General features: G+C 36.8%; 3 protein-coding genes and 1 pseudogene across 3 annotated transcripts; 2 read left to right on the top strand and 2 right to left on the bottom strand.

Annotated features, from left to right (window-relative positions):
- Positions 1-16,394: 16,394 nt before the first annotated feature.
- On the bottom strand, positions 16,395-21,617 carry LOC114401341 (TMV resistance protein N-like). The gene is made up of 5 exons (XM_028363844.1): positions 20,951-21,617; positions 19,213-20,311; positions 18,833-19,102; positions 17,757-18,551; positions 16,395-17,536 (listed from the first exon to the last, which is right to left on the bottom strand). Exons 1-5 carry the CDS (start codon positions 21,430-21,432, stop codon positions 17,081-17,083), a joined length of 3,102 nt encoding a protein of 1,033 aa, XP_028219645.1. The 5' UTR covers positions 21,433-21,617; the 3' UTR covers positions 16,395-17,080.
- A 3,199-nt stretch (positions 21,618-24,816) lies between these two features.
- Positions 24,817-33,670, top strand: LOC114401910 (annotated as a pseudogene).
- A 3,956-nt stretch (positions 33,671-37,626) lies between these two features.
- On the top strand, positions 37,627-39,305 carry LOC114401764. Its single transcript, XM_028364348.1, has one exon. The coding sequence runs from the start codon at positions 38,145-38,147 to the stop codon at positions 39,090-39,092; it is 948 nt and encodes a 315-aa protein (XP_028220149.1). The 5' UTR covers positions 37,627-38,144; the 3' UTR covers positions 39,093-39,305.
- A 113-nt stretch (positions 39,306-39,418) lies between these two features.
- LOC114401763 (endoglucanase 12-like) lies at positions 39,419-46,068 on the bottom strand. The gene is made up of 5 exons (XM_028364347.1): positions 45,238-46,068; positions 41,674-41,981; positions 40,571-41,168; positions 40,316-40,488; positions 39,419-39,991 (listed from the first exon to the last, which is right to left on the bottom strand). The coding sequence occupies exons 1-5, from the start codon at positions 45,638-45,640 to the stop codon at positions 39,581-39,583; spliced, it is 1,893 nt and encodes a 630-aa protein (XP_028220148.1). The 5' UTR covers positions 45,641-46,068; the 3' UTR covers positions 39,419-39,580.
- Positions 46,069-72,089: the final 26,021 nt, after the last annotated feature.

The raw sequence follows: 72,089 nt of genomic DNA, 5'->3' as shown, positions 1-72,089 counted from the left end.
ACTAATACATTATTTTTTACCTCAAAGTTCTAAACAATATAAGTTTTCCTCTCTTTGAGTTGATTTTTCCATCTGTCAAATTTAAAACGTTAACTGTGTCCTTGATCTTATGTCCCTAAGAAGATGAGCCAAAAAAATAAAAGCCATAAGGGCTCCAATTGTATAGATAATATTTAATCAACTTGAGTTGATAATTTAATGAATGTAGGATTACCTTCTCATCCATTAAAATCATCTCCAAAAAACCTTCTCCTGCAGTCTTTTGAATGAAGCATATTTTTGTAATTCTGATTGCAAGTCTCCATGTATCCTTTGTATCATTAATCTCACCAATTAAGCTAATTCTACGTGCCATACCTGTTTTTCAATTTAAATACGTAGTCCTTTAGGATGTCATGCTAGCTAATTAAATAGATTTGTGTTAATAACGGGTAATATAATACATTTAGATATGTTATGTGGTAGATGCAGATATAATACATCCAAAAAATAAACAAATCAATGTTTTTGAGTATAAGCATGCCTATCGGATAAAGAATGTATCTTTATGTGATAAAGATATATTTTTTGTTAAAGAATGTATATTTATACGATAAAGAATGATTACCAAGTTGATGACATGATAATATAGTTGGCTATGCACTCATTATCAGAAAGCCAAAAATTGGCCAGTAGGTAGATTCCATACGAATACAGCATATAAAATGTTTTCTACCTACGAAAGCAAAAAAAAAAAGTTTCAAACCCAGGAATCACTCTACTAATCTAAACCCAAGTTACATCACATTCAAACCGAATTATCATGAATTTTTTTTTTAAAAAATCAATCAATATCAATGAGATTATAATTTTAAAAAATCCATGATGTAATCTTTATTATTAAAAATATCCAATAGAAGAAGAAGAAAAAGCAAGACGCTGAAAAGAACAAAACCAAGAAAATAATTAAGGGAAAAAGTACTGGGTAGCTGAAGAATACCCAATGGACTCCCTAGGGTTGATGTCATAGGAAAAACCTTTGTATCTCTCGATGGAGAAGCGATTTCACTGAAAAAGAAAAAAAATCAAGAAAATGATTAAGGGAAAAAGAAATGAGTAACAGAACACTACCGTTTCCATTCGACCCTAAACTCAAAGAGAAATCGTGAACGTTGCAGAGTCCCTAAACTCAAAAAGCAAAAGCTAAAAAAACCTAGAAAAAACCTTTGTATCTCTCGATGGAGAATTATATAACTTAGAAGACAAAATAAGTTATTTAAAATCACTTTATCTAGTTATAATCACCAATCGGTAAGATAATTATTTATATTCACTATATTATTAATCACTAAAAAAATATTCCGTATACTTATCACTAAAAAATTAGAATCCTTTGGCTAGTATGTTTTTATTCTATTACTATTAAACTTTTAAATTAAAAAAATGATTTTTTTTCAGATACAAAAAGAATGTATTTTTCTTACATTCAGTAGAGTCTATACTCTTTACTCATTTCTTCCTTTTACATTTTTGTGAGGCAAACAATTAACTTCTCATACCTCAATAACTAAATGTAATTATAATATTAATCGTAAAAACGCACACCACACGTACCATACTCATACTCACACTCACATGCAAACGCCAAAGTCGTCACACTCACATGATGATGATGATGATAATAATAATAATAATAATAATAATAATAATAATAATAATAATAATAATAATAATAATAATAATAATAATGAAAACCTGAAACAGGAACACAAACTGGAACCCACGAAACACCACCATAGCAAACCTTACAACACTTCCTATGTGATCCTTTGCACGTACTAAAATAAAGTAGTTACATAATAAGAAAAATTATTCCCAAATTATGTTGCATCAATAAAACTACAGACTTTCTCTTTTTTTGAAAAAAAGACAGATTCTATAGAAAAGTATTTAAAATAATATATTATTTTCTTAAAAAATAAAATAGAATAGAATACTACCTCTTTGTAAAACTGGTGAGGTAGAGCCACCATGATCCCTGCTCCATCTCTAGTGTTGGCTTCACACCGCAAGCACCTCTATGCGTCATGCGCACCGGCATCTCCAAAGCGTTAGTCACCTACAGCAAAAATGACACATAATCGTAAAAACGCACACCACACGCACCATACTCATACTCACATTCACATGCAAACGCCAAAGTCATCGCACTCACTGTTTTGCAGCTACTTTCGCCGGACAGTTCCGCCACGAACCCCACTCCATAGGAGTCCTTATCCATAGCTGGATCGTAAAGCTCGAACAGGACAAAAACGAAACAACCTCTACAAAGCACCAGTTCTACAAAAACACGATATTAATTTGAAATGAACAAAAAGGGAGAAAGTACCCACCTGGAATGGTGGAGTCAAGGGAAGGAAAAAGCAGACGAAGGATTAAGGTAAATAAAATCCAAAAAAGGAAAAAAAAAATACAAATCTTAGAGAGGAAGAGAAGATTGAGAAAGAGAAAGAGAAGATTAAAGAAGAAAGAGTAACGTGGAGAAAATTGGGGAAGAGAAAGAGAAACGGAGAGGGAAGAAAGGCGATTATTAAGTGAAATTAAATGAGGAGTTGAAATCCACGAATCAGAAAGTGATACATGGTGTTTCCAACAGAAAAAAAGATGCAAAAAAATAAAGGGGCAAAATGACCAAAAAATCGAAAAAAGTAACATGTGTCACAATTCTAGATAGAGGCACAACAGCCTTTTCCAGGTACTTCTCTTTTATTAGATAGTATATAGATATATATATTTAATAACAAAACACAGTGAAGGGACTTGCTTGTTCCTGAAAGCCAAATAGTCTAGCAAAAATGAAAAAATATATTAGATATTAAATGAGTTGCCAAACCTACCAATCCCAATGCTTTGGTCAAAAACTAATGCTAAGCAACCTAGTCCACCTCCAATAATAGTTCCTAGTCCACGATTGAAGTCCTTTCCAAGTGTGGTTCCTAAATTTTTTGATTGAAACCCTCGTTAGGAAGCAGTAAAAAAAAACCTTAGTTAGTGACCTTAGCGGAATACGTATATATACAAACATGAGTTAGTGTACCTTATGAGGAGAATGGTCCTCTATCTAAAACAAATAAAATTACCTTTAAATTTAATTTTTTGTTTCTTTAAATAAAATATACTAATACTTTAAAAGATTAATAATTGATTAGAGAAAAAACAATACCATTACAAAGAAAGATAGTTTTTAAGCTGAGAAAAAACAATACGGCATTGAAAAGAACTAAAACTAGAGACTCAAATTAAACACAAAGCATAATGCAAAAACTAAATAAACCAACCTGCTTGAATACATTGGCAATAGGATCCAAGCATGAGCAATTGATTTAACCAAACAGACAAGCATTTTGTCAAACAATCTATGTGCAACCAAGTAAAAGAAGCTACATGACAAAACTTTCTCGACAAAGGACTCTGAATGAGGACACCAAACAATGTTATTTACTTAATGTACATTAATGAATGTTCAGGCCAAAATCTAAAAACAGGAGAGTGAGGGTAAAAATATATAGACAGTGTGCCAATCAACAATAATAAATGAATATAAATAATAACATGTGGTAAAAGATATATAATAGGTCAATCAATATCTTGAGGGAAAATAAAAAGATTAGATAATTGTTAACCAGTACCTTAATTGAAGATATGACCAAACAATACCGAATCAATAGGTAGTACCTTTACAAATCAATGCAAATAAACCACTTTTTAGTTAAAAAACAAAGAAACTTATTTGTTAAAAAAATAGAAGCAACCACAAAAATAGAATCTAAACACATGAGATCCCCCCTCTCCCCCTAGAAAGTACAAGCATCAAAATCACATCTAACCGAAAAAACCCCAACAACCAAACCTGTTTCCCCCGAATTTATCAAAAACCAAAAGGAGAGAGAGAGAGAGACAAAGCACACACACAAAAGGCACCAAAAAAAGCATTTGAAACTCACTTGGAATTATTGTAACCAATCTTCCAAAAAATGGCATAAGACCAACGATTCCTTGAGAACAGAGTCCTTAAAGCCTCTTTGAGCAAAAACCCCATTTGGTTTTCTCGCAAATGAGGTTCTGAAATTGGTGAAAAGTTATCTTTTTTTTTTGTTTTGTTTTTGAAACAACACAAATGGAGTCTCACAATAGCATTCACTCACGGAGAAATAGAGAGATATAGCAAAAAAGGCACATTCTCGAAAAACTAACTACCACAGCATGATCCTATCCTCGCTTGTTTAGTCCTCAACCCTCCACTTCACTTTCTCTATGGATCCAAGTTCACCATCGTCAGATTCTGGCACTGGCAATCCATCCTCCAGCAGAGGAAATTTTAGAAAGAGAAAGAAGACAAAAACGGAGAGAGAGAGAGAGAGTGAGAAGAAGAAAGAACGAGAGAATAACAACGAAGTTGAAAAGTCTCAAGGGGACTACACTATCTTGCAAGACTCAAGCTTGTGGGATCGACTTGGGATAACTTAATGTATGCATCAGTAATATTAGAAAATGATTTATATATATCAATCTTATTAGGATACTAAGGATATAAACGATGAAATCCAATCATATGTTTTCTTGAATTAATTTAAGTCATTATTATTGTTTCCATAATTTATGTATTTCCGACACATTGAATTCTGTTATTTTCGTATTTTTGTTATTTCCGTTATTTTCACTATTCTTTTACTTTAAGTTGTCTTTAGTTAGTTAAATCAAAACCAATGAAATTCGATTAAATTTGTACATAACTATTGAACTAATAATCTTTATCCGAATGAATTAAGTAAACTCAAGTCCTTGTGGAGACGAACTCTTTTATAAATATCAAACCTACAATGACAATTGATACGCTTGCTGATTCAGACCGTACCCAAATCAAATAAACATTAAAAATGCAGTATCTAGGAAGTGATCCTAGGTCGTCTCCCAATGAGCAATGATCAACCAAATGTTCATAACATATAGTAATAAAACAGTAACGAATTTTTGGGGGGGGGGGGTTGTTTGTTATTATAAATTAAACCGCAAGCAAATTTGAATTTGAAAATAACATAATTAAAACATGTTGTTTTCCCTTGATTCACAAGCAAGTCTCTTATCCTAGGTTATGAGAATTTATCCTTAATTAGTTCAACCACTTAATCCAACCCTAAATTAAATTACTAAGCAAAAATTAATGTAAGGCTGTCATTATGTGATTAAGCAACACATACACCAATTAATCATGAACGAAACTGATCATTAAGCATGAACGTAAATTAAGCGCAGAGTCAATTAATCAAACACTAAGCATGCATGGATTAATAGCAACAAATACAGGGTAATTGGTGAAGAGGAAAAACTAATCAGAATTCAATAGTAATAACAAAACCTCAAAGATAGCTATGCTTGATCCTCAAGAGAAAACAATGCTGGAGACTTAGCCTTCCATTAATCAGTAGAAAATGAAATTGCTATTGAAATTTTATTCTACGTGAACAGTGCGCATAAACAGTAAAACCTGGAATTCTAAAATCCTAGAATTATTCTCCTTTTCAAAAAAACCTCCTAAACTAAAACCCTAGTGCTGTTATATAGGTCCTCAGCCCCAAAGCTTACAAATCTATTTTAAGTCCAAGCCCATAAACGAAATAAAATAAAATCTGGACAAGATAAGATAAGATTGGATGAAATAAAATCTAGATGAAATAAAATCTGGATAAGATAAGATTTGATAAAATAAAATTGTCTGCTCTCTTCAAGTCCAAGCTCAATTCTGGATTCAAGCCCAATTGCTTATAATTCTCCTGAAATTAAATTTTAAACACAAAATTAGTCAAGTAGGCCCAAATGATAAAATTGCATAATTAATTTGACAATTAAGGCTAATCAGTAATTAAAATTGTGACAAAAAGGGTTAAAAAATAGGAGAAAATAATGACACATCAAATCCCCCCACACTTAGCCTTTTGCACTCCTGGGAAAAATCACAAAGCAAAGCAAGGAACAAATACAAAGACATTAAAGAGAAACAAACAAACACAAAAACATTTACATATTTCTCAATGAATCTCAAGGAATGAAAGGAATGGGTAACATCCAACACATAAAGAGTTAAAGAATCAAGACAGTCATGAAAATCATCCAAGCATCTCAAACATGGCAAGATAGTCAATCAACTCAAGAATTGAATGAAAAGTGATAAAGCCTCACAAGATATGCATTCTATCTCTCAAGTGTCTAGACTACTGTTTACTCTCAAAGAACCCATGAAAACAAGCACCACATAGACTTGGCAAGACTCTAAAATTGACAACCACACCACAAACACATGCACATGAGGATCAAAAGGTCTTTTAAGGTTGCAATGGGGCCAAGGACAAGGTAGAGGAAAGTATGAGATAAGTAGCTAAAACCCAAAGGAATATAGGAGCAATGGGGAATAAGTGGAAACTAAGTAAAAGTAGTAAACCCCAAAACCAAAATTAAAAATTAAACATAAAAAGTAAACCCAAAACAAAATCAACCAAGTCCTCAAACCAATCCAAGTCTTCAAACCAAGACCTCATTTATTCAACTTCATTCTTTTTTCTGTTTTTTTTCATTTTTTTCTGTTTTTTTTTTCATTTTTTTGAACGTGAACAGTAGCAATTGAAAGCATTTGAAAAATAAAGCAACAATTAGGCAATATATGTATATACATCAAGCATGGCCAAAATACATCACCAAGCATGGCCAGCAAAAACATATCATCCAATGAAACATACCCCCCCCCCCCCACCCCACACTTATTCCCAAAACAATTCCAAAGCTCCAAAATTCCTTAAGGGTAGGGGGAGATCATGGTTTTTCACTTAAGGCTTGTAATGAGCTTCAAAACAAAGAAAGGGGAACATAGGCTCAAATGGGCTATCAAAGGCATTAATTCAAGGTAGGCTCATTTGGCTAGAGGCTTATAAGAAAAAAAAATGCCTAAATCATCTCCCAACATGCATATGAAGCAAGAAGTATCAATAAGAGTCAAGCCAAGGCTATTGTGCAAGCAATCAATGTGGCAAAACACACCAAATAAAATAGATGATGATGGCTCAAATTCTCACCAAGGGTAAATCTATCACTTCTAATTCGAACTTTCAAAACTAACTTGACATGCAGAGAAAAACAAGGATTTCAATTCACAAAATGCCACGAAACTTCTATTTCAAAAAAAATTACCCATTACCTGTACATAACCTATAATTCAAAGAGAAACATGCAATATTGTACACAAAACATAAAACCAAAATAAAAAAATTAACCTAGAAAACCTAACAAAATTAAACTAGAAAACCCAACAAAATTAAAGAACAATCTCCCCCCCCCCCCCACAGTTAAACAACACATTGTCCTCAATGTAGCACAATCATAAGATCAAGAGCAATCAAAACAATCAATAAATTTGGACAAGTGCAATAAAAGTAAAGAAGGAGACAGAAAAAGAAAACTCCCTAAGTCATGGCGGAAGAGAAGTAGGGTGAAGTAAGGAGGTCTCCTCCACCACTACATCCACTAACGAGGAATCTGTGAGGAATGGTTTCAGTCGGTGTCCGTTGACCTTGAAGCTCTTATCTGTGGATTCACTTTTGATCTCAACTGTACCATAAGGAAAGACATTAGTCACCACAAAAGGACCAATCCACTTTGACCTCAACTTACCATTCATGAGTCCGAGCCTAGAGTTATACAATAAAACTTTCTGTCCAACCACGAAGTCCTTCTTAGCTATCAAACTATCATGGAACTTCTTGGTCTTTTCCTTGTAGAATTTTGAATCCTCATAGGCTTCTAAACGGATCTCATCTAGCTCACTTAGTTGCAACTTCCTTTCCTCTCCAGCCTGATCAATAGAGAAGTTACAGGTCTTTACAACCCAGTAGGCTTTGTGCTCTATCTCTACAGGAAGATGACATGCCTTGCCAAAGACAACCCGATAAGGGGACATTCTTATGGGTGCTTTATAGGCAGTCCTATGCGCCCAAAGAGCATTATCCAACCTGGTGCTCCAATCCTTTTTGTTCAGCTGCACAATCTTCTCCAAGATCTTTTTTATCTCCCTGTTTGAAATCTCAGCCTGCCCATTAGTTTAGGGGTGGTAAGGTGTGAAAATTCTATGCATGACCCCATACTTTTTGAGCAAGGCATACATGGATCTGTTACAAAAATGGGTGCCTTGATCACTAATGATGGCCCTAGGGACTCTAAACCTGCAAAACATATTAGATCTAACAAAATCCACAACAACCTTAGCATCGTTAGTTCTGGTGGGTTTGGCTTCCACCCATTTTGAAACATAATCAACAACAAGGAGAATATAAACAAAACCAAAAGAGACAAGGAAATGCCCCATAAATCTATACCCTAGACATCAAACACCTCATAGAATAACATGGGTTGTTGAGGCATTTTCTGTCTCCATGAAAGTGAGCCTCTTGCTCTCTGACAAGGCTCACAAGTGCTACAAATTCTCCACGCATCCTTGAAGATGGTGGGCCAATAGAAACCACAGTCAAGCACCTTGCGAGCTGTCCTCTGTATGCCAAGATGGCCACTTGGTGTGTAAGAATGATAGAATTGTAGGACCGAGTCGATCTCATGGTCTAGAATGCATCTCCTAATAACCTGGTCACTGCACAACTTCTATAAATAAGGGTTATCCCAAATATAATGCTGAGCATCACTCTTAATTTTATCATTTTGAGCTTTAGATGCCAAGGGAGGAAAAATAGAAGCAACCAAATAATTCACAATATTAGCAAACCAGGGAGTGGGGAAGGAATCAGAAATACTATACAAAATGTACAAATGGTCATCTAAAAAATCATCCCGAATGGGTGAGGTCAATCCTACTCAGATGGTCAGCTACGAGGTTCTATGCACAGCTCCGATCACGAATCTCCAAATCAAACTCTTGGAGCCAAAGCATCCACCTGATCAATCTAGACTTTGATTTAGCCTTCTTCAACAGGTACTTTAGAGCTGCATGGTCAGTATAAACAATAACAAGAGTACCAAGTAAATATGAACGAAATTTCTCAAGAGCAAAAACTATTGCTAATAGCTCCTTCTCTGTGGTAGTGTAATTTGCTTGAGCAGCATCCAAAGTTCTGGAAGCGTAGTAGATCACCCGAGGCAGCTTATCAATCTTTTGAGCAAGGACAGCCCCCAATGCGTAATTGGATGCATCGCACATTAGCTTAAATGGGGCTGTCCAATCAGGTGCCTGAATGATAGGGGTGGTAGTCACTGCACGCTTGAGGCAATCAAAAGAGCCACTTTGCTAAAATCCTTGATAAAGCGCCTATAAAACTCTACATGACCAAGAAAAGAACGAACCTCTAGCATGCAAGAGGGGTAAGGCAATTGTGAAATAACATCTATTTTTGCAGGGTCTACCTCTATGCCCTACTGGAAATGATATGCCCTAAAACTATACCTTGTTCTACCATGAAGTAACATTTTTCAAAATTCAGCACAAGGTTAGTTTCAATGCATCTATTAAGAACTCTATCCAGACTATCCAAACATTGATCAAAAGAGGATCCATAAACACCTCTATGCAACTTTCTAAAAAATCACTGAAAATGCTAAGCATACACCGCTGGAAGGTACCAGGGGCGTTGCATAGGCCAAAGGGCATCCTCCTATAGGCAAAAGTGCCAAAGGGACAGGTGAATATGGTCTTTTCTTGATCCTCAGGAGCAATATGAATTTGTAAATAACCAAAAAAACCATCAAGAAAATAGTAATGGGACTTACCTGCCAAGCACTCAAGCATTTGATCAATGAATGGCAGGGGAAAATGATATTTTCTGGTTACCTGGTTCAGCCTCCTATAATCAATGCAGACTCGGTAGCTGTTCTGCACTCTTGTGGGGATAAGCTCATCCCTTTCATTCTTAATCATTGTGAGACCTGTCTTCTTAGGGTCCACTTGGACTAGACTCACCCACTGGCTGTTGGAATTACTAGAAGAAGGTCCAACTGCATGAAATTTTTTGTTAGGAAGCTTTCTCTTTTGTGCAACTATCTCATCCTCTTTTTTAGGTGTAGAATGAAGCTTGACAGGTTCAGGTGTAGGTGCTGCTACTGGTGGAGGCACTTGAATTTGGTTGCCGGACCTCAAGGTGATGGCACTCATATTTTTCGGATTCTGCATAGTTTGTGAAGGCAATTTGTCAGAATTTTGGGACTGAGCTTGGTTCAACTGAGTAGCCATATGCCCTATCTGATTTGTCAGAATCTGAATGGAGGCTCTTGTCTCTTGCTGAAATTGCATATTCTGGATGGTCATTTGCCTCACTAACTCTTCTAAGGAAGGTTGAGGAGGGGCCTTAGTTGGTTGTTGCCTTTGTTGTTGTTGTTGTTGTTGTTGCTGCTGCTGCTGCATTGGAGGAGGAACATATGGCTTGCTTGGACCAACAACATTCTGGAAAGGAGGGACATGTTGTTGTTGTTGTGGAGGACTTGCCCATCTCAGATTTGGACGATTCCTCCAACCTGGATTGTATCTGTTGCTCGAAAGGTCATAATTATTCTGTTGTTGTTGATTTTGCTGCTGAGGGGGTCTATTATAAATGTTTGTAGCATAAGCTTTAGATTGCTCATGGACTTCAGATTGCTGCAAAGAAGGACAGAGATCTGTATGGTGATCTGCAGAAGAACATAGACCACAAACTCTTGCAACAGGTGTAAATTTCTAATTCATGGCAAGCTGAGTTACTAAGTTGACCAAGGCATCAAGTTTTCCCTCAAGCTTTTTATTTTCAGTAGATGAAGATGAATCCGTGGCCACCTCATGGACTTCTCTAAGGACAATAGCATCATTTCTTGCACTGAATTGTTGGGATTTAGAAGCCATCTTCTCAATCAAATTCCTAGCCTCAGCAGGGGTCATATCTCCAAGAGCTCCACCATTGGCAGCATCAATCATACTCCTCTCCATGTTGCTAAGTCCCTCATAGAAATATTGAAGAAGGAGTTGCTCAGAAATCTGATGGTGAGGACAGCTTGCACACAATTTCTTGAATCTTTCCCAGTACTCATACAAGCTTTTTCCACTAAGTTGCCTGATGCCTAAAATGTCTTTTCTGATGGAAGTGGTCCTAGATGCAAGGAATAATTTCTCCAAGAACACCCTCTTAAGGTCATCCCAGCTGAAAATGGACCTGGGAGCAAGGTAGTATAGCCAATCTTTTGCCACTCCCTCTAGAGAATGAGGAAAAGCCTTTAGAAAGATATGATCTTCCTGGACATCAGGGGGCTTCATGGTGGAACAAACAATATGGAACTCCTTAAGATGCTTATGAGGATCTTCACCTGCAAGACCATGAAACTTGGGCAACAAATGTATTAGTCCAGTCTTAAGAACATATGGAACACCCTCATCAGGATATTGAATGCACAAGCTTTCATAAGTGAAATTAGGTGCATCCATCTCTCTTAGAGTCCTCTCACGAGGTGGAGGTTGAGCCATGTTCTCAGTATGAAAATTAATAGCCGAATGCTCAAAATCAGAATATTCAGAATCACCAGCAACAAAATGCTCAAAATGCTCAGGATGCTCAAAATGCTCAAAATGATCAGGATGCACACTATGCCTAACTAATCTATGAAAGGTTCTATCTATTTTAGGATCAAAGGGTTGTAAATCATCTGGATTTCCCCTAGTCATGCACTATATGCAACAAATAATGTGTTTCTCAACAAGCACCTAACAAGGGGGTAAAACTACAACTATACTCAAACAATATCCAAATTAGCTGAAATTTTGTGAGGAACACCCTAAAATCATGAAAATATAGCACAAAAAATTTCAAACAAAAATTCAAAGTCTAACTATGAAAACTACCTAAGGAAAATTTAGAAAAATAAGACAATAATACTTGAAAATAAAAAAACTTAGTAAACGTCTGATTTTTAAAGTTTAAAAAGGCAATGGACCTTCAGTCAGTTGCCACGGCATGGGAAATTTTCTTCTACCCCAAATGCATATATAATAATAGTCATTCTGATACCCGGAGCAAAAGTTATGGCCGTTTTAAGTTTTGCTAAAAACAAGTTTCCAAATTTTGTCTCTCAAATTCAGCCACACCAAGTGCTCCTGGTATTTTTCACACAAAATATGAATCAAAAGAAACTACCACACAAAAAATCAGCCAAAAATAACAACTCTAACTATCAAAACAAAAATCGCCAATTAAATTTCAAAATCAGTCGCTAGTTCAATCGCTAAACACTGTTTACAGCAAACACAAAACTGAATCAGTCGCTAGTTAGCCACTAATCATTGTTCACAGTAAACACAAAACTAAAACAGTTGCTAAACAAGGGATGCAACTGAAATGCAAAACAGAACGCTACACAAAACAAAACAACACACACTCACAACCTAAACGATAGAGCGACCCACAAAAAAAAAACTAAACACTATTATGAACCTTTGGCCCACTGTTCCCCGGCAACGGCGCCAAATTTGATCGAGGCTGTACCCGAATCAAATAAACATTAAAAATGAAGTATCTAGGAAGTGATCCTAGGTCATCTCCCAACGAGCAATGGTCAACCAAACGTTCATAATAGATGATAATAAAACAGTAACGAATTGGGGGGGGGGGGGGCGGGGGGCGGGTTTGTTTGTTTTTGTAAATTAAACCGCAAGCAAATTTGAATTAGAAAATAACAGAATTAAAACATGTTGTTTTCCCTTGATTCAAAAGAAAGTCTCTTATCCTAGGTTATGAGAATTTACCCTTAATAAGTTCAACCCCTTAATCCAACCCTAAATTAAATTACTAATCGAAAATTAATATAAGGCTGTCATTATGTGATTAAGCAACACATACACCAATTAATCATGAACGAAACTAATCATTAAGCATGAACGTAAATTAAGCACAGAGACAATTAATCAAGCACTAAGCATGCATGGATTAATAGTAACAAATACAGAGTAATTGGTGAAGAGGAAAAACTGATCAGAATTCAATAGTAATAACAAAACCTCAAAGAGTGTTGTGTTTAATCCTCAAGAGAAAACAATGCTGTAGACTTAGCCTTTATTAATCAGTAGAAAATGAAATTGCTATTGAAATTTTATTCTACGTGAACAATGCGCATAAACAGTAAAAATTGGAATTCTAAAATCCTAGAATTATTCTCCTCTTCGAAAAAACCTCCTAAACTAAAACCCTGGTGCTGTTATATAGGTCCTGAGCCCCAAATCTTACAAATCTATTTTAAGTCCAAGCCCATAAATGAAATAAAATAAAATCTGGACAAGATAAGATAAGATTGGATGAAATAAAATCTAGATGAAATAAAATCTGGATAAGATAAGATTTGATAAAATAAAATTGTCTGCTCTCTTCAAGTCCAAGCTCAATTCTGGATTCAAGCCCAATTGCTTATAATTCTCCTGAAATTAAATTAAAAATACAAAATTAGTCAAGTAGGCCCAAATGATAAAACTGCATAATTAATTTGAGAATTAAGGCTAATCAGTAATTAAAATAGTGACAAAAATGGTTAAAAAATAGGAAAAAATAATGACACATCACTTGCCAAAAGTCTTAACATTCACCCATGAGTTTTATTTTTCATTTAGTTTTATATTAATAAATTTAGATATGAATATCAATGTATAAAACAAAACTTAAATTTATGTAGGTGAAGAAAAATCTCCAATTAATAAGAAAGTATGTATTAAAATAGGCAGCAACACCAACATATCAACCGAAGTAAAATGAATTTCAAAATAAAATAAAAAATTCCAAGTAATATCCCATTGTTTAATATAGTGAATTGAAACATACATTTTACAGATAAGCAGAGATCCGATTTTTAGTGTATCTTTTGCCTACTTTTTGTTTCGTTCGTTTTCAAGTATTATCATATTTCTTCTGGTAAAGAAGATAAATATTTCCTATAACAAAAGAAACATGAACAAAAAAGATAACAAAATTTAAAGCAGTTAGATATATAGTAGGGTTTTCATATGTTGCATATCGCAATCAACCTTGTAACTTCTCATCTATTGTCACACCCCCAATAAAAGACTATTTTATCTTATCTTCTTTTAGTAAAGCAAAGAGTGTTATGGACTTGTGGTTTTCTGTTCAGTACCATAAAAACTAAAGTTATAGTGATCATCCCCGCAATGAAGTTTAAAAAATGAGATCATTGATTTCCCCCATGTGAAACAATCAAAACATCAAAATTTGTTTGGTCTAAGACATAACTTGTTCAACTCAACCTCCCAAAATACTTTCTCTATACAAAAGAAAAGAGAATACATAAACAAGGAAGATATATAGTAGAATAAATACTTTGATCTTGCAGGCCCCAAAAAATCATACAAAATCTCATGGTAGTTAGTTATTCTTCAAACCTTCCATGATATTTTCAATGCCGAAAGGTCTGCCATCCAAGCAGTGTCCAGAGATCACATGATAGAATCATAGAGGTTCAAAGTTAAAGGCAAATATAAAATACATACACACAAAAGAACACACAACTAATATGGTAGTTGTTTAAAGTTAAAAGGAAAATATAAAATACACTTCATATGTCGATAACTCACAAATTTAACATGCATTTGAGGAAAATTATCCAATTAAAAGATCCTCAGCAAAAAATAAACTGAAAAAAATGGTTAAGATATCAATTAGATGTTTTGACTATATCACTCCTCTTGTTCCAATCATACTTGTGTAAGTTGGACATTGGGGCCAATTTTCCTTGGTTAGGGATAATACAAATATCAAATCATGTTTAGAACCCATTAGATAATTAAAGAATATTAAAATAAAAACCCAACCACAAATACTTCCTTGTATTGCAGAAATATCATTCTTCATTGCTTTACTAATATGAACAAATCCACCATTTGCAAGTCACTTACCTACCAAAACATGTTGTAATTAATGTACAAAATGCCAATCACAACTTATCATATGCTCTGCCAAATGAATCAGTCACCCCAACTGTTGCTCAAAGATTTTTCGCAGTCGTCTCCATGAATTCATTCACCTGTCTCAACAGTTAAGGATTAATGCTTTTGAATTGCCCTGAAGGCCACTCTTTCTTCAGGTCAAAAAAATTTGTCTGCTATGTCCACAGATAAAGAAAACGAAAAACAGGAGTGCATACTGACATAATATTTATAAATATAGTTTCGTTGCTTAATCATTCAAATTATAAAAATCAATTTCTGTAAGCTAAAAGCCTCATACCTCCAAAATTAGCAACTTCTCCTCTGGAGTTCTTTTTTACAGTTCTTGCCGTAATTGTATTCAAAATGTTGTATTAAAAATTGTTGCACGGGAGAAATAGGCATGATCAGGGTTGTTGATCCAAAGCAAACAAAGTAACACTGAATCACAGTTGAAACTTTTTTTTTTTGTTAACTGTTGAAACTTTGGGGCTTATGACAACATTCTAATGAGAAAGGCATCATCCAATATAGGTCTTGTGTAGAAACTCCTCAACAAATGTAGTAGCTGAGAGAAAACAGAAACACATAGCCCTAATGTTTCAATGCCATTTGCCAAAAAAAGAAGCCTCTTGGTGCTATGAAGTAAACGATGCCATCTACTCAACAAGGGAGGCATAAATTGGACTCTCGAGCAAGTGTTTTCCTTGGATATAAACATGGAGTCCAAGGCTACATACTGTTGGACATATCTTCTAGAGAAATATTCCTTTCAAGGAATGCTATTTTTTGTGGAGAATCCTTTCCCTTCATACAACACCATCTAACAGTCACATCTTCAAATAACAAACCGATTACTCTCTTTCCCTTTTGGATATCAATTTAGATCCTCCATTAGCTTCCCCAAATCATAGCTCAGCACTGCCTCAACCAGAAACCAACACTGCCAGTAACTCCTCCACACCAAATATCCCCATCACCACACCAACTTCTCAACCAATTCCTTTTCAACCACCCACTAGAAAATCCACCAGCACATTTTAATGACTACATATGCAACATCACTACTAAATCAATACAACGAGTCATTCATCTAATACTGTAATACATGGATCATATCCAAAGTGTCCAATTATATTACTAATTCAAGATAAACCATATAATAAAATGTAGGGAGCAAATTTGCAGGAATGGAGTTTTGCGGGTATTTTTTTTGTGTTTTATTGGAATCAATATTCTTTGCAGGAAAAACGAAAGGAAGAAAGCAAACATCAGAAGGAAGAAACTAAATTTCAATCTTAAAACTCAAAATTAGGTATTGACATTTGTTTTTAGGATGTTATCAATTTGATTTTAAAATTAGGATAATATTAGTATTTTAATTTTGTTTTACACTTTAACTCGATCTATAGTTAGAGAGCTATGGAATAAAAGTTTCCCCTATATAATATATAAACACAAAGGTCCATTGGCTTTTTTTCGCATCGTCTCTTGTCCTCTCTACTAACTCCTCCAACTGTTTAATCAATCTCATCATCCTCCTCCTCATCTTCAATGTTGAACCCTAAGGTAACTTCATTGTTTGGATTTAAGTACACAGGAAAGCCCTCCAATACAAAAAACTAGTCCATTAGATGAGAGAACCTCATGCCTAAACAGTTATTCTACTCAATGTGAGAATCCTAATATTGTCATCTCCTTTAAGGGCCGACATTCACAATGGCTTTGCTGACGCAGATCTGATGGTAGCCCTTTTTACCTTTGACGACTTTACTCATCAATCAGTATTTGGTTAATACCTTAATCCAGCAGCCTATAATTAAGTAACCCTTTCCTTAATCAAAGCGCCAATTTGGTAAGAAGTAGCAGCATAGTCAGCTAAGAAAAGCTAAAAGATAACTAGGTTGATAAAGAAGCTAAGATATTTTCATTATGAATCTGTCAAACACAATATAAAGCTACTTTAATTTCAATGGTCAGATAATCTGAGCCTTACACGTATGTACTCTAGCAATTATTGAAAACTAAGAAAACAAAAAGGCTGCTTAGCAGATGACATCATTGAACCATTGTGGTGGATGGAGGTTGCTGCAGCAACGCTCGGCTAGTTTAGAAGGAGGAACAGGGATCATTAGACGGGAATTGGATATATTTCATGTTACTTTCACTCTTGTACACATAAACTCCCCATGAACATAGAGGCAACTTTGTGTCACAGTAAACCTGTATGGTCTTCCAATCATTACCAACTCCAACACCTACATCCTCCCATTCTTCCAAACTGAACAAACCTCGTAGGTCACACAAGAACACATGATTCTCAGGGACAGGGACATTACGAAACTTTCTCCTTTCATCCTCAATCAACAAGTGAATGCCAACATTTATACTTCTATTAGCTTTGTCAATGGCATTCACTTCCCCAAATACAAACGCTATAGCAACCGCAGGGAACTTCCCACGAGCCTTGAAATCCGGAAACCGTCCCTTGTTAACATAGTGGAACCATTTTGGAATCTCCCTTTTTGGCATCATGACTTCTAATTCATTCTTTTCTTTTTTTACCTGCGACACATCCCACAAACAAAAAACAAAATCTTAATTATTGTCTTTTAATTGTGTTTTCTTTTGTTAACAATGAAATAAAATGGGAGGAATGAATGGAAATGAAATTGTGGAACTACACCGGTCAACAGAAAATATATCTTAATGACTATGATATTTATGTGATCATTTTTCGTCAGAAAACATTTGCTCGTTATCAGCTAAAGTAGTGCTAGTAAACCTGAATCCATAAGGCGTTTGATGAAAATTGATTTAAGGATCGACATTCTCTTGCATCTACTTTCTGAACACTTGATGGCAGTATTGAAGGCATTCCTTTAAGGTCCGTACAATAACTCACGTCAAGACTTGTCAAGTTAGTAAATTTCCCAATGCTCAATGTGAGATCAGAAAATCTGTTCCGCGATACATTCAAGTCTTTCAAGTTAGGAAAAATGGCAACAATAGTCTTAAGATCATAGTCTGTCAGCCCAGTATTGTCGAAATGTAATGTCTCTAGTTTTGCGCACGTTGAAGGACTTCCTATAAACATTCTCAATGACCTTGGAAGGAAAGCACATTCTGCAAGTTTTAATGTGACCAAATTTGGCAACTTAAATAAGCTACTTGGTAAATATCGGAGTTCCTCACAACCTGTCATCTCAAGATAGGTAAGGCCATTAAGTTCCTTGATGGAATCTGGAAGCTTCTGAATAGCTGTATATGACATAACAATCTCTAATGGCTTATCCATCTTTCCTTCGATATCTGGAAAGTGTGCGAGTGTTGCGCAAAGAACAAAGGAAAGGGATTCAAGAGATGGCAAATAGATTGTTGGCACAAAACTATGGAGTTGTGTGCAATTTGAAGCACTAAGAGAAACAAGGTTAGCGAGATGTCCAACTGATTTATGAATGCTAACCAGGTTCTCGCATCCATCAAGTATCAATTTTCTTAAATTCATGGCTCTAGACACATCAGGAAATTCAGAAACCTTATCACAACCGGAGATATTCATGTAAGTCAAATGGTCAAACTGCAAAACATACATAAAATCAGATAATCAATTAACAACAGTACATCAAAATCATGTCAATTAATTGTTTTCAGATTAAGGTAATTAGCAAAATATAAACTTTTTATATATAATTGGCTTGGCTCACATGATAAGGTAAATTAACACTAATAAAAATAGAGTCAGGAAAAGTGTAACATAGACACAAAAATTGACGTGAAAAAAAGTAAGAGGTGTTACGTGATAAGATCAAGCAATTTAAACCTTTTCATAAAATCATGAAAAATAAAAAGCAACTGTACCTGAAATGGCTTTTCCAGTAAGAGTTGAGGACTTCCATTGAAGGCCCTGATTTTAGTGGGATTAAATTCTGATGGCAAAGACTTTGAAGGGTAGTTCTTCCAATCAAGTAGCCTTAAGTTTTTTGGGAGATAACGAGGCTCATGTGAAAAGCTTGTGTTACGAACGATAAGAATTCGAAGATTCTTCATCTTCTCAAATACAGTATCAATACAATTAATTTCTTTTCTATGAGGGGGGTCGAGCATTATTCCTTCAATTTCGCTACTTCCCTTTAAATCAATTATAACTGGCATTAATTAAGTATTCATAATTTCAACAAAAACTAAAATGCTTAAGGATGATAAAAATCAAGAAACAAAGTTGACAACAATATTCTTACATTATCATCTTCTAATACTTGAAGAACATCTTCATGGTGCCATAATCTGCTGCGTTCGCCAATTTTATTGTTTGCTTTCTCCTTAACTATCTCTCTACCCATGTCTTGTATTAGATCATGCATCCACAGGCAATCATAGTCAACAGTTAAAAGTGATTTATTAACTAATGTTGTAATACCATCTCCTGAGCTGAAATCAGATGCATCTAGTACAGTTTTTACATAATCCAATCGTTGCCCTTTGAAAAAACATGCAACATCAAGAAAAATAGACTTTTCATGGCGGAACAGGCTATCATAGCTTATTCTAAGAACTTTTTGAACATTTCCATGTGGACTTTTTTCATATCTATCCAATGCGTCCTTCCATACATCCACATTTTTTTTAAACAAATGAGAGCCTAGTACTTCTAAGGCCAATGGAAGGCCTTTGCAACAACTCATTGCTCGATTGGACAGATCTTTATAGTTTGATTCAGGACAACTTTTTCGAAAGGCATAATGACAAAAGAGCTCTAGAGACTCTTTCTCATCTAGCATTTTCACTTCATATCTCTTTTCAACCTCACCAAGATCTAGCAAATGTTTATCTCTCGTTGTTATGATGATCCTGCTCCCAGGACCAAACCAAGCACATTTCCCTGCCAAATTATTCAACTGTTTAATGTCATCAACATTGTCAAGAACTATTAGAACTCTTTTAAAACCAAGTCTCCTTTCTATTTTTGCGGTTCCTTCTTCAATATTTCTCCAGTGGATTTTGTCGTCCTCAAGTATCTCTGATAAAAGCTTTTCTTGCAGATGTTTTAAGTCTGTCTTAGGATTTGAGGTTTCTCCAACGTTGAGAAAACTTGTACCGTCAAACTGCTTGTAAATGGAGTCATACAAAGCTTTTGCAAGTGTAGTTTTGCCAATTCCACCAGTTCCATGAATCCCTAACAGGCAAGTGATATCACGAGACTCAAGATCTAGAAGTAATTTCAATTCTTTAACTCGATACTCTCGTCCGACTATAAACATTTCTCTAGATAAATCTTTAGAAGATACTATTTTGAAAATGTCAGTAGCAAGATCATCAATAAACTTGGATTCGTCCCTCCTGAAAAAACAATGCTCTTTAAATTAAGCAACAAATTGATTTTGCCAAATTATATTTTGTGTATATTGATCAGGGTTGGGTAGTAAAATATACAGAACAAATCTGGTCCAATCCAGCTCACTTAGGATATGTTTGGGTACCCATTTGGGGACTTGAAACATACTATTGAAACTCCAAACTTAGTTTAGTACCATGTTTGAATTTCTCAAAAATTAATTCTACGACCTACTTCTAGCTGGGGACAAATTTGAGTTTGGATCATAATCGGCAAAGTGTTACATCCCTAGCAGAAAATATGTTTGGAAATAAAATTTCTGGCCTATAATAACACAGTTATTCATAGACAGAATACCCAAAAGTAAAAGTAAAATAGAAAGGAGGAAAAAAATTACTAACCTGCAGAAGTAGTTATTATATATCGGACATTTTCATGACATTCAGAAGTACACTGAAGTTAAAAGATGTTCACATGAGGTTCAAACTTCATTTTGCGTAAAACAAAAATGATGAGGAAAAGTGTATATAAAGCCAAAGACACGCCACAAATCGAAATATGAACAATCATCCTTGGCCATAAATTAACAAGAAGCAAACAGCGAAAATTAATAACAACATATATATTTTACCATTTTTACCTACCCTTCTTCCAAATATTTTCCTTTCAAGTTGGCTATTTCATTCAAGGTTGACCTCCATTTGTGCACCTTCTCCAAGTCTATTCCATTACTTGTTTCATGCTTAGTCATGGCCACACCATAACTTCCTTTCTGATGCCTCACATCCGAGGGATTCACTTTGTAGAAGATGGGCCAAACGAGCTGGTTTTTTGACTCCATACACTCGTGGATCTTGACAAGTTCATCGAGGCACCATGAAGAATCTGCATAATTTTCAGACAAGACAACAACTGAAATCCTTGCTTCTTCAATGGCTTTATGAAGAGTAGGGCCAATTTTGTCTCCATTCTTCAGCTCTTTATTATCCATAAAGGTGTCAATTCCCTTCAGCCACAAAGCATCATAGAGTTTACAAGTAAATGTGTGACGGGTATCTTCACCCCTAAAACTAAGGAAAACATCAAACGTACACTTGGTTTCAGACACTGCACCATGATTTTCCATGATTGTAAAAGCACTGGAGTGCAGACAGAGTATTTGGTCTATGAGCTTTCACTGAATGACTCACGCACATCACAAACAAGCATCACAAATGTCCTACAATATAAGGAAAAAAAATAATATTTTGTGTTGTTTTTACTCCATTTTTATATCTTTGTATAAGTTAATAAAACAAGTAAAATAGAAAACCAGATCTTATGAGGAGCAGTACTTGTATGAATATATATTATAAATTTTCTAGTACCATGTTGAATTCTTAAGGATAAAAAATAAAGTCTTTTTGAGTGCATAATTCTCATTTGAATGAAACACGTCTAGATCATAATCATGAAAAATATAAAAAGAATAAAACTCACGCGTTTGTACAACTACTAAAACAGTTTAAAATAATGAAAACGTGTTTGCATGTGCCATTAATGTTCATGTATCTCTCCCTCTGACACGTTTGGTCAAATTCAAAGCCAGCTAAACTAATAATAATACTAATTAAAACGAGACAGGTTATATGACTTTGTACAACTAATAAAACAGTATAAAATAATGAACTACGCCTTATGAGAGTGCATGACCTGCTGATTTGAATAAAACATGTACAAGTCTAGATCATATTCATAACAAATAAATATAAAAAGAATAAAACTCATCATACTTTATGCCTTTCTACAACTACTAAAACTGTTTAAAACAGTTTATGTATCCCTCTCTCTGCCACGTTTGGCATATTTAAACCCAGATATTTTGAGTAAATTATGCTTGTAATATTTTACACTAATTATTACATCATTAAAAGTATTATAAAAATATATTTTTTGCAGTCTAACGGCCTTAAATTATTATAACCATATATTAGGTTGATTATATTATTTATTTTAAAGTTTGTCAAATGATCTATCAATAATAAAATAAGCAAATCATTTATGTTTTATATATTTTAAAAGTATAAATGAAAGTAAGTCAACGAATGTGTTTTATTAAGTGTAACTTGTTTCTTTTTTTTTTAATCAGAAGTGTTAGAATAATCTGACGCATGTGAATTAAGGGCCTAAACTTGATTTAATAAAATAAAGGGACCTATTGAGAAACATGGGAAGTTAATAAACTTTCGATAACTAACTTGTGGAAGTTTGTTAAACTTATGGGACGTTAATAAACTTCCGATAACTAACTTGATGGAAGTTGGCTAATAAAAGGCAAATGGTTCTGTTTCTGCCATAAGCGTTTTTATCTAATTACCATCAAGAACGTGAGAGGAAAATAAAAGAAAGGAAAAAGATAGATTGGAATAAAGAAGATTAAAGAACTTATGTCTTTCATGGATCAAGGTAAGTTCTACTTATTTTCAAACTGTATGAGGGAATCGTAGATTTTAAGATCCTTACAATATGTAATAGATTCATTGAACATAAATGTATGGAATCTATAACTAACATGTGGTATTAGAGCCATAGGTTATTAAATTTATGATTCTCCATGAATGATGTTTCTTCCACGCATTGTATGAATCTGATTCCAATTGGAAAATTATTCAAACCATTTTGTTTTCCGTTGTGCATATTATAATTGTTTTCGAGTTTGGAATGCCCTGAATCCAATTTTTTGAATGTCTTGAATTGAAATTCAATATCCCTCTCTTACGCCAATTTCAATTCAAAATTGGATCAAGTAATTTGGATTAAATGTATGATAGATTTGTAATCACCAAAGTGGTCAAATCTTTATGCTTTGTTTAATTCCAAATTAGTGACAATTTTATTTTAATTACCCATAGAATGAATGCTAAATTATAGATTATTGGTTTATGGATTAATTGAAGTTCATTATTATAAGACATTTATGGATCACCCAAAGATTGATTAGATGTTCTTATAATTTATGGATATGATTGTTGGTAGTAAGTATGCATTATTAGTTTTATTTATATATCCAAAGATAATAAGTATTTCTAACTAATGCATATGCCTTACCAAATAATGTTAAAATTATTAGCATCGGTATGTTTTTTGTGTATTAATGTATCACCCAAAGGAGAACATTAGTATACATAGAATGTTTGTTTGTTATTTGAATTTGTATTGTATGTTTAACTCATGACTCAAAGTATCAATGTTGAGCATGTGTTAATTGCCGTATCCCTTCCTGTATCTTTGCATTCTCTTGGTATGTCTATTCCGGTTTTTAATTGGTTAAATTTCTCTGATTGGAGAGAACAAGTCCAATTTCACGTAGGTGTGTTGGATCTTGATTTGTCTCTTCAAGTTGAAAAAACTTGCTGTTATTACTGATGCTAGTAGAAATGAAGAGAAAACCCATTATAAGTGTGACACCCTCTACCCCGACATATATATAAATAAATAAAATATATAAAAATATATTGGTAAACAAAATCACATGGATAAAAGATTCACATTCACTTCAATTACCAAATAAAACTTATTAAAAACAAATTCGACTCAAAATAAGGCCGTCAAAATTTATAAAAATATTTTGTTAAATCAGTGAGGTGAAATAAAATAGACTAACATCATAAAATTAATATAAAAACTTATATCTCAATGTCACATCTTATCAGAGTGTTATGTCCCGACGTCCTTCAGTACAATATTCCTTAAAGCAGTTCACCTAGTCATCTGCTCCCCCGAACACAAAGTTCAAGATCATCACAGGATCCAAACACAAACAGTAAACCAAGAGTGAGTTATCACATTCCTAACTAATAGAGAAATAAGACAATTAAATGTATATATATATATATATATATATATATATATATATATATATCATATAAACCAAATAAATCTTACTTACAAGTAATTCACGTAATTCCACCACTTTGTCATTCAAAGTTCACTTTTCATCCATCAATCATACTTCAACAGGCTCAAAATAGAAGTATGTTATTGTATTGTCATGCAATGTTTTTTAATTTACACTGAACATTTGTTACCTTGCTATCGATTTTCATTCTTCTTTTTTTGCGCAAGGATGGGGATGTTGATTTAAATGTCTCTCCTCAAACACTAGATAGGCTATTGGGTTGTTTCCTTGCATTCAAAGTGAAGGTGCAACCAAGGTTCAGGAATTCTGTTGTTCTTAAATATTCAGATGAATCAGACTTGATCAATGCTGTGCTAGATATGATTCCCGATAGTGAAGTTGTGTTTTGTCAAATCTATTTTAGTTATTGTGAGTGTATGCATATATTCCATTTGTTTTTTAACTGTCGATTCATATATCATCTAGCCATGTTGCAAGATCGAGAATTCAATACTTGAGTCGACCGATCCTACAGTGCTTGAATCTGTGAGCTAACATTGTCTTTCTTTGTTTTTCTTGGTTTATGTTGCAATGATGGCAACAAAATTTAGTTGACTCATCAATCAATATTTGATGCAGCAATCTCTGTCTATTACCACTGATCATGATCGGTCAATGCTTGGCTCAAGTGAGCCTACAGAGTTTGAATCTGTAAGTTGGGGTTGTCGTTGTGTGTTTTTGCTGGTGTATTTTTGGATTATGTCAACATAATTTAGCTTACTGATCAATTAATATTTTATGCAGCAATCTGTGTCTGTTACCGGGGATCATGACCCTCTTCCCAGGATTCCATTAACACCAACTAAGCGTGTATCTTCTGATGAGTTGAATAATGAGCAAAAAAACTTTCAGATTTCACCTGCTAAAGTTTCCTCGAACAAGCTAGCCAAGCATTCTTAACCTGAATGAATTATGTTGTTGAAATGTTGCCTTGGATGTTTTTTGATGATCGTATGGTCAAATTGTAATATTTACCCGTCGCAGTTTTTGTGGTTTTTAAACTCTTTGCATGGAGGACGTTGTTGGAACATTAATTTTCGTTAAATAGATTTTGTAGTTGCAAACAAAACTGGTAAATGTTAACGAGTTAAGATAACTGATAAAGACAGATTGAATGCAAGGATTATTTCGGTTCAATACAAGAATGCTGATAAATGTTAACAAGTCCAGATAACTCATGAATTAAGGTTTTTTTTGGAGGGAATTGCACATGAACTAAAATATAAGCTGACATTTACTAATTAAAAACTCAGTTTTTTGACTACTCAAATATTGATGGTAAGTCATTAGAATCAGTAAAATAGGAAATTGCTATTGCACAACTAATTTGGAAATTTAGTATAATCAGTGCTAAGTGAGGACAGATTCAAGGCAAGGATTATTTCGATTCTATTAGAGATGAGAATAGCAAATATGACACATTGATCAATCAAAGAGAGATTGGACAGCGTTCAATATCAAAGTTTTCTCTACCCTGCATCTTTAGTTGTAGTTTTGTGTTGTAATTTCAATTTGATGCTCAATTTTTTTTATTATAATAATAACTGTCGAAATGTCTAATCATATTTAATATAGCAAAAGCAGATTTGATATTTGTCATCTGTTGCTTTATGTCAATTAAGATTTGTTTATTAAAATTTACGCATGAATCTTTAGCTGTAATTTTGAATGCCAAAATAAATCTGTTCATTAATTATGAAATCCATTATATAAAAACGTCAAATCACATTTAATCCCCCAAACCGACATTTTATATTTGGCATCTCTTGGTTGATGTCAATTAACATTTGTTTATTAATTTACAAAATATTCCATCCTTTGTTGTAAATTGCGTTCTAAATTCTTAACCTCTAAAAATGCAGATGAATCACATAGTCAATTCTATATCCAGAACTTACTCCTCTATATACAATATCTTTATAGCTGAGTCTGATCATTCCTCCATGACTGATTTTTGAAACTACTTAAATTCAACTTGCATGTTTAATTTTGTTTTTATTACACAATTGAACATTTGGAATTAATTTGATGTATAATTTGATCTCTGTGTATTTCAAATCTTTGTTGTGGTGAATTGATATACCAAACAACTTCATTGATATCAACTGCAAACATGCAAAAGAATGCACATGCAAATGCATGTACCTCAGGTAAAGCCAGAATGTATAGAAAAGGTATCCTGCAAAAAAGAAAAGAAAAGGCTCAGCCTGACAGATCACATGAGGCAAGTATAGATTCCACTCTGAAAGATATACAATGTCATGGTGAGTAATTATAAATAAGATGTTTTCTTTTATAAATACATTAATTTGTTCGACTTGACTTAACTTGTCTCTATTCTTAAGTCATGACAACTGATTCATTAGAAGATATAAATTATGAATCTCCACAAGGTATGATGATAGAAAATCCTTACTCACTTTTTTGCCTAAATTTTAATTATATCTTGATATCTAACGTAAATTGTTACAACATCTGATTCTAATTCTTTCTATGACGATGAAAATTGCGAATCCAATACTAATGAAGCTGCAATCGATACTAAAGGTAAAAATTATAGCTCTGATATAACGTTAACGATATCAACTGATATCCTTTAAATTAAATTCCACTATCTCATTAGACAATTTCAGGCTATTCTGGCTTGGGTGATCAGGCCATGGAATGTAGACATTGCAATGCAAAAATGTGGTATGATGAAAGAATTTCAAAAGATAGAAATACAACAAGTCCAAAATTCACCTTATGTTGTGGAGATGGGAAAGTTGAGCTTCCGTTATTACAAAGTCCACCGAAATATCTTGAACGACTTCTGTTTGATGGTAAAGCAAGTGATAGTAAAAATTATCAGTGTAACATACGAACATACAACATGATGTTTGCCTTTATGTCTGCTGGTATTAAGCTAGACAAATCAATTAATGAAAGTAGAGGACCTCCTACAATTAGAATTCAGGGTCAACCATGCCATCGAATAGGCAGCTTATTACCAATGCCTGGAAAGCAACCAAACTTTTCACAATTGTATATCTTTGATACGCAGAATGAAGTTGAAAATAGAATTAATACAATGAGGTAGTACTTCTTTTGTTTCTTTTATTATCAAATATGAAGTATTCTAATTCGGAAAGCATGTTTTGTGACACCAATGGATGTGTTTTTATATTGTTTTTTCCAGTCAACATGTTGGAATTCAACCAAAGATTGTTTCAACTTTAAGTCAAATGTTGGATGAGTACAATGTCCATGCAAAAAGTTTTAGAATGGCCAGGGACAGATTGGTAGATACTCAAGTCAATAATGTAAAATTGAGATTGATAGCTACACGTGAGAAAGATGGTCGTACATACAATCTCCCAAATGATTCTGAAGTTGCTGCTCTGATTGTTGGTGATTTTGATCCAGACTCAAGAAGGGATATTATTGTTGAAACTCAAAATGGAGAATTACAAAGAATCCATGAATTACACTCTAGCTATCTAGGACTCCAATACCCTTTACTCTTCCCTTATGGTGAAGATGGATATAGACCTGATATACTTCACCGTTGTACACCTAGCAGCAGAAAAAGGAAAAGAAATCGTCTAACGATGAGACAGTGGTTTGCTTATAGACTACAGTCCAGATCAAATGAAGCACAAACTTTGTTGCATTCTAGAAAACTATTTCAACAATTCATTGTTAAAGCATACACGATGGTTGAGTCTGAAAGACTTAGCTACATTAGGAACAATAAAAAAAACTTAGAGTTGACAAGTATTGTAGTTTACAAACATCATTGGATGCTGGAAGCAGTAAAGGCTCTTCTAAAGGAAAAATAGTGATTTTGTCGTCAACCTTTGTTGGTAGTCCACGCTATATGGACCAACTTTATTTTGATGGTATGACAATATGGAGCCATGTGGGTTTTCCAAATCTTTTTATTACTTTAACCTGTAATCCAAATTGGCCTGAAATCCGTAGAGTGCTTGCACCTTTGAATCTAAAACCAACAGATAGACCAGATCTTATGTCACGTGTTTTCAGATTGAAGTATGAGCAGATGTTTTTTGACTTAACAAAAAAACACCTGCTTGGAAAAGTAGTCGCATGTGAGTTTGCCATTAATATGCTTTTTAAAGTTACACATTTGTTTATTGTTTTTCATTTTTCCTTGATTTAATACAACTATACAGAATTTCTATATTACTGTTCCACTATTAATACAATCAGCTAACAATTGCAGATATGCACACAATTGAATTTCAAAAAAGAGGACTTCCTCATGTGCATTTATTGCTATTCTTACATCCAGATAATAAATATCCATCTTCAGATGACATTGATCACATAATATCAGCAGAAATTCCTTCGCATGAAAATGACTCTGAACTCTATAAATTAGTCCAAAATCATATGGTACATGGACCATGTGGAATTCTCCAACCTAAGTCTCCATGTATGAAAAAAGGCAAGTGTAGCTGTTTTTACCCTAAAATGTTTCACCCTCAAACTGTTTTAGATTCAAATGGCTATCCAATCTATCGTAGAAGAAATGATGGCCGTACCATTTCAAAGAATGGAGTTATTATTGATAATAGATATATAGTACCTTACAATGCAAAATTGCTAAGGAAATACCAAGCACATATAAATATTGAATGGTGTAATCAAAATACTTCCATTAAATATCTATTTAAATATATAAACAAAGGTTATGACAGAGTCACTGCTGTTGTTATTCATGATGCTAATGGTACACTTGAGAATGCTATCAATCAAAATGATGAGATTAAAGAATATGTGGATTGCAGGTAATATTAATTCAACATGTATACTTAAGTTACTCATTGTTTCTTTAATTAATTCTTTTAATTATGAATTTTTTATGTCAGATATATTTCTCCATGTGAAGCTACTTGGAGAATTTTTGGTTTTCCAATACATGCTAGAAAGCCTGTTGTGGAGAGATTACATTTTCATCTGCCAGGACAACACAGTGTTCTTTATGAAGATGATGATGATATAGATGATATCCTGTCAAAGCCAAGTATTTCAGATTCAAAATTCTTAGCCTGGATGAATAGCAACAAATGTTTTTCAGAGGGTAGAAATCTGACTTATTCACAATTTGTTTCCAAATTTGTCTACAACCAAAAGGCTAGATCATGGAACCTTAGAAAGAAAGGCAATACAATTGGCAGGTTAATATGGGTTCCACCAACCACTAGTGAATTATTTTATCTAAGAATGATGCTCACTGCATGCAAAGGAGCTACTTCATTTGAGGATATTAGAACAATTGAAAATGTTCTATAGCCTACATATAGAGAAGCATGCTTTGCAATGAGTTTTTTGCAAGATGACAGAGAATTTGTGGAAGCAATCAAAGAAGCTAAGGACTGCGGTACAACTAATTATTTGAGGAAATTATTTGTGTTAATGCTATTATCAGGTGTCATTACTAAACCTGAAGAACTTTGGAGTCAGACATGGAATTGGTTGGCTGAAGACATTGCATATCATTATAAAAAAAACAACTCTAAACACAGGTTAGTTTTAATCAGTTTGTAATTTTCTATATTGAATAACATCATAGATATGCATTGTTTAACTATCTCCTTTATCATTTGTTAGAATTACTCATTGATGATGAGCAACTTAAAAATTTAACATTACTGGAAATTGAAAAACTTCTGCATGCAAACCAAAAATCACTCAGAGACTATCCTACAATGCCATATCCTGAGGGTGGAAATCCTGCATCATGTCTAGAGAATAGCTTGATATTGTCTGAACTTAATTACAACAACGATGAGGCTAGATCAGAATTCGAAATCTTTTTCTATCGATGACAGGTAATCTACCAATTCATATATTATAAATTGCATTTAACAAAGTTAAATTCCATCTGTATTTTCTAATTTTCCATCTGCTAATTCTTCATTTCTATCAAATCTCAACTTATTTTTTATTCTAGACGAACAAAAAAAAATTTATCACAAAATTATGGAAGCTGCCAACAACAATGAAGGTGACATGTTTTTTCTATATGGATATGGAGGTACAGGAAAAATATACATATGGAGAACATTAGCAAGTTCACTGAGATCAAAAAATCAAATTATGATTATGGTTGCTTCTAGCGGCATAGCTTCTTTGTTATTGCCAGGAGGTAGGACTGCTCATTCCAAATTTAAGATACCTGTGCCAATTTTCGAAGACTCAACATGCAATATACTTCAAGGAAGTCAGCTAGCAGAATTGTTAAATCAGACAAATATGATAATTTGGGATGAAACACCCATGGCACACAAATTTTGCTTTTAAAGCACTTGATCAAACTTTAAGAGACATTATTAAAGAAAAAAAATCCCAATAAAACTTTTGGAGGCAAAGTTATTGTATTTGATGGAGATTTCTGACAAATTCTGCCAGTCATTCCAAGAGGAAGTCGTTCAGACATTATAAATGCAACAATCAATTCATCATATCTGTGGTCTTCCTGTGAAGTCTTAACACTCACCAAAAACATGCGTTTACAAGGAAATGCCCAATTAATTGATGATCAAGAAACTACTAAATTTGCAAAGTGGATTCTAGATATTGGAGATGGAGTTATTGGGAATCAAAATGATGGATATGCTACCATTGAAATTCCTGAGTACCTACTGATTACTGAATATAATGACCCCATTGATGCTATAGTCAAATCAACATTTCCAGATTTATATCAACATCACAGTAATCCTGAATTCTTCAAATCTAGAGCAATATTAGCTTCCACCAATGAAATAGTTGAAGAGGTCAATGATTATATACTTTCCTTGATTCCAGGTATTTATGCACATCTGCAATTTACAAAAACTAAGGTTTACTCAGTATTTATTCTTTATTTAACTTTGCATGCTACCTCAAATAAATATAATAGGTGAACAAATGGAATACTTAAGCTCTGATTATATAGAGAAGTCAGAAACCATTGGCAGTTGGCATTTCCAATCAATCACAACTGAATTTCTCAATTCACTAAACACATCTGGTCTGCCAAATCATCGTATCAAGCTAAAAATCGATAGTCCTATAATGTTGCTAAGAAACTTAGACCAAACGCAAAGACTCTGTAATGGTACTAGATTAATAGTTACTAGACTAGCCAAACATGTCATTGCAGCTGAAATCATTTCTGGCAAAAATCTTGGCGATAATGTTTACATCCCAAGAATGTCAATGTCACCTTCACAATCACCATGACCTTTCAATCTTTTAAGAAGACAATTTCCAATCATGTTATCTTATGCAATGACGATTAACAAGTCTCAGGGCCAATCACTTTTTATGGTTGGACTTTATTTGCCAAAACCAGTCTTTAGCCATGGGCAATTATACGTTGCATTATCAAGGGTCAATTCAAGGCAAGGATTAAAAGTTCTTATTCATGATAAGGACCAAAAAAATATGACTTCTACTACTAATGTAGTCTTCAAAGAGGTTTTCAAAAATCTTACAAGGTAACTCTAAATTTTCAAACAACAAATTGTACTATCTATTGGCAACAATTCCAAACTGTTATCTTACTTATATACATTCTAACATACAGCCAAATATGATATCATATATTACAATGTTAAATTTTACATTGTCAGGTATGCAATGTTAATCACCACATTAATATCTTCCATTTATAATTTCATTAACTTAATGTTATATTACTTAGCAGTTTATCACAACTTAACATTTGCTTTGACATTTACATGTACAAATTTTCTTTATTTCTCTGCGAAATATAGAAATTTAAATTGTTGAAGTTCAATGATGAAATATCTAGCGTTCATATGCTACTTCTTATATGATAATTATGCTTTAAACAATATTTTTAAAAAATCGTTCATGCCAATCGTCCAAATGTAGCACATCATGCTGCATATACTGCATTCGTTCAAACCAACATCATTCTTATTTTACACAAAAAAACTACATTTAAAAAATCTAGTTATCCAAGATGACATAATCAACTTTAAATAATTCCCATATATATCCTTCAGACATGATATCATAAAAAAAGACCATATCATACCCCTTCTGCAATACATTAAAAACGAAATGCTAACAAGCAATTCTAGAAGTTGGCCCAATGCTCATATCTTGGCCCAAGATAAATTTACACAGTTACTGCCCTACAATACCAACGGTCTTAGGCTTCTAATTCGAACAAAAACTCTTCATCTACTTCGTACCTCTTCAATTCACAATTATTGATATCACATTTATTCACAACCGTGTGGCATTGGAAAGAAGCAAATATTAAATACCACACTAAAGGTCTATCATCTACTTTCTTCTGCAAATCCTTTTTCATTTCTCTGTCCAAACTCTACTTTCACGCCATGCACAAAATGAGCACCACATCTTCAATCGCATCAACTGAGGTAAATCATTTCTACTCTTCTCTTCACGAGACCTACCTTTTTGTTGCGTTTATTGTCATTTTCATGGGTTTTTGGTTTGTGGTTTTTCTGCTATGTGTCTGATGCACGTGGTTTGGGGGTTTTGTGCAACACCGTTGATTTTTGTTGTGTCATTTTCCTTTCTTTCTTTTTCAAGTTTGAAAACAAAACTGGATTTGAAGGTGTCAGGCCCTCCTTGGTCGTTTCTTTTCTAACTTTTATGTGCATGGCTTGGTCGTTTCTTTTCTAACTTTTATGTGCATGACTATCATTTTCGTTTTTGTTTTCCACTTTCCTTTTGTTCTGTGGTTGTCGTTGTTCTGTTTTTTCGTTTAATGTCTTTGCCTTTGATTTGGTTTCGGTTTGTATGTGCATTAGTCCTTTCCGCAGTTTTTCTTTTTTGGTGTTTTGTTTACAAACCTTTATATTGTGCATCCCTGTCATTTTACAATTTTCCTTTGGTTGACAAGTTTCTTTTGACATTTGATTTTATATCCCTGTGATTGCAGATGAAAAATGGCATCATCTGACCACCACTGATCATGCAATTTATCGCTGCCTTCAACAATGACAAGGTCATCTTTTTTCTCAATTCTTCCATTACTATTATTGTTACATATACATGCATTTATATTTCCCACTTTTTTTTCCAGAATACCATACAACTTCCAGCCTTCTATCATACACAATGGGCACCAAACTATCCTGAGTTTGTTCATCTCAGATACAATGGAGCCATTTATGAAATACAAGTCAGACAACACAAAGACAAAGTGTATTTAGCAGATGGACTCCAAAACTTCCTGAAAGATTTGAAAATCTATGAGTCAACCACCATCAACTTTTTTGCATGTGACCATCACTCTGTTTTTGACATACATTTCATACCACCACTGGAGCGGCAAACTTGCGGCAGGCAGAGACATTCATCCAGAAAGCACATCTGGACTCTTCAACTTACTCAAGAAATGCTGGATGATCCTGAACCCTTGCTAACCTGACTTTCATATCTTAATATCTTTAAACACATTTTTACCATTTTAACAATTTTACTTTTTCCAAATTACAGAAACTCCCCCATTGTACAGAAGTTCCTCTTAGAGCTTGCGGCAACCACATGGCAGTCTTAAGGCGGCATGGCCCCCCACTGCAATGGAAAGTTGAAACGATGAATCCTGCTATTGGTAGAAAAGGTGTTGTCCAACCATGGTATGATTTTCTTGAAGAAATGGATTTTGATGATGGAGATGAAATCTCTATTTATTATAGGTATTATGAAAAAATTTGGGATATCATAATTAGGAGGCAGCAGGATTGGGAAGATAGTGACAGCAACTAGGCTGTCTTTATCATTTTGCTATTAATATTTTGCTGGTGCAACAAACAATGCTTATGTTTTACTGTTAATTGTCCATGAACAACTAGATTAATGTTTTGCTATTAATTTCCATTTCCCTATTAATCAGCTTTATCATTTTGGTGTCCATGAACAAGTAAAAAACGCTAACGTATTACACTAAAAATATAGTGTAGAATGAAATATATAATCATCTTCCTCAAATGTAATTACACCAATTAGTTTTAATATTTTAAATAAATGTTTATTTTTTGTTTTTTTAAATAGCCAGCTGCAATCATGAAGGAGGAGTACATTCCAACTATGTCAGCATTCTCTACCTCTATCATCCTCGGCTGACTAAAATTATATTCATGAACCAAAAATTAAAAAAAAAAAAAGATATGGGGGACTTGCGAAAAAAGCTGAGGAGGAGCCTATATATATTGTAAGCAAAGCTCCCCAAAGCCCTCCCTGAGTGGTCTCGGAATAAACCCCCACACGCTGCTGGACCTGGATGACAAGAGATGGCAAAATTCTTAAGAACTACAAACTCCTGAATGGAGGACTTCATAGTGCTCTTAGTGTAATTTTCTGTCATCGTTATGGCAGCAGATATAAGGGAAATAGCACTCAAGGGAGAAATTTTGTTACTTTGAAACCTGGCTTGATTTCAAGCATCCCAGACTGCCCGGATAGTATTGATGATACCTGCAACGATAACATCTTGCAACTGCTTGCTGGATGTGGAGTCACTGCAACGAAGCAAATAGGAGAAAGAGTTCAAGTCCAAAGAACATTGAATTTTCTCCGCAAGCCAACTCCAGAGGCTTTTAGCAAAATCACACTCTAGAAATAAATGAGGCGAAGTTTCAGAGTTAGCATGACACGAGCTGCATTGGGAGGCCGTGTTGCAGCCACGGGAAGTTAGGATCTCATATGTGGGCATGCTGCCATGCAACAACCTCTAGAGCAAAAAAGAGACTTTGAGGGGGGATTAATATAATGCTGCATTCCAGATTTTGTTACACCAAGGGAGAACAGTTCTGGTGTTTCTCATGAAATCAAAAGCAAGTTTAAAAGATAGAGTTCCTTTGTCTGATTCATGTCAAACCAACTCATCTTTTCTAGGAATGTGAGGAATGACCAGATTCAGAATTTCCGCTGCTAGGCTCGGGAAAGCCTCAGCTAGAGCTGAAGGGATGCACCAATGACCTTCTAAAATGAAGTCCCCAAAGGCTTTAAGAGAGACTTCAAATGTTGGGAGCTATGTCTAAAGTTTCTGTTATGATTTGGGATAACAATTTGTCACACTAAAAATTAATAAGCATGCCATCTCCTAGCAACCGAGAAGAATGTTGTTTGACCAAGCCCATCTTGTATTTGATACTGACCATATAGAGGATTTAACATAATGTTTATTTTTATTTCCATATTTAATATAAAAAAACTATATCTAAAATCTACAAACCTGTCCAAAATTAAACATTATAATTTCGGGTGACTCAATTTGATACTCCAATTTCTTTTATGAATATTAATTTTTAATTGGTTCATTACACGAAAAAAAAAAATATTTGCTTCATAACAAATATTAAAAAAAGCAACTAAAAAACTACGCGCGCACACGCACACACACACACACACACACACACACACACACACACACACACACACACACACACACACACACACACACACACACACACACACACACACACACACACACACACACACACACACACACACACACACACACACACACACACACACACACACACACACACACACACACACACACACACACACACACACACACACACACACACACACACACACACACACACACACACACACGTGCGTGCGCACGCGCACGCACACACACACACATATATATATATAAATTATGATATATAAAAAATAATTTAATTTTAATTACATTAACAATATATATAAATTAAAAAATATCCCATGCAATGCAAGAATTTAAAATCTAATATACACATATATATATATATATATATATATATATATATATATATATATATATACATTATTTTATAACTTAGATATATACATAATTTTAATAAGAGGTGTTCACAATAAAGTGATTCTTAAATAATATTTTTTTTCTAGTGATTTCAAGTTAGTTTAGTTTATTTCTAATTCTATTTTTAAGTAGCATTTTCATTCGTATGTATAGAAAATAATTAGATCGTCCTTTAAGTATGTTAGAGAATCCACAATGTGTGATTTCTTAAATGGGTTGTTTATCTACAATGTCACATAGATTTAAGCATTCAACACAAAAATTCACTCTAATGTTAATGTTAAATTGAGTGTTTAACTTAATTATATGAGTCTTACAATTTATTAATTTATCTTTTTCAAAGCATAAAAAGCATTTTTTATTCTTAACAAAGCATTAAGAAACAATGCTTATATAAGCACCAATGTTTCTACAAGCAATGTCAAGTTTTGTGCTCCAATAGTAAATTTTGTTAAGCAACATTGAAGAATCCTTGTAAGCAATGACGTTAAAGATGACCTTATTTAGGATTCAATTTCTAATCATATTTAAGAATATACGCAATTTTATTATATATGCTGTGTTAATTGTATAAGTTAATTATCAATTGAATATACATGGATGTCTTAACTGATTGCATAGAATAATTAGACACTAATTAACTCATTAATTGAATATATAGGGTCTTAATTGGATAAAAGGATAAACATACTTTTAGTCTCTTTAAATATACAAAATTTCCTTTTAAAATTGTCAAAATTGGGTCCTTTATTTTAAGAATGTGTCTGGTTAAATGTCATTTACTAATTCTGTCAAAACAACCGGTGGTGATGTCATGTTAGCACTATACAAATGGGCATTTTGATGATGTACGTAGAATTCATATGATTGTCATGTGGCATCTATAATGTTGTCACATGGCAATTTATTTTTTCATTCATAGAAAATTTTCAAATTGTAGTTTTAGTCCCTGTAAAATTTTGATTTTAGTCCATATAATATTCATAAGTTTGATTTTAGTCTCACTAAAATTCAAAGTTTGGTTTTCACCCCTATAAAATTCGAAGTTTGATTTTAGTCCTTACTTTATCATGGCTAATTATTATGCACAATTAGAGTAAAATATTTGTGCATGGTCATCCAGTCCAAAATTATCCTTAATGTGATTTTTGCAGTTAACAAATTTATGATATATTGTGTATTTTTTTTTTTACATTTTACATATTCCAGAATGATGTTTATTTTCTATTATACATGTAAAATGTATATGTAAAATCATTTTATAAAAAAGACAAAGGTATATGTTATATCATGAGTAAAATATTTGTACACTGTCATCTAATCCAAAGTCACCTTAACGTAATTTTATGGTCAACAAACTTATAAGTGAATTTTTCTACAGTGCAAAATTGCTTTACATATTCAATTATGGTGTTTATTTTCTATCATATATGTAAAATGTATTTGTAATATCATTTTATCAAAAAGACAAATGTACTTGTTGTATCATGAGCGTGATCATAACTAAACGTCCTATTTTTTCTCTACCTATAACAACAGTTGGCAAAGGTTCCATATATTGGGTAAAAGAACTGTTGAGACTTATAAAGAGGTTATTTCCCCTCCTTCTCTTTCGGTTACATCTCTATTTCTAGCATCTTGATGGAGACTTTTTCTCCAAAGAAAAAACAAACTTTCATGTCAATAACTTTTTCTTTGCCAAGAAATTCTGGCAAATGAATTTCTTCTCAAATCACCAACACCATTGCAGGCACATCTAGCTATCAAATATTTCAACTTTCTTGTCACCCAATATCTCTGATTGTTCTGCATAGTTGTTAATGTTGAATGAATTCCTCCTCAAATTTTTCAAATCTTCATCAATGGGTATCTCCAATTAATTCCTTTCAATATATTGAACCTTACAAGGTGAGGTCCAGTCTTTCCATAATTGATAATCCATCCCCTCAAGGAGGATAGACCAACAAAAAAATTTAGCTTCAGAACACACAAAAAGGGAAATTAGAAATTGAATCATTTTATATAACTTCTTTTATTGTTTGATGCCAAAAAGGGGTTTGAAATTTGAATCCCCTAGGAATCATGCATTATGCCTTTCCAGCTTACCTTTAAATCACAACCAGTGTCGAACTCGATCCAAGGATCATCTTTAGTGGAGAGAGTATCAGAGGAGCTATTGCCTTTTCCTAGCAAAAGTTCTCAAAGCACTGTGACATTCATCTACCAAGCCAATGTTGCGGGGTATTCGAGACATGTGTCAGTGTTGTGGTGCAAAAATCTCATGAACCACACATTAAACCTCAAGGTTGATAGCACAAGAGGAGACTTCAGTTACACTTGCAAGATACAGGTTAAGCCATGGTATTTTTGGAACAAAAAAGGGTACAAATCATTCGAGGTTGATGGCCACCAGGTGGAAGTCTATTGGGACCTCCGGTCGGCTAGATTTGTCGGCAGCAGCCCCGAGCCGGGTAGCGATTACTACTTGGCAATGGTGTCAGACGAAGAGGTTGTGTTGTTGCTGGGGGATCAGAAGAAGAAGGCCTATAAGAGAATGAAGATGAGGCCAAGCATTGTTGAGGCACTGCTATTGGTGAAGAGAGAAAGCGTGTTTGCCAAGAAAAGTTTTGCAACAAAGGCCAGGTTTGATGAGAAGAGAAAAGAGAATGACATTGTGGTGGAGAGCTCAACATTTGGGAACAAGGAGCCTGAGATGTGGATCAGCATTGATGGGATTGTGTTGATTCATGTGAAGAACTTGCAGTGGAATTTTAGGGGGAATCAAACAGTTATGGTCAACAAGCAACCTGTGCAAGTGTTTTGGGATGTGCATGACTGGTTGTTTAGTGTGCCTGGCTCAGGGCCTGGTCTGTTCATTTTCAAGGCAGGGCCTGTGGAGGTTGAGAGTGAAAAGGAAGAGAGAGTTAATGAGGGTTGTGACAGTGATAATGGTAGTTGTGCCAGTGGCTATTATTCAACCCTGAGTTATGCTCCCTCTGAGTCTTGCCTTGTGCTCTATGCCTACAAACTTGAGTAATGTAATAGTGCAGACGCCAAATGTATAAATATAATAATGGAGTGGGAGCAAAGAGTAGCAAGGATGTAAAGTTAGTTCTATCTTTCTTTTTTCTCTTTTTCTTGATTGTCATGGATGCTACCGATATTATAAAAGGATGCCAATTGCTTTTGCAAAGTGAATTGGAAGATTGGTTAATTAAAACTTGGATGCTGCATGTGATTAAAATTTGCAATTTGGCATGGTAGTTTTATCAATTTTTATGGTATCTACTTCTATATAAAGCTTTATTCTTTTCAATATGCCTTCACAGGACTAACCAAATTACGGTTTTGCAAAGGAAAAGGTTATAATAATACTAATAGAACATAATATTTAAGAGGATACAAGTGACTCAGTCATTTATAAACATACATGCATGAGTAGTAAATTGAAATTTGAAAGTGTCAAGACCACTATAGCAAAATAAGAATTCAATACAGAGAGGCTTTGGTTGGTTTGAAGTAATTTTATGTTTTGATTGGTTTCCAAGGTGGTGGTGGAGGAGGATTTTGTGGCCCAAGTGGTGGAATGGCTGAGAAAATGGTGTTCCTGTCAATGCCACTGCCTGTGGTACTTGTTAAGGAAATTAATGCAGCAACTAGTCCTGCATTTCCGGCTAGGGTTGGCTCAGTGAAGTTGTAATTCTTTCTCGAGTCACGGAATTGGTCAAAACGGTCTGGTCCTCCAACCATTGCTCCTGTGATCGTGTTAGGATTCGGGTTAGGAGTGTCACGCCACTTCCAACCCCCGGTGCATGAGCGATGTTTGTGATCATTTGGTATGGATGCTCCTCGATGATGAACATGCTTAGGAAATTTGTTTCCAAACCCCACTATGTAGCTCATTTTCATGGGATTTTTACCCAAGATGTACTCAATCTGTTCCATTAGAAAATAAAAACACACTGTTAATTATTTACAATTAATATGAAAGTTAGAGGCTGAAACAGAATAAAAAGGCTTGGGATGTTCAACCAGGATCATTCTTTCTCTTTGGTTTGAAAAAAAAATGTCACCTTATTTTTCCTTTATTTCCAAATAATTTGTATAGGAAACTAGGTGAAAATAATGTAGCTAGTATCTATGTAATTATTGTCAAAGCAAAGACTTGTTTTCTTTTGAAACCAAATAGTCCCTTGGAGTACATTCATTCTAACAAAGCAAAGTAAAATGCATGAAAATGGAATTGAATGGAGAAGGTACCTGAGAGGTTGCGAATGCCTTCAGAGCTGATATTGGGAAATAAGTAGAACCGCATTGCCATCCAGGGACATCAATCTCTAGCATATAATCAGCAAAAAGTGATGCCATGAAAGCAGCATTAGCTGCATATTGGAGAGACTGAGGTTGTCCATGGTTCAATTGGATTAATCCCCCTGCAAATTTCATGCACCTCATCATATTGAAAGTTAAGAGATTAATTGAATAAGCAATAAAACACATGTCTGGGTTAATTACCTCTGGTCCTGTTAAAGACTTTGTAATGATGAAGATAAGAGCACATGGTAAGACTAGTGACATTGTGGTACATCTTCAGCATGTCCTCATACGGGTATCCCGGATTCAAAAACATTCTGAACCGTGTCAGCAACAACATCGCAGCCGGTAACTTGTTATCCCAGCTCAAAACACTAAAATCAGGAGTCAAGAAATATGCCTTGGAATTCTTGAATATGGATGGATTGGTGGCCAAGGAAATGTAAGTACTATTTCCAGTGGCATAGTACAACCAAGCAGCACCCCACATGTACTCATCATAGTAGCCAGAGGAGTTATAGAAGGGTTCAATGTAAGGCTCCCCGCGACTATACGGCTTCCTCTTACCGCTATCTCTCGCGAAGTTGAACACGGTTTGAGCACCCTTGATGAGTTTTTTGGAGTAGGCAACATCATCTTGGAAAACTATAGAGGCTGATGCTAATGCTGCAGCCATTTCCCCTGCAAGATCAGCACCTTGATGTATGGATATGGTGCGACGTTGATACTCCATGTCTTCTGGCCTTTGCCAACAGTAGTGATCATCTGGTGTGGTGGAACCATTTAGACTCCCGCCAACCTAACATGAAATGCAGATTCTATTCCTTTCAGCATCCAAATTTGTGTTCATTGTGATATCAAATATGCTTTCTCTTCCTACCCTTTGTTTTCATGTTTTGCTAAAGTAGGACAAATAAGAAAACATTTGTTGAGCACAAAAGAAATAGAGAAATTTGAAGCGACCAAAAATTTATGCTGGTCTTAATGGTGAGGGAGATTTGTATAAAAGCCCACATCGAACGTTCACCCATTTAGTCCTAAACTACGCTATGTGGGAGTAAGTTGAAAACTAGACTTCATGAACACTGTTTTAAATTGAAAATTTATGCCTTCTCCATGGTACTTAATGATTAGCCATTGATTCCATCCAGATAGCTACATTTCCTAAACACACACATCAATTTTATAGCCCATACTCTTCACTACTTCATCTATACCTACTTGATGAAGAGAATATGGAGAAAAATGAAGAAAGAGAAGTGGAGTGTGGAGAAGAAGAGTTAGTGCTATTAATTATTATATACCTGGCCATAAATTTTGTCAATTTTGGTGGCAGAATTGTTGAAGGTCAAGAGCAAGTAATCAGTACCCCACTTGATGAGTTCTCGAGTATGTGCATACTCATTAATAGCCATATACTTTTGCTTATACTCAAGCACACTCCAGCTTAACATTGTCATGGCAAAAGCCATGGGAAAGTGAAACTTTGTGTTGTCCCCAGCATCATAGTAACCTCCAACCAAGCCTCCTTTCACATCAGTAGTGTCGTTTCCATCATTTAACCCTGAGTTCCCTCTCCATGGAATGCCATTGCTCTTAGGCAATCTCCCAGCTTCACCACCACAATTAATAATATATTAGATCATTCAAATCAGAACTTGGTTATTATAATAACTACTAATAAGGTCTATAAGGATGAATGTGGGCTGGAAAATGTGGATTTCAAAAAATGGACTATATAGGGGTAGTTGATAGTTTAATTTGGTTCAACATCTTATAGCTCTGAATGTGGGATCATTAGAAAGCAAAAGCGCCTCCGAGTTATTCTAGTCTCCAAGTTTTAAGCTTTGCTCCATCTTGTATTGATCAGTTGATTATGAACGAGAAAGCATATATAATTCAGTTTGTCAATAAAAAGGTCTATAAGAATGAATAACTTTCTCTTAATTTAAGGTCTTGTGTCTCAGAGACACTAGCTAAGAAATTAAAATAAAAATATTTATTATAAAAATTATAAAAAATTATTAAAAAAGAATTATAAATCGTTTAATTTTACGCATTCTAATAAAAAAATTATTTTTAGTTTCATAACTAGAGTCCTAAAGAAACTGATTAACATTTGTTTTATTTACTTAGTTAAATTTTCAGGGAAAATAAAAAAAATTAATTTAAACTTAACTTTCATAAAAAAAAAAAGTTTGTATAAAAACAAAAGTTGGAACTTGAAACTAAAAGTTTGTGGGAGTGAAGGGTGATTGTAAATGTAACTATGTAAGGATTATTAGGTATGCTACACCCTTAAAAATAAGGTGAAAAATTAAGAGATGAAAATTATAGTGTGGTTTTTATATAAATCCTGTTCGCCGATATGTCATGCACGTGAAATGGTCCTGCCCAGGATATGAAAACATGATAATTTCTTTCATTCACAAATATTAGGTGGGGCCTGACAATTTTGGTATGCTTCCCTCTAAATTTTGTTAAATATTGAGCAGGAAGCAAAACTAAAGGGAAAATATTTTAGGCTTTGATTCCAATTCTAATAATAATAATAATAATAATAAAGAAACTCTTCTTTTTTCCCCTCCTCCCCTCCATTTCTTTTCCTTCTAAACCAAACATACCGAATAAGCGTATATTATCACTTTCCTTTCAATGACTGGTCATTAGTTAATTTGTTTTGCTAGGTTTTAGCCCATAAAATTTTTAAAAAAATAATATTAATATTAAAATACCCATCATTATTTTAAGAAAAACAAACAGATCCTCATCTCATAAAAAAATAGTTGAATAGATAGCCTTCCAAACATAAAATGTATATTGGATATATAGGAATTGATCTGATTAGAGGGCTGGATTATCAATGAAACACACCTTATATGTAATATTTATAGGATATATAATTTAACATCACAATCAAATACTTTGTAATAGCATAACAAAAATTTATAAATAGAGCTTATAAAAGGTTCCGTGATCAAATTTGAGTCTATATGTAGCAGGCGTGGGGGGGGGGGGGGGGGGGGGGGGAGCATTCTTAAGTAAGCTAAATTATAATAACCCAAAAACATATATGTCAAGTGAAAGAAAACCTTTTATAATAAGAATTTTTTCATTCAAATTTGATTAGGTAAATGTGAAAACACACCATATATTAGCATCTTATGATCTTATGTTATCTGACTTTTTTAAAGCAAGCAACTCCCTTCAAAAAAATATTAAATCTTAGCTGTTGATGGGGAAATAAATTATTAATATTAATATTAATATTAATTATATGTACATACATAATAAATCAGTTTAAGGTTGTCAGTTTTTCATCTCGAGATGCCCCAATCTACTTTTTCATTTTGTTTCTTGGACTGAGTCATTCATTTTTCTAGAACATGTTATTTTGTAACAAAAAAAATTATTATATAAGTTATTCAATCAAATACTTATAAAACAATTCAATCAAATTATGATATATTAAAAACCATAAAAAAAAACAATTATATTATCCATAAGGAACTAAGTACATTAAACTTTAAACATAACCTATATAATTATTAAAAAATGAATCAATTATCAAACATTTAAAATTAAATTTAGAATTGTACCATAACAATGTAAAATATTTTAGCTAGAGTAAAATGTATATAATATAAGTGGTCGCGATCATTGGGTCTTAGGTTGTTTGGCAATTACCTTACCAAATCAATGGAAGCGGTCAAATAATGGCGACATACATTTGCGGTCAAATAATGGCGACATACATTTGCGCCCAAAAAACAAAAAAGCCGTCCATTGATATAATATTTTTGAATCAGTAAAAAACTAGATCAGAGGACCACTTTTAATTCAAAAAAAGAAAAAAAAATCAAAAGCAACTAATTAATGTAGTGAAAAGACGCTTGAAAGCTGGTCTTTGACAATAATAACAAAATATGATGGTGCTAGTTAAAAACATTTTTTTCCAAGAATTTATCGTTTATTTTTAACTTTTTAGTGAGTTTTTTAAACAATTGTTTTAAAAAATAAACAAATCTAAACATACACTTATAATCAACAGTTCAACACGTAGTTATATTTAATGAACTTGCAGCTCTTAGAAGAAGTTGACGTACCAGAGCAAAGCTTAAACAAAACAGCTTCAGTCCATTATTAGTAAACTACAAGGGTTTATCCCTTTCAATTATCATAAATAATTATTGAGAAGAGTAGCATTATATGTTGACATTTACTTTATTTTACTTACTAGTTCTTCTTTTATCACATTTTTTATATAGGTATATAGCAAAAATATTATTTTTCTTAACATGTGATATAATTAAATAAAAAGTCATATTTCACCATCAATTATATATGATAGCCACGTTCAAATGCACCCGTGTGAATATGTACGGGTATGACTGCATGAAGAAATGTGATTAGTTTTGTTATAAACAACTAAATATGGACTAAATTAATATATACAACATAATGTTATATCATTTACGGAGAAAAAAAATACAGACTATATAAGTGTATTATCTTCTATATATTGTCAATTTTTTATTTACTTTTTTTTGTATATATCAATTGTCTAAACCAAATAGAACTAATAAAAAGTGATATAATAATTAAATATACCAAATGATCACACTATAAAAATTTAATTAATATATAAGCAACTAAATTTAGTGACAAAAATTACTTTTTATATCGTTAATATACAAACATACGCCATAAAAAAATTTAGTGATTATTGTTTTTTTAAATAAAAAATATTTTCACTAATGTTAGTTTTTCTTGTATTGTGAAAAAAAAAATATTGTATATATGAGAAAGAATTGCATATGAAATGGGATATTATATATACAGCAGATGATGAGATGTGTAGAACATACATTTTTGAGCATTGAAGAAGAGGAGTGCTTTGTGGAGGGCAAGGGTGTAATTATCCGGTGGTGTAGGTGGAGAATGGTGCTTGGGCAAGGACTTGACGATGATGATGGGGAGACCAATGACAATGAAAGCCAAGAAAATGGAACCAAAAAGCCACTTCAATGCCTTGTGGCTGATCATTATGCACCCAAAGTCCACATACTTGGTCTTCTTACTCTTCTCACCCCTCCCCAAAACCCAGCTTTGTAGAGTTTCATCCAAATCTTGGCTTTGTGGATGGTACCTCTCAAGTAGTGCTGCCCTATCCCACTCTTTGTTGTGGTTGTTATTAGCCTCGTACCCTGAAACCTCTTCACCACTTGAGCTCATCTCAAAGGACCCTCCCCAATTATTTCTTGAATGCATGGTGTATTATCTTATATATGATAATGAATATGATGATATGGGATATTGATGGCTATTCTTGATTATGATCGATGATCACAAAAATACTAATGATATGTTTGGAAACACGTTAAAAATAGAAAAATCATGTTTGGAATGTAAAACTTATAACTATTAACTTCTGAAAATTATAATCCAAACATGAAATCATTTACGCTATTATAAGTGGTGGGTTTTTATACAAAAATGGATGGACAAATATAACAACGGAAGGATATTAAATTGCATGCTATAGTACTGACCCAAGAAATGGCATGAATGAAAGATGATAATCCTAGACTATATATAGTGCCAATTCTAGACGGCTATTATATATGTGTGTGGGTGTGATGTGAATTAGGGAATGAAAATACATATGAATATGTTTGAGAGAGAGAGGGGAGGGTTGGCTTCAAGAATTAGATAGATTCTTTTCATCAATATAAAAGGAACATTTTAGTCATTCTTTAGTTTCCATCAATTTGCGTGTTCTGACTTTTGAACTTTAAAGTATTCGTGTATTACCAAAAACAATTGAATAAGTAAATGAAGGAGAATTTCTTATAATAGGAATTATACAATTGCCTAGATCCCACATACGGTCCACTCGTCCAGCTACACAATATCACCTGCCACCACAAAAATGAAGACTGGAAATTAATTATATTATATATGTACATAAAATTTAAACGCGTTAATTGGGAACCTCCGATTGATTTCATATCGACTAATATTTGCATATCGACAAATTAATGATCTGGAAGTGATGCTCTTCATTTTAACATTTTTCAGCAAGAAAAATTTAAGTTGTCTAGTCTCGTACTCAAATTAAGGAGACGTATTGTTTCATTGTATTGAAAAGAATAACAGTATAATTATTAGTTATTTGAAATTTTTGGATTTTAGAAACTATTTTTTTTCGATATTGGGATTTTAGAAACTTTAGATAACAGGTCTACAACATTGCATAAAGCTGAAATGGAATTAATGACAAACCATTTAGTATGCATTTGTGGAACACAAATATATAAAATTATATTATGGATCCCGGATCCCAAAGCCAAAGCACTCCAGCCGTCATGGAATTTTAGAGTGTGTGTGATCGGTGATAAAAGGGAATCATCCTTATTTATAGAATTTGATTGGACCTAAGGTCTCAGGTCCAATATTAGAGGTTCAATTGTTACATTGTGGTTAGTTCAATATTTTTTTTTATCAATATTAATCAGTCTCATTGAAACAATCTTGGTCGTATAGTGAATAACCCTCTAAGCATTAAGCCTTATGGTGTAAATGCTTAAAGGTAAATTATCCTTAAGAATCAGTCTTTATAACATCCTACAAATTTAACCTTGGGAAGGGAACCATATCTAGTAGCTCAAGGGACAAATATTTGTCTTAGGATACTATACTTAATTATAAAGGATATTTTAGAGATGCTTTCATGTTCTAGGAGAAATATATTAGGTTAGTTTTAAAACTATTAGAAGTTTTAAATTTTCCATTAATGTATATTCATATTATTTGTAATTTAAGAGAAACATATATCAGCTTATAATATATATTTATTATATTAACTTCTATTGATTAAATTAGGTTTCTGATAATTGCCAAATATTCTTTAATTCTACACATGATTTGAGGCAATTATCTAGTATTCTTTTATACATTGAGTCTTGTTTTGACTTAAAGTTAGGATAAAATAAGAAATTACACATAGATACCTTAGGTTGTTAAATTGTTAGTATTTCTTATGTTTTTATGGAGTTTTGCAGGAATTAAGTCAGAAATTATAAGTGGGGATTTGATCCCTTAAGCGTTGCTTGTTATACGCTTAAACCAGCCAAGACAGGTTGATTTAGAGAAGCCACTAACATGCCTCACTCAAGCGAATCTCCCTAGGTACTTAAGCGAGAGGACTTACAAGTTGATTGATGAAGCCTAGTTTGCTTAAGTGTGTCCTATTATGTGCTTAAGTGAGCTAAGTCAGAGAACACACTTGAAGCCACTGGAAGTTCTCACTTAAGCCTAAGTCTTAAGGAACTTTAGTGAGAGACACAAATCCATCAATGATACGAAGACCTTGCTCAAGCGCAACATTCTGTGTGCTTAAGAAAAGGGAGACAATAGCCAGGCCATTAAGGATCAAAAGGCCTCACCTAAGTGAGCCATTAATTACCCACACTTAAGCAAGGAGGTCATGCCAGGCCCAAGCCTGTAGCAGTTTATAAAAACCCCGTGCACGAATGAAGAAACATCTTGGCATGAATCAAAACAATAGTTCTGTGAGAGAGAGAGCGAATCATTTTCTAGGCTTTTAGATTGAATTCATTTGTATGATTTCTAGGAGCAATTGTACTCACATTATGAGCATTTAATCTTCTCATCTGGCGAGGTTGGAAAATGGCTAAACCTAATCTCATGTAGTTCTCCTTTTAATACAATTGTTTATGCTTTTATTATTCTTCATCAATTCTTAATGCTTGTTCTAGACTGATCGCCTATTGCTCGATCATAGGAACCATTAGCTTAATTAGAAAACACTCTTTTGGTTCTTGAAATTGAGAAAAGTAGTTAATTGAGATTGTCACTAGAAATAGGTCAATACTAATTAGGCTTTGTTAATTCTTAATCGATAATGTTGGTTATCTAGATTAATTTGCCAAGACATTGGGAACTAATCTAAATAATTTAGGCTCTTCCACCTAAGACATTAGGGTTAAAATATATTTGTGAATTGGAAATAAATTGCACGAATAACTAAATTAATTGTGTTTTTTATATTGAAAGAAGGGAAAACCAAGTCTAACCTTGACTATTCAAACCTCTCGATTCTCACAACAATACTGCATTCATTTTGTGCTATTCCATTTAACATTACTCTTGTTCTTATAGTTCTTCTTTCTTTCTTTATTTATTTACTCTTCATTATCCTTTAAATATTCAAAAAAAATCTTTGAGAAAATACTCTTACAAAACCTTAGTCTTTTAAGTCAAATTGCATGGATAAATACTAGTCCTTTGAGACACGACTTGGGCGAAAGTCCTATTACTCTTTCAAAACTTGTGGTTTCACTTGACCATAAGAAAAATCCCTAACAGTTACCAAAGATAAAGTAAATATACTAGTAGTGTTTTATTTAATTACTACCTCAGTTCCTACATATAGGATCCAAATACCTAATTGATTGATATTAAGAAAAATGGTTAATTTAGTTGATAGCAATAAATTTGTCTTAAATTTATAACTTTTCCAAAATTATCCTTGTGATTAATACTCTTTATCTTCTAATTGTTTGTCAATACATTCTCTCTTTGATTTAATGAGGGGTATTTCTAGTCTAAAAATAATTAATGCAAGAAACATTATAGATTGGGTCTTATGAAAAGGAACAAATATCATTTCAATTTTGGATCTTATAAATAGGAACGAAGGGATTTAAGAGCCTAGTGGGACCAACTAATAACATGATGTGAATCCCCCTTGTCTTGCTTCAATTGGGATCAATTCTAGGATGGGATTCACACACCAATTGAGCCAGAAATGTATCGTTAACTTTTATACATTTCTCAGCCTATAGAACTAGGATTGGAACGGTTCCAAAATGAGGTGAAAGAGGACATTCTGAAACACATTTTAGGCACAAAAAACACTGAAATGGGTTAAGTAAAACAAGAGATATGCAAATAAGAATTTCAGACAAAATTTCAGAATTAGCAATGTAGAAATTAAACAAGGAAATAGAAAATGTGAAAGGAAGAACAAGATAGGCACCACAAACAATAATGTTTGATAAGACTTGAGGATCGCCACAAGAATCGAGCAATTCTTGATAAGATCAAGTGATTCAAGGAAAAACCCCAGCAGAGACAATTCTCATGCTTCAATGTTAAAACCCAACAAAAGTCCCATGTCTATTCAATTCAAAAATGGTTTATACCAATCAGTTTTCATGCACTTGATAGAAAATAAAAGAAGAAATAAAATAAAATCTCAACATTGTAAACATAACTAAAATGCCTTAGTGGTTAAGTGAGGCATAACTAAGCTTGATAAAATCTCAACATTGTAAGCTTGATGACCAATTCTCATGCAGGCCTCTAGATGTTGGGTCCCCTAATGCAATTGGATTGCCTTTAAATTAGCTATTGTCATACCCTAATTTCGTCCGGGGACCATCCGTTGTTGGGATGCAACCCTCATTTGACCACTTCGAGGTACTTGGCACCCATCGTTAGGCAATTCATGAAGTTCCGTGACATGCCGAAAGTCAAAAGAAAACATTGTTGCACAATCCGTGAAGTTCCGTGACATGCCGAAAGTCAAAAGGAAGTGTTAGTGCGCAATCCGTAAATTTTCGTAACATTCCGGAAGGCAAAAAAGGGATGATTACGTAATCCGTAAGGTTCCGTAACATTACGGAAAGAAAACAAGTATCGTTACGTAATTCGTAAGTTTCCGTAACATTACGGAAAAAGAATCAGCAAAAAAAGGCAAGGGGTGTATTTAGTAAACAGGGGGTGCAAATAGCAACCAAGCCCACTTGGGCCTTCAAGGAAGTTCTCCAGAAGGCGGTGCCTTTTGGAGGAAGCAACCTAGCTCTCCTCGGCAAGCTGGGTGGCAAGCTTCTCCTTCCTTTTCCTATAAATAGGGAAAGGAGGGAAGAACAAAAATGTTCAACCCTCCTGGTATCTGAGATTCACTTAAAATTAGTGAGAAAAATTGTTTCCGTGAAGAAAATCAAAGCCGAGGCGCTTCCATAATGCTTCCGTGACGTTTCCGTGGGTGATTTCACGAAAATTTCAACCGTTCTTTGTCGTTCTTCATCATTCTTCAGTCTTCAACCGGTAAGTTCCTGAAATCGAACTTTTCAATTCATTCTATGTATCCTTAGTGGTCCTCATTTGTTTCGCGTTCTTTTATTTCCATTTCATTTACTTTTCGTAGCCCCTTTTGACGTGCTTTAGTCTTTTATTTAAGTCATTTTCTCGCCTAATCAAAAATAAAATAAATTTCCACCGATCATTCGTATTGTAACATCCTTTAATTTCTGTTAAAATGAATTCCGACCGTTCGGTCATGCCGTAACCACGTTTTAAACCAAAAAAGAGGCAAAATAATAATATAATAATCAAAAATATCTTTTAGTAAAATAAATCAAAAAAATCAATTGGACGTTTTCTTTAGAATTTCCCTTTCTTAATCGAATCGACTAATAACCAAAGTGAGACTAAGGCTAAAATCAATTCATAAATCAAACTTTTGTCATCACCTAAAAAGCCATTTTTAAGGCCCAACGCCTTGAAATGGTCTTGTCCGCTTTTATTGGTTAAACATGGATTTCTAAAGGCCTAAAATCAACATGTAACTTTATTACCTCTTTCAAAAATAAAGAGATCATTAATGGTCCAATGCCTTAATGTTTTCTCTCTTTCCAAAAAAAAATCGAAAGATTATTTAATGGTCCAATGCCTTAAATGACCTTTCATTCAATAAAAACATATCTTGCAAAAAAAAAGGATAAAAAAATAAATTTAACCAAATGCTTTGTTCTCAAAGAACTACATAGGTCTGATTTCCTTATCACAATTGAGGAATACGTAGGAGCAAGGGAAACACCCTCGTCGACCACAAAAAATAAAAAATAAAAGGCATAAAAAGACATAAGAACGTGAAAATAGAGAAGATAACATAAAGTCATATTTGCACATTTGATTAAAGGCTGCCGTCTCTTGTGACGGACGTATGGGGTGCTAATACCTTCCTCGTGCGTAAATACAACTCCCGAACCTTTCACTTAAAGTTTGTAGACCACGTCTTTTTCAGTTTTTCCGACGTTTTACTCAAATAAACGTTGGTGGCGACTCCACGCGTATTCCTTTCTTGGAATACGCACCCGTGAGTCTCGTGTCGCCCTCCTGCCGAAGGGTAGGTTGTGACAGTTGGCGACTCCGCTGGGGACTGCTTTTAGAGAGTTAGGCCATTTAATCTTGTGCAATGTTTTATCATGACTTTCTTCTTTGTTGGTTTCCCTTTATTTTTCTTATGTTCTTGTATATATAACTCTTTGATGCTTTTAGTGCATTTTAAAAATGTATGCATGAGGTAAATATTTATTCATTTGATGCACACAAAACACCAACACTATTTGCACATACGGTGAGTTGAAAAAGGGCCCTATACCCGGGCTCGTGGGAACATAAGGAGTGGAGGTGAATCTGTGATCATGCTAGATCTCCGACTTGCTTGATTACAGTGAACCCTCATCTAGAGTTTTTCTCTTTGATAACATATTGTTGCTAGTAGTCCATACTGCTGCAATATGTTCTTCGAAGGGGATGATACCTCTAGAGACCATCAAGTGAGATATGACCACCTTGGGAAATATCACTAAAAGCCCTTTTAGCTCCCTCCCATGTAGGTCCCTAAAATAGGGGTACGAAGCAAACACGCTGCGTGCCATTTTTTCACACTGCCATGCATGTAGTCAAATGTCGTGTACCCCTTTGATTATATTTGTTTGTGAATATTGTCGTACTATGTACATCCTCGTGTTGTGCCTTTTGCATATGCATCATGCATGGGTTCTGTCTTGATCCCTTCTCTTTGGAAAACCAACGGATGGTCCGTGTCACCTTCTTAAATACATGCGTCGGGCACTATGCTACCCCAAGACGTTGTATCTAAGAAGGAGACAATTTCCCGGGCTCCCGTATTCATAAATTGCATCTGTATCATATGCATTTCTTCATGCATTAATCCATTCCACCCATGATAGATGTCGGGGTTTTGATTCGCACCGATTTTGTTTCACTTTAGTAAAACATGGGATCAATTCAAATGCCTTCGCTTAAAAAGAGGTTCTATCAAGTCAAGGTCAAGAGCCTAAGGATCACCAGTCTAAAAGAGTTAGGGTAGTTGATGGGTCAGCTCCAGCGGCAAGCTTTTCGCAAAGCTTACGGTAAAATCTGGGACCTAGCCATGGTAGAAGTCTCCACAGAGGCCATTGCCTCCCTCGCCCAGTATTACGATCAGTCATTGAGGTGCTTCACCTTCGGGGACTTCCAGCTATCACCCATGATAGAAGAATTTGAAGAGATCCTAGGATGCCCTCTAGGGGGAAGGAGACCATACCTCTTCTCAGGGTTCTATCCCTCATTAGCTAGAATTTCTAAGATAGTCCAAATCTCGGCGCAGGAATTAGACCACAGAAAGCAAGTCGAAAATGGGGTGGTTGGAATACCGAGAAAATATTTGGAGGCAAAAGCAAGAATCTTGGCAGGTAAAGGTGAATGGGCCCCGTTCATAGACATTCTCGCACTATTGATCTTCGGAGGAGTCCTCTTTCCGAATGTGGATGGGTTGGTGGACCTAGCAGCGATCAACGCTTTTCTCGCCTATCATGACCACAAGGAAAACCCGGTTGTCGCTATGCTAGCTGACCTATATGACACCTTCGATCGAAGGTGTGAGAAGAGCAGTACGAGGATTGTTTGTTGTACTCCAGCTCTTTATGTATGGTTGGTTTCGCACCTTTTTCATCAAGAGGTAAGGCATGTTTGCCCACTAGAAAGTCACCGTTCATGCACAGAGAAAGGAGGCGCAAATTGGGACCAACTCTTAGCAAAAAAAGAAGGAGCATCTATCAACTGGTTCCCTCGATGAAAAGAAGGAAGAATCAGAGTTCTTATTTTGTGCAGAGGATTTCTGAATGTTCCCTTGATGGGGACGAGGGGTTGCATCAGTTACAATCCCGTTCTTGCTATAAGGCAACTTGGCTACCCTATGAGAGGGGCACCATTAGAGGAAGAGATCACGCCTGTCATTTCACGAGGTTTCAATAAGACCAACGTGGAGACACTTCAGAAGGTTTGCAAGGCATGGGAGGTGGTGCGAAAGAAGGACAAGGAACTCAGGGGCAGTAAAAATAGGCCCATCGGTGGCTACCGTAAGTGGTTGAGAGCCCACGTGCAAGGTTTGGATTGGCTCCCACGTTTGAGACCGCTAAAAGGGAGGAAGTTGAGGCACCGGAGGAAGATGAAGAGGTGCAGGCCCTTAGGATAGAACTCGAGCAAGCTCAAACAGTCAAAGAAATGTTCAAATCAGCAGCTCTAAAGATCCAAAAGGAGAATGCCGAACTGAGAGATATAAATACAGCTACCACCAAAGCCTTGGAACAAGAGACCAAGAGGGCTCGTAGGGAGGAGCACGGCCGAAACAAGTTCCGAGGGTCCAGAGAGAGGAAAGGGACCAATCACGAGTGGACAGTTTGATCTTGAAAGATGAGTTGAAGGTTTGCTCAAGGTCCAAAAGAAACTTGTCTCAGCGGTTATGCGAGACAGAGACCAACATGTTAGCCATCATCAGCAAATACCAAGAATAACTAAATCTAGCCACGACCCACGAGCATAGAGTGGCGGACGAGTATGCCCAAGTGTACGCGGAAAAGGAGGCTAGAGGAAGGGTGATCGACTCATTACATCAAGAGGCAACAATGTGGATGGACCGATTTGCTCTTACCTTGAACGGGAGTCAAGAACTTCCCCGATTGCTAGCCAAGGCCAAAGCGATGGCGGGCACCTACTCCGCCCCCGAAGAGATCCACGGACTTCTCAGCTATTGTCAGCACATGATAGATTTAATGGCCCATATAATTAGAAACCGCTAGGAAACTTGTATTGTCACTCAGATCTTGACTAGTTATAACTTTTTGAATAAAATGAGTTTATCCCATGTTTTTACTCCAAAAGTCAGTGCAAATCAAATCACTCCTGCATTTTATCTCTAGCATGCATTCATTATTCTTTACCTACTCCTCACATTTGGTTTTTTAGGAAATACACCATAACTAAACGCGCCCCAAGGCATCCATATCGCACCAGATCCAAATCTAGAACGATGGGTGATCAAGAGGAGACACAGGAACAGATGAAAGCCGACATGTCGGCTTTGAAAGAACAAATGGCTTCCATGATGGAGGCCATGTTAGGAATGAGACAACTCATGGAGAAAAACGTGGCCACCGCTTCCGCTGTTAGTTCGGCTGCCGAAGTAGACCCAACTCTCCTAGCTACCCCGCACCATCCTCCCCCAAACGCAGTAGGACAAGAAAGGAGCACACTGGGGCACAACAACAACCCCCATTTGGGATACAACCGGGTGGCTTACCCTTATGGATTACCACCTAATTACACGCCGCCAGTCATGCATGATGATGTGGGTCATGTCTCTTCCCCCATCCTCGAAGGGGAGCCTCCTCGACAACCCGGCGAGGTCCATGAAGATCATCGAGAGTATGCCCAAGGGAATGTCGATTTCTACCCCCCGATCCCCGTCGAGGGTCCGGCGCCCAACACATTGCCTCAGCCCAACCTCACAGCACAACCAATATTCTTGTCCACAGAAGGACCACCTTCGGCGGCCGAAGAAAGAAGGAAACTCGATCTCCTCGAGGAGAGATTGAGAGCTGTTGAAGGCTTTGGTGACTATCCGTTCGCAGACATGACAGATCTTTGCTTGGTACTGGATGTTGTCATCCCCCCAAAATTCAAAGTGCCTGATTTCGACAAGTATAAAGGGATGACTTGTCCTAAGAACCATCTCAAGATGTATTGTCGCAAGATAGGGGCGCACTCTAGGGATGAAAAGTTGTTAATACACTTTTTCCAAGATAGCTTGGCTGGAGCCATGGTTGTTTGGTACACTAATCTAGAAGCTTCCCGCATCCGTACTTGGAAGGACCTGATTACTGCTTTCCTAAGGCAATATCAATATAATTCCGATATGGCTCCCGATCGCACTCAGCTACAGAATATGTTTAAGAAGGAAGGTGAGACCTTTAAAGAGTATGCACAATGGTGGAGAGACCTGGCAGCACAAGTGGCCCCTCCCATGGTCAAAAGGGAGATGATTACCATGATGGTAGACACCTTGCCAGTGTTTTACTATGAGAAGTTGGTAGGCTACATGCCTTCCAGCTTCGCGGACTTGGTATTCGCTGGGGAAAGAATCGAAGTAGGGTTGAAAAGAGGGAAGTTCGATTACGTTTCCTCCACAAGTGCCAATGCTAAGAGAATCGGAGCAACTGGGGCAAAAAGGAAGGAAGGAGATACCCATGCCATCACTTCGGCACCCGCATGGGTCAAGCCCCTACAGACCTCTCATGGTACACATCAGTACGCGCAACATCATCCGAGCTTTTCAACTCACGCCGGGAACTCCTCCAATTCAGCGCCCGTACAACCTAGAGCGCCCGCCCCCATCCAGAGGGAGGCTCCCCAAGCTCCGGCTCCAACCACGACTCGCCCGGCCGGCAATGCCCACTTTGGTGCCGGTTCCAACGCGATGAGTAACTTTCCCCCGAAGCCAATTCCAGAATTCACCCCGATCCCAATGACGTACGAAGACCTCTTGCCGTCCCTCATCGCCAACCAAATGGCCGTAATAACTCTCGGGAAGATCTACCAACATCCTTTCCCAAAATGGTATGATCATGACGCAACTTGCATGTACCATGGGAAAACCCTGGGTCACTCCACCGAAAAATGCCTAGCCCTTAAATACAAGGTCCAACATTTGATAGACGCCGGATGGCTGACGTTTCAAGAGGATCGGCCCAACGTAAAAACAAACCCGCTCGCCAATCATGGTGGGGGAGCAGTTAACGCCATTGAGTCGGATAGGCCGCGCAGGTCTAAGCCTTTAAAGGACATGGTGACCCCTAGGAGGTATATCTATGAGGCCCTACAAAAGGGAGGTGTAATTCCCCACGGTGGGCATGAAGAGGATTCTTGTTTGTTGCATCCCGGCGAGCTACATGACATGGAAACATGTTTAGCAGTGGACGAATTGTTGCAACGAATGATAGATCAAGGCCGACTGGAAGTCGGTGATGAGGGGAGGGAAGAGCAGCATATATGTATGCAGTTCGTAGATGAGAGAAGTTTTGGAAGGCTTAAACCTTTGGTGATATATTTCACCAAGGACGTAGCTTCACAAAAGCCCCGATACCCCTCAACAGCTAAACCTATTCCTTTCCCATACCAAAACAGCCACGCAGTCCCGTGGAGGTATACACCTCCGAGTGAAAGGAAAGAAGAGGCCACCGACATCAGCTCATTGTCGGCCAAGGTAACCAATATCACGGGGCTGAGCGGTGTGACCCGCAGCGGTCGTGTGTTTGCACCTCCCGACCTACCGACACAACCCGCAAACGTTAAGGGGAAGGCAAAGGTGGTGGAAGAAAATGACAAAACGACCCCTACTCCGAACGAGGATATTCCAGTGAAAGGTCTTCCGGAGAAAAGGGATGGTTGTGGCAAGAAGGAAGTGTCTCTAGAGGAAGCAAGTGAGTTTCTCCGTATTATTCAGCAGAGCGAGTTCAAGGTCATTGAGCAGCTCAACAAAACCCTGGCCAGGGTCTCTCTTTTGGAACTACTCATGAGCTCTGAGCCTCATCGGGCTTTGCTAGTAAAGGTCTTGAACGAGGCTCATGTGGCTCAAGATATCTCTGTAGAGGGCTTTGGGGGACTCGTCAATAATATCACCGCCAACAATTATCTCGCCTTCGTCGAAGAAGAAATCCCTGCTGAGGGGAGAGGGCATAACAGGGCTTTGCATGTATCAGTCAAGTGCATGGACCACGTCGTAGCCAAGGTGCTCATCGATAATGGTTCCAGTTTAAACGTAATGCCCAAAAGCACTTTGGAGAAATTACCGTTTAATGCTTCCCATCTAAAGCCAAGTTCCATGGTAGTCCGTGCCTTAGATGGCACCCGCCGAGAGGTTAGGGGAGAGATCGACCTCCCTGTACAGACAAGGCCCCCATACCTGTCAGGCTACCTTTCAAATAATGGACATTAACCCCGCTTACAGCTGCCTTTTGGGGCGCCCGTGGATCCACTCGGTGGGAGTTGTTCCCTCTACACTCCACCAAAAATTGAAATTCGTAGTAGAGGGGCATTTGGTTATCGTATCGGGCGAGGAAGACATCTTGGTGAGTTGCCCGTCCTCTATGCCATATGTGGAAGCCGCAGAGGAGTCATTAGAAATAGCCTTCCAGTCTTTTGAGGTGGTAAGCATTGCCTCTGTAGATTCCTTCTCTGGGCAACCTTGCCTGTCCGATACGGCAATAATGGTGGCCCGAGTGATGTTGGGGATTGGTTACGAGCCCGGAATGGGTTTAGGCAAGGACAACGGCGGCAGAACCAGCCTGATAAGCGCCAGAGGAAACCGTGGGAAGTTTGGGTTAGGCTATAAACCCACACAAGCGGACATAAGGAAAAGCGTTGCAGGAAGGAAGGGCGGAGGTCAAGGCTCGCGATTGGGACAAGAAGTTGAAGGAAGCCCGCCTTGCCACATCAGTAGGAGCTTTATAAGTGTGGGTCTAGGACACGAAGGCCAAGTCGTTGCGATATGCGAAGATGATTCTCCGAGTGGATCGGATTTGGTACGACCATGCCCTCCTGGTTTCCAACTAGGAAATTGGTGAGGGGAGGAGCGCCCGGATATTTATGCGACAAGCATAATGTAACCCTTTGTGGCTTTTAAAACTCTACCGTTGGGCTTAGGCTTTAGAGTTTCCTTTTGTTAAGGCTTTATGTCTTTTGTTCCTAAATTTATAATACAAAGCTCTTTCTTCATCTATTCCTACATCTCTACCCATTCTCATTCATTTGCATGTTTATTTCTTTACGTTTAAAACGCCAGATCCGACGACGAGTCCCTCGAAGGTACTAATACCTGGGACCCGACCATCGATTTCGAGCAAGAAACGAATCAGACGGAGGATGAAGAGGACGAGGATGTGGGACTTCCCCCGGAGTTAGAGAGGATAGTCGCCCATGAGGATCAAGAGATGGGGCCTCATCAAGAAGAGACAAAACTAGTGGACTTAGGAACCGACAGTGGGAAAAAAGAAGTAAAGATAGACACGGGTATGACCACACCCATCCGTGAAGAATTGACAGCCCTGCTAAAAGACTACCAAGACATCTTTTCTTGGTCGTACCAAGATATGCCCGGTTTGAGTTCTGATATCGTACAACACAGATTACCTCTAAATCCTGAGTGTTCCCCGGTAAAACAAAAACTGAGGAGGATGAAGCCCGAGACATCCTTGAAAATAAAAGAAGAGGAAAAGAAACAATTTGACGCTGGTTTTTTGGTTGTCGCTCGGTACCCAGAATGTGATGCCAACATTGTACCAATCCCTAAGAAGGATGGGAAAGTGCGAATATGTGTGGATTATCGGGACCTGAATCGAGCCAGTCCTAAAGAAAATTTTCCTCTGCCGCACATCGATATCCTCGTGGATAATACGGCCAATTTCGCTTTGTTTTCCTTTATGGATGGGTTCTCCGGTTACAATCAGATAAAAATGGTGCCGGAGAATATGGAAAAGACTACCTTCGTCACCCTATGGGGGACGTTCTATTATAAGGTGATGTCCTTTGGACTCAAGAACGCCGGGCGACTTATCAACGGGCTATGGTGGCTTTGTTCCATGATATGATGCACCGAGAAATCAAAGTCTATGTGGACGACATAATTTCCAAGTCTAAGACTGAGGAGGAACACCTTGTCAACCTGCGGAAGTTGTTCGAAAGGCTTAGGAAGTATCAATTGAGGTTAAACCCCGCTAAGTGCACCTTCGGGGTCAAATCTGGGAAATTGCTAGGTTTCATCGTGAGCCAGAAAGGGATAGAGGTGGACCTCGAAAAGGTGAAGGCCATCCTTGAGATGCCGGAACCCCGTACCAAGAGGCAGGTCCGAGGTTTCTTGGGACGCTTGAACTATATTTCCAGATTCATATCACAACTCACTGATATTTGTGAGCCGTTGTTCAAACTCTTACACAAAAACCAAACCGTCCACTGGAACGAGGATTGTCAAGAGGCGTTTGGAAGGATCAAACAGTGTCTCATGAACCCTCCTGTGCTTATGTCGCTGGTACCCGAAAGGCCTCTCATCTTGTATATGACGATTTTGGACGAGTCGATGGGATGTATGCTGGGGCAACATGATGAGTCCGGGAAGAGAGAGCGCACTGTCTACTACTTGAGTAAGAAGTTCACGGCCTGTGAAATGAATTACTCCCTGCTTGAAAGAATGTGTTGTGCTTTAGTCTGAGCATCCCACCATCTAAGACAATACATGCTAAGCCATACCACCTGGTTGATATCCAAGATGGACCCGGTTAAGTACATCTTTGAAAAGCTTGCTCTCACAGGACGGATCGCCCGGTGGCAAGTCTTACTATCCGAGTTTGATATAGTTTACGTCACCCAAAAGGCGATAAAAGGAAGCGCCTTAGCAGATTATTTGGCTCAGCAGCCTCTCAATGACTATTAGCCCATGCATCCCAAATTCCCAGATGAGGACATCATGGCCTTGTTTGAGGAGAAACTAGACGAGGACCGGGACAAATGGATCGTATGGTTTGACGGAGCATCTAACGTTCTAGGCCATGGCATTGGAGCAGTATTGGTCTCTCCAGACAATCAATGTATACCTTTCACAGTCAGGCTGAGGTTTGACTACACCAACAATATGGCTGACTATGAAGCGTGTGTCTTGGCCGTCCAGGCAACAATTGACTCTAATGTCAAACTGCTTAAAGTATACGGGGACTCAGCACTGGTGATTCACCAGCTGAGAGGGGAATGGGAAACTAGAGACCCCAAGTTGATACCCTACAAAGCCTATATCAAGGAGTTGGCTGATTCCTTTGATGAGATCTCCTTCCATCACGTTCCCCGGGAGGAAAATCAAATGGTGGATGCACTTGCTACTTTGGCGTCCATGTTCCAGCTAACACCGCACGGGGACCTACCATACATTGAGTTCTGGTGTCGTGGCAGACCCGCGCATTGTTGTCAGGTGGAAGAGGAATGGGATGGTAAGCCTTGGCATTTCGATATCAAGCGATTCGTTGAAAGCAAAGAATACCCACCAGGGGCTTCCGACAATGATAAAAGGACATTGAGGAGATTGGCGGTCGGTTTCTTCATGAGCGGGAGCATACTATATAAAAGAAACCATGACATGACTCTCCTGCGATGCATGGATGCCAAAGAGGCAAACCACATGATTGAGGAAGTCCAGGAGGGTTCGTTTGGAACGCACGCCAATGGGCATGCTATGGCCAGGAAGATCCTGAGAGCAGGTTATTACTGGCTCACCATGGAAAGTGATTGCTGCTGCATCCATGTAAGGAAATGCCATAAATGTCAAGCGTTCGCGGACAATGTCAATGCTCCGCCACATCCTCTGAATGTCATGTCCGCCCCTTGGCCTTTTTCCATGTGGGGGATAGACGTCATCGGGGCCATCGAACCCAAGGCTTCGAATGGTCATTGCTTCATTCTCGTGGCAATAGATTATTTCACCAAATGGGTCGAAGCGGCTTCCTACACCAATGTCACGAGGGGTGTAGTGGTCAGATTCATAAAGAGGGAGCTGATTTGTCGGTACGGACTCCCTAGGCAGATCATTACTAACAATGGCACCAATCTGAATAACAAGATGATGCAGGAAATGTGTGCGGATTTCAAAATCCAGCATCACAATTCCACGCCCTACCGACCCAAGATGAACGGAGCCGTGGAAGTAGCCAATAAGAATATTAAGAAAATTATTCAGAAGATGACAGTATCTTACAAAGATTGGCATGAGATGTTGCCTTTTGCCCTGCATGGATACCGAACTTCGATACGAACTTCTACTGGGGCAACACCGTATTCCTTGGTTTATGGAACAGAAGCAGTACTCCCATTTGAAGTAGAGATCCCTTCCTAGAGGATACTAGCATAATCAGGCTTAGAAGAATCAGAGTGGGCTTAAACACGCTACGACCAACTTAACCTTATTGAAGGTAAGCGCTTGACAGCCATGAGCCATGGACGCCTGTATCAACAAAGAATGGAGAATGCGTTCGACAAGAAGGTGCACTTGCGAAAGTTCCACGAGGTGGACCTTGTGCTAAAAAAGATGTCCCACGCTGTTAAAGATAATCGAGGGAAGTGGGCCCCGAACTACGAAGGACCTTTCGTTGTGAAAAGGGTTTTTTCCGGAGGGGCCCTGGTGCTTACCAACATGGATGGCTAGGAGTTACCTTTACCCGTGAACTGTGATGTTGTCAAGCGATACTATGCTTAGAATTTGGGGCAATTGAGGATATAGCTGCATGTTCTTATGTGTGTTCTTCTGGGTTTCCCCCAGGGATTCCTGTCTGCTGTAATTTTCTCGTCACAGTCTTTTAAAAGAAGAGAACATGAGTTTGAGGCTTCAGTCCTCACTTTGTGCTTTAAACCATGTGCAGTTTGTGATAACCTGAGCCTTTTCGCTCAGTCTACGGGATGCCCCAAGCGCTTAATTAAAACTGAACCTAACCAGCTTTCACTAAAAAGATTGTTGCATTTGAAAACACTAATGCATACGTATACGCATGCATATTTTGTGATAACAGGGGCAGGATCATCTTAGGCAGTGGTCAGATGTCAGGACGAAGCTAAAGGCAGAAACCAATCAAGGTAAAACCGTAACGCGGTCACAATTTGTTGCGCAATGTCGTTTCCTACTTTTAGGTACTTAGGGACGGACACAAGTAGAGGCTAGGGTCACGACCGATAGATCGTCGTCCCTTGCCCAGCGCTGGACAAATGGAAAGCGCCGCTGCAAGGCAACCTAGTATCCTTTAAATTCCCAGCGATTATTACTGTTGTGTCTTTAAAATATTGGATTTTAATCTACCATGAGGGGGTTCGAGTAAGTGAACGCCGACCCGTAGGAAGCCGCACTTATTTGATACCCCAAAAAAATGCAGGTTAGCTCCCTTGGGCGAGTTGAGCTCGCCTGGTTGAGCAACCACTGCACGAAGAGGGTTAAAAAGGGGGAGAGGGAAGGTTTCTGCACCCAAAACCTCTCCCCCTTCATTCAAAAAACAAAGGCTCACAAAATTCACGAGTTTTGCAGCCCTTAGGTCACCATTTTTCACATTTTTTGATTCCATTTAGCTTTATTATTCATCTCCAACAAGTAAGTACCTCATTCTTGGGCTCTCTAGCTTTCCATTAATGTATTTTAGTGCTCTAAGATGCATGTATTTGCTAAAAAATGTGAGGGATTTATCCTTGAATTGTTGCTTGTTTTTGTTGAATTGAGGGGTTATAGGGGATGGCCCTAGGCCTATGGTGCATTCTGAGATAATGGGGCATGCCACATTGCCCCCATTCCCTTGATTTTCATGCTTAAACATGCGCCCACCAAGTGTTCGGTGAAATGCATCAATGGCATTTGCGCATGGTTTTGTGAAACTTAGCTTGTGAAACAAATTATGCACGCATGGCTGCCATTGTGAGTGTGTGGGCAGTTTTGTAGAAGCTAGACTAAGGTGCCAAAAGTACGACTTATGCCTAGGAATCTAAGTTTTTGGTTTTGAATGTAAAAGATGCATGAATATTAGAACATGTTTGAGAGGTTGAATTTGCTGCCTCTTGAGGAATACCTTACACCTAGGTAGCATGAAAAGTACATTTCAATAGTATGTATGTATGTGAATATATAGCATGAAAAAAAAATGCCTTGTGGAGTGTGTGAATATATAGCATGAAAATTCCTTGCAAAGTGTGTGAATATATAGCAAAAAAATGCCTTTAAAAAATTTGTATATGTTGGATAGGTAGCAAAAATGCCTTTGAAAAATTTGTATATGTTGGATAGGTAGCAAAAAATGCCTTTCAAAATATGCATATTTGTGAGTAGGTAGCATAAGGAGCCTTTCAAAAATGTGCATATATGTGGGATGTAGCATGAAAATGCTTGTCAAAAACATACATGGATGTGTGTCATAAAATGCCTTTCACCAAAAAAGATTTGTGTGTGTAAATGCATGTATATAGATATGTGTCATAAAATAGCACATGCCCCAATGTGATTGCTTTGTAAAGTGCATGTTAACACTCGCACCATATAAGTGTTGTTTGGCTTTTGTTCGTAATGATTGGTATTTCCTTGTAAATTAACTTTCCAAATGTTTCTCCTCGTAGGAAATGGCTCTGAAGAAGCTTTCCACGAAGAGATCTAGGAGGGACGCCGCGGCTGAAGGGACCAGTGCCGCTCCCGAGTTTGATAGCCACCGTTTCAGGAGCGCCGAGCACCAGCAGCGCTTCGAGGCCATCAAAGGATGGTCGTTCCACAGAGAGAGACGCGTCCAGCTCAGGGACGATGAGTACACATATTTTCAGGAGGAGATAGCTCGCCTACATTGGACGTCGCTGGTCACTCCCATGGCTAAGTTTGACCCTGATATAGTCCTGGAGTTTTATGCTAATGCTTGGCCCACAAAAGAGGGGGTGCGAGACATGTGGTCATGGGTGAGGGGTTAGTGGATTCCCTTTGACGCAGATGCCCTTAGCCAGTTCCTGGGTGACCCGTTAGTGTTGGAGGAAGGCCAGGAGTGCGAGTTTAGTCAGAGGAGGAACAGGGCCGATGGGTTTGACGAAGAAGCCATTGCCCAGCTATTATGCACGCCGGGTCAGGATTTCGCCCGGACCGCTGCAGGGAGGCGGGTGTGGATCATGCGCACCAGCATGACCACCTTGACCCAGATGTGGATGACATTGCTGCTCAGCAATGTCTTGTCTAGTGATCATAACTCCGATCTCCCTCTGCCGAAGTGTCAGCTGGTGTATGCCATCCTGACACGGATGAGCGTCCATGTGGCACAGTTAATTGCTGACGCCATCTATTTATTTGCAGGTATGCCACCCACCAGGCACCCTCTAGACCCTGATAAGTCTAACAGGGCCCTGGGGTTTTCGGCATTGATCACGGGCCTCTGCCACTCTTTCGGGGTTCCCGTCACTCCTAGTAAGGTGATCCGACTGCCAATCACCGAAGCCTTCATTGAGAAGTATTGCATGCCTAGGAAGGCGCAGGGTGATGCACCGCAGGCCACAGACGCGCCACCACCACCTCATCAGGCTGATCCCGTTGGGTCATTAGGCATGGAGCGGTATCTACAGCACTTGGTTCGCCAACAGGCGGCCAACCACCGGGGGCAGGTGCAGATACATGATTGTCTCTACCAGCTCAGCCTTAGTCAACAGGGCCAGGGTTTCACTCCTTTTGCATGCCCTACTCTAGATCAGTTTAGGGCTGAGGTCGCATGGCCCGGAGATTTGCCCGAGGCCCAGGCAGGGGAGGCACCTGTAGGAGCTCCCGGCGATGCAGAGGAGGCCTGCATGGATGAGGAGATGACGGACTTGCTCGGTTTCTTGGGAGGAAGCGGAGCTACGTGACCAAGGTCACCCCACTTTTTTGACATTTTTTCTGTTAGTTAGATATTGACATCTTCTGTTATTGTCTATATTGTTGTTGACACCATTATTTTTTGTTTTGTTCATATGGTTACTAACATTACTATTATTATCATTCATTTCTGTTAGAAATTTTTTGCGTTATGGCTCTCAGGTATTTCGTCACCGTTTTTGCGACTTACCATTTCGTGCGTTTTTCGTTTACCTCGTGGTTAGATGTAAGTAGGTAGTATGCGCCCCTGTCCGCACGATCTTCTAGAAAGAGGAAAGAAAATGAATATATGATAATAACTTAAAAAAGGAAAGGTAAAAAAGAAAAAAAGGAAAGAAAAAGAGAGCAAGTAAGGAAAGAAGGAAGGAAAAAAAGGAGAGAGGAAATAAATGAAAATAAAAAGTTGTCTAGCTAGAAAACAACATGCTTGTGAAAAGAGGTAACTTCCAACTTTTCTTTCACTGATTATAACTAGTTTTTGGAAAAATGTGAATACACCTGAAGAGTGAATGCTGTGAAAATTTTCCCGAACGCCCAAAAAATGATTCGGATGAATGCACAAGTTGATAAAAGAACATATTTTGGGAACACTGGGTTGACTAAAATAGAGAAAATAAATACTGAGACCTAGCATCACATGACCCAAAATTTTTCGACACTTGAGTGTCCACATAGGTGCATGCATGACTAGTTTTGCATAAAATTTCCTAATCATCATTGCTGCATTTGTGTCATGGAAATAATGTGGGACATCCCCTTTATCCCCGAACCGCTAGCCAAACCCTGACATATATCATGTCCAGCCGTTCTACAAGCCTTGAGCCAAAATCCCAACTTACCATAAACCTTGACCCAGGGTGAGAATGTCAATCCTTGCCCTCGGAAGAAAACAAAAAAGAGAAAAGGAGAAAATTCCCGATCAAAAGAATCGGAAGAAAACAAAAAGAGAAAATTCTCAATCAAAGATTGAGAGAAAGAAAAAAAAGAAAGGAAAGAAAATTCTCGATCAAGGATCGAAAGAAAACAGAAGAAATATGCAGAAAGGTCTTTGGACCAGACGATATCTGAACAATACAGTATTGTCACCAAGTAAACAAGAAAAGAAAGGAAACCACGACCTAAAGTGGTCCTCTCCCTTTGATTGCCAACCAAAATCCTGTGCGTCGGTGACTTGTTCACCTCACACTAAACAAAAACAGAAAAGGAAAAGGCCAAGAACACTCAAAGCCAAATTTCCCACAAGAAACACCATTCCCAAGAAAAAAGTCCTATTGATCCATGATCACGCATGTAATCTTTGATTTGATAGGAAATGATTTACAAAATCAAGTCATGACACATCTATGGTTCGGAATTAGGATGAAACACTTACCCGTGTGAGATTGATACAATTTGAGTGATTTTCTTCTATTTTTGTTGAACCCAGTGTTTCCTCTAAATGGTCATTTAGAAGCGAAAGGCTAACATCCAAAATCTCATTTATGGTTATGAGAAGATTTCATCAGCATACTCTCCTTCCCCGATAGACACATTGTTTTTCATCCAAAAAGCATATGTTGCTCTGATCAATTGGAAGTTTTGTCTCTTTACTAAAGCATGTTCACATTTTACTGAAGAAAACATTGAGACTATTTTTAGTCTCACAGTTATCAAGAACTACGTAGGTCTGAGTTCCTCATCACAAATTGAGGATACGTAGGAGCAAAAGCACTGCTTTTGTCGACCACCCCACCTTTTGTTACCGTGACCCAAGAGTCTGGTGGCATGTGGAGCCACATGACCGTGAGATCCCCATATTCGTATTCTATTGTTTTTTATGTTTCATCATTTATCATTTGCGTGTTATTTTATTTCTATGACTTGAGAGACTAACGTTTGTTTTTGTTGTTTCGATTGTCATTTGTTTGGTGCATACATTTTGTTTGGATTGTTGCGTTAGTGCTTATTTCGTTATTGTCGATAATGTTTGTTGAAATTCCGGAACTGTGTAGACTTTTCATTTAGGAACGTCGTCCTAAAATAAACAAACAAACGTCGTGATAACACCAAGAATAGAAAAAGAAAAATGTCATATATGTATATAAAGAAAAGAAAAGAAACTTTTTGTATATAAACAATGTGTGAAAAGAAATTCTTGTGTGTGAGCAATGAGTGTATATAAAGAAATTTTTTGTATAAACAACGAGTGTATATTGAAAATGGAAAAAGAAATTTTTGAAAAGGAATAGAGGTTTTATATAGACCATGTTGATATAAAGAGAAAGAGTTTTTCAAATGCATGTGTATATAGAGAAAAAAAAAGTTTTTTTCGTGTATAGGAATGTAGGTGTACAGAGAAAAAAGCTTTTCTCATAGATAGCGATGGATGTATAGTTTTTTCAAACACGCATAAGAAAAATGAAACAAAAAGGAAAGAGAAAGAAAGACCTCGAAGGTCGACATGTTATGGTCATAGGAAGCACAAATCATTCGTAGAGAGCAAACATATCTTTTGGAAACAAGAAACTGACGCTAAGAGTTTATTTTCCAAAATAACCGAGATAAGAACGGATGGATTCGTTGAACCAATGAAAGAACATAATTTGGAAATGTTGGGTCTACTTGCATAAATCCCAAGCCTTAGGCGGCGAGCCTGATGACATGCGGGAACCATTTGGTCCCGCACTTTTCAGCTTTTGTCATCCAGAGGTGGCGGGCCCGATGACATGCGGGAACCATTTGGTCCCCCACTTTTTACTTTTGTCATCCAGAGGCGGCGGGCTCGATGACATGCGGAGACCAATTACGGTCATGCGCACGCTTTTGCTATCTGTAAGACTCAATGAGTGATAAACGCGCAGAGACAAGTTATGATCATTCTGTGCCCTTTGTCATTCAGGAGCAGCAAGTTGAGTGATAAACGCGCAGAGACAAGTTATGGTCATTCTGCGCCTTGCCACCCAGGGTCGATCGTGTCCGAAGACACGTAGAGACAATTTATGGTCATTCTGCGCCTTGTGTCAACCAAGAGGAACGAATTCGACAGTATCAGGATGATGTGTCGGCACTGATCACTTTCAAAATTTTTGCAGGTTCCAATGGCAGGGAGATTCACCGGCCGAATGGTGTTTCGCTCGAACGAAATTAGTGTCTTATCTTTACTTCCCTTTTATCTCCAATAAAAGATAAGTAAATAGGGGCAACTATCATACCCTAATTTCATTTGGGGACCATCCGTTGTTGGGATGCGACCCTCGTTTGACCAATTCGAGGTACTTGGCACCCATCGTTAGGCAATTCGTGAAGTTCCGTGACATGCCGAAAGTCAAAAGAAAGCATTGTTGCACAATCCGTGAAGTTCCGTGACATGCCGGAAGTCAAAAGGAAGTGTTAGTGCGTAATCCGTAAATTTCCGTAACATTTCGGAAGGCAAAAAAGGGATGATTACGTAATCCATAAGGTTCCGTAACATTACGGAAAGAAAACAAGTATTGTTACGTAATTCGTAAGTTTTCGTAACGTTACGGAAAAAGAATCAGCAAAAAAAAGCAAGGGGTGTATTTAGTAAACAGGGGGGTGCAAATAGCAACCAGGCCCACTTGGGCCTTCCAGGAAGTTCTCCAGAAGGCGGTGCCTTCTGGAGGAAGCAACCTAGCTCGCCTGGGCGAGCTGGGTGGCAAGCTTCTCCTTCCTTTTCCTATAAATAGGGGAAAGAGGGAAGAACAAAAATGTTCAACCCTCCTGGTATCTGAGATTCACTTAAAATTAGTGAGAAAAATTGCTTCCGTGAAGAAAATCAAAGCCGAGGCGCTTCCGTAACGTTTCCGTGGGTGATTTCGCGAAGATTTTCAACCGTTCTTCGTCATTCTTCGTTTGTTCTTCATCGTTCTTCAGTCTTCAACCGGTAAGTTCCTGAAATCGAACTTTTCAATTCATTCTATGTACCCTTAGTGGTCCTCATTTGTTTCACGTGCTTTTATTTCCATTTCATTTACTTTCCGTACTCCCTTTTGACGTACTTTAGTCATTTATTGAAGTCATTTTCTCGCCTAATAAAAAATAAAATAAATTTCCACCTATCATTCGTATTGTAACATCCTTTAATTCCTGTTAAAATGAATTCCGACCGTTAGGTCATGTCGTAACCACGTTCAGAACCAAAAAAGAGGCAAAATAATAATATAATAATAAAAAATATCTTTTGGTAAAATAAATAAAAAAAATCAATCGGACGTTTTCTTTGGGATTTCCCTTTCTTAATCGAATCGACTAATAACCAAAGTGAAACTAAGGCTAAAATCAATTCATAAATCAAACTTTTGTCATCACCTAAAAAGCCATTTTTAAGGCCCAACGCCTTGAAATGGTCTTGTCCGCTTTTATTGGTTAAACATGGATTTCTAGAGGCCTAAAATCAACATGTAACTTTATTACCTCTTTCAAAAATAAAGAGATCATTAATGGTCCAATGCCTTAATGTTTTCTCTCTTTCCAAAAAAAATCGAAAGATTATTTAATGGTCCAACGCCTTAAATGACCTTTCATTCAATAAAAACATATCTTGCAAAAAAAAAAGGATAAAAAAATAAATTTAACCAAATGCTTTGTTCTCAAAGAACTATATAGGTCTGATTTCCTTATCACAATTGAGGAATACGTAGGAGCAAGGGAAACACCCTCGTCGACCACAAAAAATAAAAAATAAAAGGCATAAAAAGACATAAGAACGTGAAAATAGAGAAGATAACATAAAGTCATATTTGCACATTTGATTAAAGGCTGCCGTCTCTTGTGACGGACGCATGGGGTGCTAATACCTTCCTTGTGCGTAAATATAACTCCCGAACCTTTCACTTAAAGTTTGTAGACCACGTCTTTTCCAGTTTTTTCAACGTTTTCCTCAAATAAACGTTGGTGGCGACTCCACACGTATTCCTTTCTTGGAATACGCACCCGTGAGTCTCGCGTCGCCCTCCCGCCGAAGGGTAGGTTGCGACAGCCATTATATGGTGTAAAGCTTCTTTGGTCTTTTTGGTTCTTGCTCTTGTCATTGGCCCTCCTATGCCTTGTATTAGGTCTTGGGCTTCCTTCTGGGCTTGGGCCTGGTCTTTGATGTCCTCATCATTCCCTCTTTCTTGAAAAATATTTGGCCTCAAATCAACTAAATCATCACCTACATCAAAAAGAGATAGACCAGCCACATTAAAACAACAATTTAGTTCCAATCTTACCCCACAAAGTTTGCTAAACGTGACAAAGAAATTTGGAATCTCGGTCACTTACAATACTTCTATGTAAAGCATGCAATCTTACCACGTCCTTGAAGAATGAATCAAAAACATGACAAGCGCCATCTACCTTCTTGCATGCTATGAAGTGAGCCATCTTAGAAAACTTGTCAACCACCACAAAAATTAAGTCCTTTTCTCCCTTGGACCAAGGCAAACCTAGAACAAAATCCATTGAAATGCCAATTCAAGGATGTTCAGGAACTGCCAATGGAGTATACAAACCATGTGGCATGACCTTGGATTTAGCTTTCTTGCAAACAAGACATTTATCACAAAACTTATGCACTTCATGCTTCATGTGAGGCCAATAGAAATGCTTATGCAAGAATTCAGATGTCTTTTGTACCCCAAAGTGCCCCATTAAGCCCCCTTCATGTGCCTCTCTAACAAGCAAGTCCCTAATTGATTTCTTAGGCACACAAAGTCACTTGTCCCTTAACAAATACCCATCATGTCTAAACAAAGGTGCAGATAACCATTGGGTATCTCTGCATGCCACCTAACTCACGGGTCAGGGCGACAGAACTGTGAGGTGGTCGACAAAAGCGGGGCTTTTGCTCCTATGTATCCTCAATTGCGATGAGGAACTTAGACCTACATAGTTCTTCAGGCAGTGTGAGACTAAAATAGTCTCGGCGTTCTTTCACTAAAATGCGAACATGTTTTAGTAAAGAAACAAAAACCTCCAATTGATAAGAGCAACATATAATTTTTGGAGAAAAACAATGTGTCTATTGGGGAAGGAGACTATGCTGATAAAATTTTCCCATAAACACAAATGAGATTTTGGATGTTAGCGTTTCATTTCTAAACGACCATTTAGAGAAAACACTGGGTGTCACAACCTACCCTTCGGCGGGAGGGCGACGCGAGGGCTCACAGGTGCGTCTTCCAAGGGAGGAAGGCGCACGGAGTCGCCACCAACGTTTATTCAAGGAAAACGTCAGAAAAACCGGAAAAGGTGTGGTCTACGAACTTTTAAGTGTGAAAGGTTCAGGAGTTGTATTTATGCACAGGGAAGGTATTAGCACCCCACGCGTCTGTCACAAAGGACGGCAGCCTTTTAATCAAGTGTGCAAATATGACTTCAAAATGTTTCATTTTCCCCTTTTTATGTCCTTTTGTGTTTTTATGCCTTTTTTTATGTTTTTATCTTTTTGTGGTCGCCAAGGGTGTTTCCCTTGCTCCTACGTATTCCTCAATTTGTGATAAGGAAATCAGACCTACATAGTTATTTGAGAATTGAACGTTGGTTAAATTGTTTTTATCCCTTTTTTGCAAGATATGTTTTTACCGAACAAAAGTCGTTTAAAGCGTTGGACCATTAACGATTTTTTGATTCTTTTGAAAGGAGAGAAAAGTTAAGGTGTTGGACCATTAACGATCTCTTGTTTTTTTTTTAAAGTAGCGACAAGGTTACATGTTGATTTTATGCTTTCGAAAGTCCACGTTTAACCAAATAAAAAGCGAAGAGGACCGTTTAAGGCATTGGACCTTAAAACGGTTTTTTAAGTGATTTTTATGGACAAAGCTTGATTTGTGAGTTGATTTTAGCCTTAGTTTCACTTTGGTTATTAGTTAATTCAATTAAGGAAAATCCCAAAGAAAAACGTCCAATTGATTTTTTTTATTCAAAGATATTTTGATTACTTTATTATTATTTTCCCTCTTTTGGTTTTTAAGCGTGGTTACGGCGTGAAAGATCGGTTGGATTTTATTTTAACAGAGATTAAACGATATTGTCGCAACCTACCCTTTGGCGGGAGGGCGATGCGAGGGCTCACGGGTGCGTCTTCCAAGAAAGGAAAATGTGCCGAGTCGCCACCAACGTTTATTCGAGGAAAACGTC

The sequence above is a fragment of the Glycine soja genome, chromosome 20, assembly GCF_004193775.1.
Source record: "Glycine soja cultivar W05 chromosome 20, ASM419377v2, whole genome shotgun sequence".
NCBI classification, from domain to species: Eukaryota; Viridiplantae; Streptophyta; class Magnoliopsida; order Fabales; family Fabaceae; genus Glycine; species Glycine soja.
This window is presented reverse-complemented; position numbering and strand designations above follow the sequence as displayed.

Bases quoted from the DNA above. Each gene is read 5' to 3' on its own strand.
- LOC114401764 (XM_028364348.1), top strand. From the start codon at position 38,145: ATGCCTTTCCAGCTTACCTTTAAATCACAACCAGTGTCGAACTCGATC.
- LOC114401341 (XM_028363844.1), bottom strand. From the start codon at position 21,432: ATGGAAAATCATGGTGCAGTGTCTGAAACCAAGTGTACGTTTGATGTT. The intron at 20,312-20,950 runs GTAGGTAAAAAT...TTGTTTTTTCAG, and splicing joins GGAAAATATTTGGAAGAAGG to GAGGGACGAATCCAAGTTTA. The intron at 17,537-17,756 runs GTTTACTAGCAC...GATGTGTCGCAG, and splicing joins CAAACGCCTTATGGATTCAG to GTAAAAAAAGAAAAGAATGA.
- LOC114401763 (XM_028364347.1), bottom strand. From the start codon at position 45,640: ATGCATTCAAGAAATAATTGGGGAGGGTCCTTTGAGATGAGCTCAAGT. The intron at 40,489-40,570 runs GTAATTAACCCA...TGAAATTTGCAG, and splicing joins AGTCTTTAACAGGACCAGAG to GGGGATTAATCCAATTGAAC. The intron at 39,992-40,315 runs GTACCTTCTCCA...CTAATGGAACAG, and splicing joins AGGCATTCGCAACCTCTCAG to ATTGAGTACATCTTGGGTAA.